At 62.6% G+C, this 68,720-nt stretch overlaps 1 protein-coding gene across 1 annotated transcript; it reads right to left on the bottom strand.

Annotated features, from left to right (window-relative positions):
* Positions 1-11,396: 11,396 nt before the first annotated feature.
* Positions 11,397-60,273, bottom strand: ITGA5 (integrin subunit alpha 5). Its single transcript, XM_077838272.1, has 31 exons — positions 60,119-60,273; positions 47,657-47,725; positions 44,736-44,869; positions 41,156-41,268; positions 40,811-40,934; positions 40,385-40,446; positions 39,477-39,522; positions 39,139-39,264; positions 37,941-37,985; positions 37,136-37,179; positions 35,355-35,411; positions 34,276-34,328; positions 31,160-31,368; positions 30,539-30,730; positions 29,701-29,746; positions 28,966-29,073; positions 27,232-27,287; positions 25,998-26,152; positions 25,553-25,690; positions 24,309-24,376; positions 22,500-22,650; positions 21,997-22,089; positions 21,161-21,240; positions 20,658-20,738; positions 20,233-20,338; positions 19,624-19,776; positions 17,021-17,122; positions 16,312-16,425; positions 13,593-13,694; positions 13,100-13,222; positions 11,397-12,430 (listed from the first exon to the last, which is right to left on the bottom strand). The coding sequence occupies exons 1-31, from the start codon at positions 60,271-60,273 to the stop codon at positions 12,347-12,349; spliced, it is 3,189 nt and encodes a 1,062-aa protein (XP_077694398.1). The 3' UTR covers positions 11,397-12,346.
* Positions 60,274-68,720: the final 8,447 nt, after the last annotated feature.

Below are 68,720 nucleotides of genomic sequence, written 5' to 3'. Positions count from 1 at the left end.
GCGGGTCGGGATGGAGGGGCACGGGCAGAGCTGGGGGGGGGGGCTAGCAGGGGGCTGCGGGTCGGGATGGAGGGGCACGGGCAGAGCTGGGGGGGGGCGGGCTAGCAGGGGGCTGTGGGTCGGGATGGAGGGGCACGGGCAGAGCTGGGGGGGGCGGGCTAGCAGGGGGCTGCGGGTCGGGATGGAGGGGCACGGGCAGAGCTGGGGGGGGGCGGGCTAGCAGGGGGCTGCGGGTCGGGATGGAGGGGCACGGGCAGAGCTGGGGGGGGCGGGCTAGCAGGGGGCTGCGGGTCGGGATGGAGGGGCACGGGCAGAGCTGGGGGGGGCGGGCTAGCAGGGGGCTGCGGGTCGGAATGGAGGGGCACGGGCAGAGCTGGGGGGGGCGGGCTAGCAGGGGGCTGCGGGTCGGGATGGAGGGGCACGGGCAGAGCTGGGGGGGGCGGGCTAGCAGGGGGCTGCGGGTCGGGATGGAGGGGCACGGGCAGAGCTGGGGGGGGCGGGCTAGCAGGGGGCTGCGGGTCGGGATGGAGGGGCACGGGCAGAGCTGGGGGGGGCGGGCTAGCAGGGGGCTGCGGGTCGGGATGGAGGGGCACGGGCAGAGCTGGGGGGGGCGGGCTAGCAGGGGGCTGCGGGTCGGGATGGAGGGGCACGGGCAGAGCTGGGGGGGGCGGGCTAGCAGGGGGCTGCGGGTCGGGATGGAGGGGCACGGGCAGAGCTGGGGGGGGCGGGCTAGCAGGGGGCTGCGGGTCGGGATGGAGGGGCACGGGCAGAGCTGGGGGGGGCGGGCTAGCAGGGGGCTGCGGGTCGGGATGGAGGGGCACGGGCAGAGCTGGGGGGGGCGGGCTAGCAGGGGGCTGCGGGTCGGGATGGAGGGGCACGGGCAGAGCTGGGGGGGGCGGGCTAGCAGGGGGCTGTGGGTCGGGATGGAGGGGCACGGGCAGAGCTGAGGGGCGGGGCCGGGCTAGCAGGGGGCTGTGGGTCGGGATGGAGGGGCAGGGGCAGAGCTGGGGGGGGGCGGGCTAGCAGGGGGCTGTGGGTCGGGATGGAGGGGCACGGGCAGAGCTGGGGGGGGCGGGCTAGCAGGGGGCTGCGGGTCGGGATGGAGGGGCACGGGCAGAGCTGGGGGGGGCGGGCTAGCAGGGGGCTGCGGGTCGGGATGGAGGGGCACGGGCAGAGCTGGGGGGGGCGGGGCTAGCAGGGGGCTGCGGGTCGGGATGGAGGGGCACGGGCAGAGCTGGGGGGGGGCGGGCTAGCAGGGGGCTGCGGGTCGGGATGGAGGGGCACGGGCAGAGCTGGGGGGGGCGGGCTAGCAGGGGGCTGTGGGTCGGGATGGAGGGGCACGGGCAGAGCTGAGGGGCGGGGCCGGGCTAGCAGGGGGCTGTGGGTCGGGATGGAGGGGCAGGGGCAGAGCTGGGGGGGGGCGGGCTAGCAGGGGGCTGTGGGTCGGGATGGAGGGGCACGGGCAGAGCTGGGGGGGGCGGGCTAGCAGGGGGCTGCGGGTCGGGATGGAGGGGCACGGGCAGAGCTGGGGGGGGCGGGCTAGCAGGGGGCTGCGGGTCGGGATGGAGGGGCACGGGCAGAGCTGGGGGGGGCGGGCTAGCAGGGGGCTGTGGGTCGGGATGGAGGGGCACGGGCAGAGCTGAGGGGCGGGGCCGGGCTAGCAGGGGGCTGTGGGTCGGGATGGGAGGGGCAGGGGCAGAGCTGGGGGGGGGCGGGCTAGCAGGGGGCTGCGGGTCGGGATGGAGGGGCACGGGCAGAGCTGGGGGGGGCGGGCTAGCAGGGGCCTGCGGGTCGGGATGGAGGGGCACGGGCAGAGCTGGGGGGGGCGGGCTAGCAGGGGGCTGCGGGTCGGGATGGAGGGGCACGGGCAGAGCTGGGGGGGGCGGGCTAGCAGGGGGCTGCGGGTCGGGATGGAGGGGCACGGGCAGAGCTGGGGGGGGCGGGCTAGCAGGGGGCTGCGGGTCGGGATGGAGGGGCACGGGCAGAGCTGGGGGGGGCGGGCTAGCAGGGGGCTGCGGGTCGGGATGGAGGGGCACGGGCAGAGCTGGGGGGGGCGGGCTAGCAGGGGGCTGTGGGTCGGGATGGAGGGGCACGGGCAGAGCTGGGGGGGCGGGCTAGCAGGGGGCTGCGGGTCGGGATGGAGGGGCACGGGCAGAGCTGGGGGGGGCGGGCTAGCAGGGGGCTGCGGGTCGGGATGGAGGGGCACGGGCAGAGCTGGGGGGGGCGGGCTAGCAGGGGGCTGCGGGTCGGGATGGAGGGGCACGGGCAGAGCTGGGGGGGGCGGGCTAGCAGGGGGCTGCGGGTCGGGATGGAGGGGCACGGGCAGAGCTGGGGGGGGCGGGCTAGCAGGGGGCTGCGGGTCGGGATGGAGGGGCACGGGCAGAGCTGGGGGGGGCGGGCTAGCAGGGGGCTGCGGGTCGGGATGGAGGGGCACGGGCAGAGCTGGGGGGGGCGGGCTAGCAGGGGGCTGCGGGTCGGGATGGAGGGGCACGGGCAGAGCTGGCGGGGGCGGGCTAGCAGGGGGCTGCGGGTCGGGATGGAGGGGCACGGGCAGAGCTGGGGGGGGCGGGCTAGCAGGGGGCTGCGGGTCGGGATGGAGGGGCACGGGCAGAGCTGGGGGGGGCGGGCTAGCAGGGGGCTGCGGGTCGGGATGGAGGGGCACGGGCAGAGCTGGGGGGGGGCGGGCTAGCAGGGGGCTGCGGGTCGGGATGGAGGGGCACGGGCAGAGCTGGGGGGGGGCGGGCTAGCAGGGGGCTGCGGGTCGGGATGGAGGGGCACGGGCAGAGCTGGGGGGGGCGGGCTAGCAGGGGGCTGTGGGTCGGGATGGAGGGGCACGGGCAGAGCTGAGGGGCGGGGCCGGGCTAGCAGGGGGCTGTGGGTCGGGATGGAGGGGCAGGGGCAGAGCTGGGGGGGGGCGGGCTAGCAGGGGGCTGTGGGTCGGGATGGAGGGGCACGGGCAGAGCTGGGGGGGGCGGGCTAGCAGGGGCCTGCGGGTCGGGATGGAGGGGCACGGGCAGAGCTGGGGGGGGGCGGGCTAGCAGGGGGCTGTGGGTCGGGATGGAGGGGCACGGGCAGAGCTGGGGGGGGCGGGCTAGCAGGGGGCTGCGGGTCGGGATGGAGGGGCACGGGCAGAGCTGGGGGGGGCGGGCTAGCAGGGGGCTGCGGGTCGGGATGGAGGGGCACGGGCAGAGCTGGGGGGGGCGGGCTAGCAGGGGGCTGCGGGTCGGGATGGAGGGGCACGGGCAGAGCTGGGGGGGGCGGGCTAGCAGGGGGCTGCGGGTCGGGATGGAGGGGCACGGGCAGAGCTGGGGGGGGCGGGCTAGCAGGGGGCTGCGGGTCGGGATGGAGGGGCACGGGCAGAGCTGGGGGGGGGCGGGCTAGCAGGGGGCTGCGGGTCGGGATGGAGGGGCACGGGCAGAGCTGGGGGGGGCGGGCTAGCAGGGGGCTGCGGGTCGGAATGGAGGGGCACGGGCAGAGCTGGGGGGGGGCGGGCTAGCAGGGGGCTGCGGGTCGGGATGGAGGGGCACGGGCAGAGCTGGGGGGGGGCGGGCTAGCAGGGGGCTGCGGGTCGGGATGGAGGGGCACGGGCAGAGCTGGGGGGGGCGGGCTAGCAGGGGGCTGCGGGTCGGGATGGAGGGGCACGGGCAGAGCTGGGGGGGGCGGGCTAGCAGGGGGCTGCGGGTCGGGATGGAGGGGCACGGGCAGAGCTGGGGGGGGCGGGCTAGCAGGGGGCTGCGGGTCGGGATGGAGGGGCACGGGCAGAGCTGGGGGGGGCGGGCTAGCAGGGGGCTGCGGGTCGGGATGGAGGGGCACGGGCAGAGCTGGGGGGGGCGGGCTAGCAGGGGGCTGCGGGTCGGGATGGAGGGGCACGGGCAGAGCTGGGGGGGGCGGGCTAGCAGGGGGCTGCGGGTCGGGATGGAGGGGCACGGGCAGAGCTGGGGGGGGGCGGGCTAGCAGGGGGCTGCGGGTCGGGATGGAGGGGCACGGGCAGAGCTGGGGGGGCGGGCTAGCAGGGGCTGTGGGTCGGGATGGAGGGGCACGGGCAGAGCTGAGGGCGCGGGCCGGGCTAGCAGGGGGCTGTGGGTCGGGATGGAGGGGCAGGGGCAGAGCTGGGGGGGGGCGGGCTAGCAGGGGGCTGTGGGTCGGGATGGAGGGGCACGGGCAGAGCTGGGGGGGGCGGGCTAGCAGGGGGCTGCGGGTCGGGATGGAGGGGCACGGGCAGAGCTGGGGGGGGCGGGCTAGCAGGGGGCTGCGGGTCGGGATGGAGGGGCACGGGCAGAGCTGGGGGGGGCGGGCTAGCAGGGGGCTGCGGGTCGGGATGGAGGGGCACGGGCAGAGCTGGGGGGGGCGGGCTAGCAGGGGGCTGCGGGTCGGGATGGAGGGGCACGGGCAGAGCTGGGGGGGGGCGGGCTAGCAGGGGGCTGTGGGTCGGGATGGAGGGGGCACGGGGCAGAGCTGAGGGGCGGGGCCGGGCTAGCAGGGGGGCTGTGGGTCGGGATGGAGGGGCAGGGGCAGAGCTGGGGGGGGGCGGGCTAGCAGGGGGCTGTGGGTCGGGATGGAGGGGCACGGGCAGAGCTGGGGGGGGCGGGCTAGCAGGGGGCTTGCGGGTCGGGATGGAGGGGCACGGGCAGAGCTGGGGGGGCGGGCTAGCAGGGGGCTGCGGGTCGGGATGGAGGGGCACGGGCAGAGCTGGGGGGGGCGGGCTAGCAGGGGGCTGCGGGTCGGGATGGAGGGGCACGGGCAGAGCTGGGGGGGGCGGGCTAGCAGGGGGCTGTGGGTCGGGATGGAGGGGCACGGGCAGAGCTGGGGGGGGCGGGCTAGCAGGGGGCTGCGGGTCGGGATGGAGGGGCACGGGCAGAGCTGGGGGGGGCGGGCTAGCAGGGGGCTGCGGGTCGGGATGGAGGGGCACGGGCAGAGCTGGGGGGGCGGGCTAGCAGGGGGCTGCGGGTCGGGATGGAGGGGCACGGGCAGAGCTGGGGGGGGCGGGCTAGCAGGGGGCTGTGGGTCGGGATGGAGGGGCACGGGCAGAGCTGGGGGGGGCGGGCTAGCAGGGGGCTGTGGGTCGGGATGGAGGGGCACGGGCAGAGCTGGGGGGGGCGGGCTAGCAGGGGGCTGCGGGTCGGGATGGAGGGGCACGGGCATAGCTGGGGGGGGCGGGCTAGCAGGGGGCTGCGGGTCGGGATGGAGGGGCACGGGCAGAGCTGGGGGGGGCGGGCTAGCAGGGGGCTGCGGGTCGGGATGGAGGGGCACGGGCAGAGCTGGGGGGGGCGGGCTAGCAGGGGGCTGCGGGTCGGGATGGAGGGGCACGGGCAGAGCTGTGGGGGGCGGGCTAGCAGGGGGCTGCGGGTCGGGATGGAGGGGCACGGGCAGAGCTGGGGGGGGCGGGCTAGCAGGGGGCTGCGGGTCGGGATGGAGGGGCACGGGCAGAGCTGGGGGGGGCGGGCTAGCAGGGGGCTGTGGGTCGGGATGGAGGGGCACGGGCAGAGCTGGGGGGGGCGGGCTAGCAGGGGGCTGTGGGTCGGGATGGAGGGGCACGGGCAGAGCTGGGGGGGGCGGGCTAGCAGGGGGCTGCGGGTCGGGATGGAGGGGCACGGGCAGAGCTGGGGGGGGCGGGCTAGCAGGGGGCTGCGGGTCGGGATGGAGGGGCACGGGCAGAGCTGGGGGGGGCGGGCTAGCAGGGGGCTGTGGGTCGGGATGGAGGGGCACGGGCAGAGCTGGGGGGGGCGGGCTAGCAGGGGGCTGTGGGTCGGGATGGAGGGGCACGGGCAGAGCTGGGGGGGGCGGGCTAGCAGGGGGCTGCGGGTCGGGATGGAGGGGCACGGGCATAGCTGGGGGGGGCGGGCTAGCAGGGGGCTGCGGGTCGGGATGGAGGGGCACGGGCAGAGCTGGGGGGGGCGGGCTAGCAGGGGGCTGCGGGTCGGGATGGAGGGGCACGGGCAGAGCTGGGGGGGGCGGGCTAGCAGGGGGCTGCGGGTCGGGATGGAGGGGCACGGGCAGAGCTGGGGGGGGCGGGCTAGCAGGGGGCTGCGGGTCGGGATGGAGGGGCACGGGCAGAGCTGGGGGGGGCGGGCTAGCAGGGGGCTGTGGGTCGGGATGGAGGGGCACGGGCAGAGCTGGGGGGGGGGGCGGGCTAGCAGGGGGCTGCGGGTCGGGATGGAGGGGCACGGGCAGAGCTGGGGGGGGCGGGCTAGCAGGGGGCTGTGGGTCGGGATGGAGGGGCACCGTCGTGCACCTTGGCTGAGGGAGGCAGGGGTCGAACGTCCCCCGGGGCAGAGGATCCTCCCGCCCCCGCGTTTCCCGGCGGGCGGGGCTCGGGGCTCGCTGTGTATTTGTGATGACGTGGCGCCCACTGGTGGCTCCGTCCTGCTACAGCCACCAAGTCTGTGCTGGGCGCTTTGAGCCACCCCAGGGTTTAACCCTGCCCGAGCTGGACCTCTGGATCCTGGTGGGGCGGGATGCATGGGGCAGAGCTTCCCAGGCCGCAGCATAGGGGGACGGGGGTCAGATGCCAGGCTCTGCTCACATCAGGCCCCCTAGACACATGGCAGGAGATCCATGCAGTGCCACATCCATGCCCACCCCTCTCGAGAGACCTTGGGCCACAGGACACCTGGGTTTCCCATCCCTGCCCCGGCCATCACTGGGAGCAGCTGGGGGAAGCTTCTGTTCAGTGAGCCAGAGGAGCCTGGCTGCAGCAGGCCCAGGAGCAGTGAGAATGAGCCTGGGTGTGATGCTGCCATCACAGGAATTGCTGGGATGTGGCACACATGGAGATGTGACCCCCCTGCAGGGCAGTGACATGCTGCACAAGCCTCGTGCAGGATTCTGAAAGGGGCCAGTGGGACCCTGGGGGGCAGACACTGGCCACAAGCCTCCTGGTGCCCAAAGTGGCGACTCAGCCCCATGGGACCAGAGGAAGCAGCTAAAAGGCCTGGGCTCTACGGAGCTCATCATAGAAGCGCCACGGTGTTCCCTAGTCATGGGCCCAATGCTGGTGATCCCTGGGACAAGTCCACGGCCCGGCCATGGGGAATGGGCCCAGTGCTGCTGATCCCTGGCAGGGGCCCACGGCACGGCCATGGGAAACGGTACCAGCCCCGGTGATCCCTGGGAGGGGCATACAGCACAGTGATGGGGAACGGTCCCAGCGCCAGTGATCCCTGGGAGGAGCCTGCGGCACGGCCATGGGGAATTGATCCAGCACAGGTGATCCCTGGCTGGGATCTGCGGCTTGGCCAAGGGGAAGCGATCCCTGGCAGGAGCCCATGGCCTGGCCAGGGAGAATGGGACTGCGACACGGCCATGAGAATTGGGCCCAGCGCTGGTGATCCCTGGCATAGGCCTGTGGCACGGCCATGGAAAACGGGACCAGTCCAGGTGATCCCTGGTATAAGCCCGCGGCACGGCCATGGGGAACAGGTCCAGCGCTGGCAATCCCTGGCAGAGGCCTGTGGCAAGGCCATGGGGAATGGGCCCAGTGCCGGTGATCCCTGCCAGGGGCCCACGGTATGGCCATCAGGAATGAGCCCAGCACCGGCGATCCCTGGTAGGAGTCTGCAGCATGGCCATGGGGAACGGGCCCAGTGCTGGTGATCCCTGGCAGAGACCAACAGCATGGACATTGAAAACGGGACCAGACCCGGTGATCCCTGGGAGGCTCAGCCATAGGGAATGGGCCCAGCACCAGTGATCCTTGGCATGGGCCAATGGCATGGCCATGGGGAAGGGGCCCAGTGCTGACGATGCCTGGCAGGGGCCCACGGCATAGCCATGGGGAATGGGCCTAGCGCTGGCGATCTCTGGCGAAGTGCGGCTCGGCCATGGGGAATGGGCGCTGCGCCTGTGATTCTTGGCAGGGGCCTGCAGCATGGCCATGGGGAACAGGCTCAACGTTGGTGATCCCTGGCACAGGTCCACGGCCTGGCCATGGGGAACGGGCCCAGCGCTGGCGATCCCTTGCAGGGGCCCGCAGCACAGGGGCCCAACGCTGGTGATACCTGGCCCTATTGGATTTCCTATTGGAAATCCTGGGAGATGCATGCAATATTTTTAAATTCTGCTGAATTCTGCATATTTTATTTGTCAAAATAACAATATAATCACGCCAGTTTTAATGATTTTGGTCAATTTATTTCAAAATACCTGTCAGCCAGTATGTCTATAACAATACAGAACAAAAAAGATTCTGGTAAAAATCTCTCCCATTCAGTTAGGCACATCTGCCCCATCCCCCACTCCCCCCATCCCCATGTGTCCCTGCAGCCCCTCTCCCCTGTCCCTAGGCTCAGTGCTGTCACCCCACTAGCTCCTGAGCTTGCACTCCAGTCTAACCCCCGCCACTAGCCACTCTGAAGCCGTCTGTGATTCCCCCAGAGGCCTGCTCTGTCCAAACCTGACTCCGCAGGCAGGGTGCTGTGATGAATTTCTACTCCTGGGGGAATTCTGCAGCTGGGCATGCACAGAATCCCACCCCCCGCGAGAGAATACATTCTGCCCCAGAAGAGCTGCAGTTCCATATTTTTCCCACCAGAGGCCACTGTGGTGCCAGAACAGCTGGCTGCTTCCTGCTGCTGGCTGTTCTCGCACCACAGTGCCTCTGGTGGGCGAAAGGTGGAACTGCAGCACTTCGTGGGCAGAAATGTCTTTTCTGTGGGAGGAAACAAATCCTGTGGGACACGTGAATTATGCATGTCTGCAGTGGTGCAGAATTTCCCCAGGAGCAAAAGTACTTCACTTAGGAAGGAAAACTCATGCACATCTACCCACTAGGGAACAGCTGGCTTGGTGGCGATACTGCTGCAATGGGCCTGCGGGTTAGTGTGGATCACAAGTTGAATAGGAGTCAGCACCGCCATGTAGTTGTGAAAAAGCTAATATCTTCTGGGGCAGATTAACAGAAGTGTTGTATGTAAGACACAGAAGGTGACTGTCCCGCTCTGCTCGAGCTGGTGAGGTCTCAGCTGGAGTCCTGTGTCCAGTTCTGGGTGGTGCACTTCAGAAAAGAGGCAAACAGGAAAGTCCAGAGCAGAGTAACAAAAAGGATCGAAGGTTTAGAAAGGAAAGATCTAGACTCCCGTGGTACTGCCTTAGCTGGGCGCTTCTCTAGCTAGCAGCTCAAGGCCCTTCCAGCTCTACATTTGTAGGAGATCTAAGCTTTAGCCCAGTGTACACACCTGTGCTGTAGGAGACCCCCTCGGCCTGAGAAGGGATTTGAACAGGGACATCCCACTGCCCAGGGGGGTGCCCTGGGCAGTAGGTGGGCTATAGAGTGGGGAGGAGATTGAGAGCACCTGAACACCCCATAGCCCAGGACTCTCACCTGGGTGATGGGGAGAAGGAATGGGACCGGGGTCCCTGTCAGAGAGGGGAATTGAACCAGGGTTTCCCACATCCAGGGTGAATGTGCAAAGCCCTGGGGCTGAGGGTTAAAAGCTGGAGCGATGCAGGTGCTCCTGCTGTTCATGCAAGACCCGGCTTGGGGCTGGACTCCAGGAGAGGGGCTCTGGGCAGTGGCCAGCAGAGAAAGGCGGCCCCTGCAGCCTGGATCTGGGCACCTGAGAGGACCCCCCAGCCCTCGCTGGTCTCTGCTATTGACTGGCTTAGCTGGCTGGCGTTTGGGGAGCTCATTCTTAGGCTCCTCTCTCCCCACGCGGATTGTACAGGGAGCCGGGGCACCCTACACAGGCTTTGGGGATGCTGCTGAGTGGCTGGTGCACACGGAGTCCCAGGTCCCACCCTCTCCCGCAGGGGGAGCAGCGCATGCAGCCGCACACATAGGTCCCATCCTGTTTAGCAGGCTGCAGAAGCACACACCAGCCCCATGTGCTCCAGCAGGGTGCACTGGTGCATATGCACACACAGGTCCCATCCTGACCAGCAGGGGGCAGCAGCACACATGCACACGCACACAGACACACACAGGTCCCATCCTCTCTCTCTCTCCCCAGTGCTGCTCGCACCCACTAATCATGCCCGAGGGTGACCAAGGCAGAGCCATCAATGACCAGGCGAGGAAGGGTCTTTAGAACACATTTAATAATAAAACAACAATAGAGAGTGAGCGCCTCCCTGAGGCAGGAAGCTGGATCCCCCCCCAACCAATTAGTGACAACAGCCCCCCCCACCCCGCTCACTTTCCTTCGAGAGGAGGGTGGGGAACCTGTTTATTTTCCCCCATTCACCAAAAATTTCCAACCCTTCCCCCCCTTCTCTCAAACCAACAGCAAATCAACACAGAACAGAGAGGGGAGAGTGTCCGCCATGGGGAGGGCCCCAGTCCCAGGGACCGTCCCCCCAGTACACAGCACCAAGGGACACCAGGGCTCTGGCCTCCTGAGCTGGGATCTGCCCCCACAGAGGGCAGAGGGTGCTGGGGGGCTGTTTGGAACAGCCAATATAAAGTGGAAGGATAAATACCAAGAAGAGGATCCCCCACCCGGGCTGGCAGGGGCTGCAAGCTGTAGTGCAATTTTGACTCTCGGCTGCTGCACCTGCCCTGGGAGTGGCTGCAGAGATCCGCAGGGCTGGCGTTTCTGATGAGCCCTGATCCCAGTGGGCCACGTTCCAGTGAGAATCCAGCAGCTGCCAGAGCCCCCCCCCCAGCCACGGGACCCCGCCCTCGATCCCCTGCCCATGGCCTGCGGGAGAGAGGAATGAAGACTTGGCCCCCAATTTGCATGAGGCACTGACGGCCTGGACCCCCAGAACGGCCCTGGGAGCACGAGTTACAATCTCATCTGAGCCCCCCTGGCCCCGGGAGAGGGAGGGTCAGGATCCAGGGCTCTGGCTCAGCCTGGCAGAGCGAGGAGTTCCCGGCCCTGAGAAGGGTGTGCTGCCTGGGATCCCAGTGACAGGATGGGGGCTCTAGGCCAGGGTCTGGCTGCACAGTAGCTCCAGTCCTGGCCCTTCCAGCAGCCTGGCTGTCTTGTTTGCTGGCACCGGCAGTGCTGGTATCTGGACTGGGCCACTAGGGCAAGAGCTGCCCTTTCCACATAGTGCCCACCTGGAGCCCAGAGCCCCCTCAGACACCCCTCCTGCCGGAATGGCTGGGGTCAGTTCAACAGCAAGTGCTGTCTGGGAGTGAGACCAGGTACCTGGCCGCGAGACTAGGCACCAGCGCGTGGCCCAGGGGGCGATGGGGCAGAGCCCGCGGAGTAGGCTGCTCTGGCATCCCTCTCTAGGGCAGAGTCTGCCCAGACTGGGGACAGCTGCACAGGAAAGCCAGGCAAAACCCAGCGCTCTCCATGGGGGTCCTGCCAGGCTATGCCATCCCTGAGGGCCAGCATCGGAGGGCAGTGCAGGGCCAGCTCGGGGCCACCCCCGGATTTCAGACAGGAGACATAACATAATAATTTAGAGATGCTGCAAGCAGGCTGGAGGGGAAGGGGAATGGGGCTGGGGAGGGGGCTGGCCCTACAACGTGGGGTCAGTGCAAAGCGGGGAGCACCTGGGCCAGACCTCCAACCACATGAGAAAATTCCTGATCATAATTAAGAAGATTAATACTGACGTCGAAGGGTTTATTGCACTTGGAGAGACTTTAAATTAGAGCCCAGAATCCTGGCCGCAGCCCCTTGCCGGGCTGCGAGCTCAGGGCTGGTGCAGGCACAGCTGGCGGGCCATGGCTTCGGCTTCCTATGCTGCAATCTTTGGCATCGCTGAGAGTGGCCCCGAGGACCCCTGACTGGAAGTGTCCATCATGTCCTCGGGGGAGCTGCCTCAGACAGGAAGTGGGCTGGGGAAGGCAGGAAGTCCTGCCCAGCTCCATGGCGGTGGCTGCATGGGGTGATTGTGCTTGTCCAGCCTAGCTCCGGCAAGTCTGAGTGGACGGGCAGCTTGTAAACTGTCCAGTTCAGACTCCATGACCCTGTGCCAACACCAGCCGGCCGGACAGAGGGACGGCATTTCACGCTGGGCCGCGGGAGGAGTCCACGGCTCCGCAGAGCCCAGCAGGGCCTCCCGGCAGCCTTCAAGTATTGCCCATGGCTGGAGAGCGCAGCCCTCAGCATCTGACCCGCCGGGGCACCCGCAGAGGGCAGTGGGTGGCTGCCGGGGTCTGGCGCCGAGGGGAGGCAGAGATGCCACCCCATAGGCACAGAGCGGGCAGGGCGCTCTCCAGTTGCTGCTGCAGTCCTGGGGGCTCACCTCATGGCCCCCCACGGTGGGGCTTCCTTGGGTCTGTCTCTGCCCCATTGGCAAGCTTGCTGGGTGCAGCCCGTTCTTGCTGTGCCAGGCCGCGCCGCCCCTCCCCGATGCTGCTCTGCGGCGGCCGCACCAGAAAAAGCAAACAAGACAGACAGACAAACAGAGCCCAGATGCGCAGAGCAGCCGGGCGGCCCTGGCCCCGCTATGCCTCTGAGGCCGCCTGTGGCTTGAGCTGAGCCTTCTCCATGGCCGTGCCGTAGGGCAGGGAGCGTTTGAAAAACCCCAGCTGCAGAGACAAGAGGCAGAGAAGCCGGGCAGCGAGCGCACAAGGCAGTACTGGAACCAGCAGCACACCCCAGCGGCCCTGAGAACGCCTGCCCCATCTCCCAGCCCCCTGCTCCCGTCACCTGCCCCACTTCCGACCCCAGAGCTGGGCATAGAACCCAGGAGTCCCAGCCCCTCCCCCTACTGATCCCCAAGCTCCAGAGCTGTAACTCCAGTCCTGGGTGGAGTTCTTTCTGGGAGACCCTCGCCTGCCCTTTCCCTGCTGGCACAGCCCCACCCTGGCACTGCTCTATCCCAGCCTGCGGAGAGCTCCCTCCTCCACTGGAGCCTGGTGGATGTTCACAGGTGTTGAGACCCCAGCCAACTGGCTCAGGACCTGCATGGTGCTGGTGCCTGTTCCCTGCCTGGGGGGGGAGGGATGGATGCCCATGGGCAGCGAGAAGTGCTTGCTTCCCAGCTGCACGCCCGGGGAAGCTGGCACCGATTGCCCAGTGGTGCGGCGAGCCTTGCTGAGCTGAGTGACGCCTGCCAGCCCCGGTGCAGTGTGCCCGCAGGAGGACAGCCAGGCCTCTGCTCCCAGGGCTGGTTCTGGAGGCTGCTGGCCACCCCCCCCACCCCAGCCCAGGCACTCCCCAGCTCCAGCCGGCCGCTCCCAGCCCCGTGCACTCACCTTGTACAGCACGTAGATGAGCAGTGCCAGCAGCAGCAGCCCGAGCAGGATGGCCAGGATGATGATCCAGAGCGGGACCCCGTGGCTGCTCTCCAGTTTCGCCCACTGAATCGCCGTGGACACCTGCCGACGCCGTGAGATGGGGAGGGTGAGACAGCAGCTGGGGCCTGGGCTCCCCTCAGAGCCTCCTGCTTCCCCGGCCTGTAGCAGGCTGCTCTCCTGAACCCCATGTGGGCCCAGACCTTGTTCCCACGCTCTGAGCTCCCAGAGCTGAGCTGTCAGGCCCAGAGAACTGACCAGCCTGGAACGGCAGGTTAAGGCCCTCTCCTACACACGCACTCAGCTGGTCACTGGGCCTGGGGTGGGGGTGGTGGGGACCAGCCACAGGCTCCTCTCACCTGGGTCTGGGCTGGGCTTTGACTTTGCCCCAGGCACCCCCCATATGTCCCCCTCTGCCCCACCCGCTCTGCATGGCCCATGGGCAGCCACTGACCTTTAAGGCCTCGCTGGGGTAATCCTTGGGCTGGATCTTGTAGGGCATCCTGTGGACCTGGTACACGGCCTCGCACTGCAGGGCCTGAGGCTGGTTCTCTTTCTGCAGGGAAACCCGGAAGGGCAGGTTGGCAACATACAGCAACAGGATCTGGAGGGTAGCGGGTGCCCCGGCGCAGCTGGGCGATGGCCGCGGGGAGAGGGCGGGCTCAGGACAGGGCTGGGCACTGCCAGCAATCAGCCCTTGGAGCTCACGCATGGCCCAGATGTCGGGGCAATTTGCTTCTGTCAGCCTCAGGTCCAGGAAGCCATGGGTGTTGGTAACACAGGGGTCAGCTAACAGCCCTGGAGGGGCTTTGCAAGATATAGCTGCCTTTGGGGTGGGGAGATGACCGACCCACCCACAGAGCAGGGCACCACCAGAAGGGCCAGGACCCTGGTTTTACACCTTCCCTCCACTACCCTTTGAGCAGCATAGTCAGCCCTTCACCCCTGGCACCCAACTTGCCCCCCCCAGCACAGCCATTCTCACCCTGGGGGCACCCACACTGCAGCATAACACCCCCTTATGCTGCATTGGGGTCAGGACTGAGTAAGGGGAGAGCATCCCCCAATGCTTCCTGCACACCCTGGGTGCTCTTTGCTGGTCTCCCATCTCAGCATTGACCAGGGCTGACCCTGCTTAGCTGGAAAGGCCCAACAAGCACCAAGAGCAGCATGCAACAGCTCCAGCTCAGCTCTAAGCTACCAGCTGTGGGGCTGCCATAACAGCAGGGCTGACCCCGCACCGGAAAAAGCTGCAATGGGTGACCCCAGATACAGTTGCAGCGAAGGGATCCTCGTTGGGTTAGGAGAAGGGAAAGGACATGCTGACCAGGCTGCAATCAGGGGACACCGGGCTCTGTCCTGGGCAAATTTCGTTAATGATCTGGAGGATGGCGTGGATTGCACCCTCAGCAGGTTTGCAGATGACGCTGAACTGGGAGGAGTGGTAGATACGCTGGAGGGCAGGGATAGGATACAGAGGGACCTAGACAAATTGGAGGATTGGGCCAAAAGAAATCTGATGAGATTCAACAAGGACAAGTGCAGAGCCCTGCACTTAGGATGGAAGAATGCCATGCACTGCTACAGACTAGGGACCGAATGGCTAGGGAGCAGTTCTGCAGAAAGGGATCCGGGAATTACAGTGGATGAGAAGCTGGATATGAGTCAGCAGTGTGCCCTTGTTGCCAAGAAGGCTAACAGCATTTTGGGCTGTATAAGTAGGGGCATTGCCAGCAGATCGAGGGATGTGATCATTCCCCTCTATTCAGCATTGGTGAGGCCTCATCTGGAGTACTGTGTCCAGTTTTGGGCCCCGCACTACAATAAGGACGTGGAAGAATTGGAAAGAGTTCAGTGGAGGGCAACAAAAATGATTAGGGGTCTGGAACATGACTTATGAGGAGAGGCTGAGGGAACTGGGATTATTAAGTCTGCGAAAGAGAAGACTGAGGGGGGATTTGATAGCTGCTTTCAACGACCTGAAAGGGGGTTCCAAAGAGGATGGATCTAGACTGTTCTTATTGGTAGCAGATGACAGAACAAGGAGAAATGGTCTCAAGTTGCAGTGGGGGAGGTCTAGGTTGGATATTAGGAAAAACTTTTTCACTAGGAGGGTGGTGAAGCACTGGAATGGGTTACCTAGGGAGGTGGTGGAATCTCCTTCCTTAGATATTTTTAAGGTCAGGCTTGAGAAAGCCCTGGCTGGGATGATTTAGTTGGGGATGAGTCCTGCTTTGAGCAGGGGGTTGGACTAGATGACCTCCTGAGGTCCCTTCTTACCCTGATATTCTATGATTCTATGAAACAGATGTGAATTTGTGGTTGCAACAAGCAATGGAGCTGGGAGAGTGCAGGGGTTGGGATGGCCACCAGGTGCTGTTATCACTTCACATCTGGACACAGGCTGGCAGACAGGAGCCCAGCTAACCCTTGCTGTAGGGCTGAGCAGGCAGGTGCATTGCTGCAGGCCTGGGAGATGGCTGAGCAGGCAGGTGCATTGCTGGGGGCTTGGGCAGGTAGGTGCATTGCTGGGGATTGCTTGGGGGCTGGGCAGGCTGGTGCCGTGTGCCACCCACACATTGCAGCAATCCTTGGAAGCAGCTGACACCGCCCAGGGTGATTCTCGCGAGTTGGTCTGGAGGAGTGGAGGGGGGGCGAGACCCCGTTTACCCCTTCCCAGGTAGGATGGGTCTGAGCAAAGAGCCTGGTTGGGAGGGAGCAACAGGTGCCCTGGGATGCTGTGGAGACTCAGGGAGCTCATCCGTGTCACAGCTCCCCTGGTGTGGGCGTGTGTGTGGGGGGGGGAGGAGAGAGAGAGAGTTCCTAGAGAGACCCCAGGGCAGGGCTGAGTGAGTGGGAGCTGCAATGTGGGGCCTCCATGCAGACAGACAGATGGCAGAGCCAGCCTGCCCAGAGCAGGGAAAGGGGAGCCCCACCCCCAGCCTGCCAAACACACTGGCAAATGGAAGGAGCCACGCAGACACCCAGGGCTGGAGGGGACTGAGGCACTAAAGAAAAGCCGACAGCCCTGGGGGACAGACAGCGACTCAGGAGGCCCCTGCTGACAGGAAAGCTGAGGCCCCAGGCTAGGCCCACATGGGGAGCATGTGTGGGGGGCTCCCAGACATAGCTGCCCTGGGGGTGGGGGTGGGAGGGGACAGAGCAGCACTCACCTGCTGGAAAGTTTTGGCCCATATCCGGAAGTAGAGCTTCAGGCTGACCCGCTGCTGCCTCTGCAGCAACCCCACCTGGCAGGTCAGCTGGAAGCACTCAGCCTCGGGGCACTTCTGTGGGGAGAGGCCATTGGACAGAGGGTCAGGGACACAGCAAGGGTTGGGGCCCAGCAGAATAGAAGTGACCAGCTCCAACATTAGACCTTGGGACACCTGTGGCTGCTGGCAAGCAGCCCCAGGAATGGGGGCTCGGTGGAGACAGCCCGGGCTGAGAGCCCAGTGACTGGGATTAGCTTCGGCATTCTGAAAGGCAGAGCAACCATCGCTGGCGCCAGGCTCTGCATGGAAAAGGAGGCTGGTAGCAGTGGCAGAACCAGAATGCAGCCACCTCTGGTGCAGGACAGCACACAGCAGTGCTGCGTGGGAGTGGGAGGAGCATCTGAATCCACGTGCAATGGCAGGAGGCTGGATGCACCAAACACTCCTGAATTAGAACAGGGCAAGGACATGGATAACACTCTGCTCATGCGTGCCAGGCCCGTAGGCCCTGGGGAGTGGGTGTCGATTCATGACTCTCCACTCCAGGGCTGGGTGGAGACTCATTTTTGTGCACTGTTCCCCTAGCAGTCACAGGGCACCATGGGCGCAGCTGCACACAGAAATCAACGACCCCTGGCCTGGGGTGTGCAGAGTTCAGAGAAGCACTGACCAGGGTGTGAGGGCTCCCGGAGGCCCCACTGCTCCGCGCCGCGTCTCGTCTCTGCAGGTAATGCTGCTCCGAGGTGGGAGAGGCGGTGGGTCTCTGCTCCAGCTGCAAACACATTCCAAGGAGAGTGAGTCACCTTCGTTTGGCCCCCCACATGCCCTGTGCAAGGGAAGGGCAGGGTGGGGATGCCAGGCCTGCAAGGTCCCTGCTAGATCCCACCCCCACTGGTAAAGGCAAGCACTTCTGACCTGTCCCACAGCTGCCAACCCCTCTGACTGCAATCCAGCTGTGACCCTTGCAAGAGAGATGCCAGCTCTTGCCCAGGCTTTAGGCACTAGCTAAGAACTGACGGCTTTGTAGCTGGAGACCAGACCAGGTCACCTGTACATTAGCTTTGCTCAAAATGGATATTAGTCTTATAAAAATGTTTTTAGTGTCTAGACTCTATGGAATGCTTGTACATTGCTGTGTGTATTACTTCTGGGTCAATTCTGCACCACTGCACATGCGCAGAATTCATGTGCCATGCAGACTTTTTTTCTCAGCAGAAAATACATTCAGCTGAGACGTGCTGCAGCTACACCTTTCACCCACCAGAGGCTGCTGTGGCGCCAGAACAGAGCCGCCACTCCCAGGCAGGAGCAGCGCCAGCTGCAGATAGGGAAGAGAAGAGGCTGCATTCCTCTAGCGCCCTGCCTGTGGGACCAGGTCAGGAGGCTTGAGCTATGGGGCGGATGGACAGTGTGTGGCACATGGGGCTTCTGGGTGGGGCCCACAGACTGGGATTCAGAAGGACTAGTGGGAGAGAAGACTGGAGCAGTGGCTGAATGGGAGTGGGGGGTGGCTGAGTGAGGGCGCAGGGGCATATGTGGACAAGGGGTGCAGGGACATATGGGGGAGGGCGTCAGCCAGTGTCCGCATTGTGAAGGCTCCCTAACAATCCCCCTTCTCCCCTGAAAAAAACCCTGTTCCATACTTTTCCCACCCACACCCAACAATCCTCCAAGTTCACATCCAGGCTTCTTCCCAGCAATTACTTCCCTCTCCCTCAGCTCCTATGTTACCCTGATTCCACCCAGCCTTTGCACTGCTTCTGAGGAGGGCAGGAAATATGGTTCTGTATTGTAGTTTAAATGAATTATTACTCAAAGTTCTGTACTTAGATGCCTAGTAAGGCATCTATTTGTCAATAAACATTCAGGAAATGTTTTTTGTTGTTTGTATTGTTACAGACAGACTTGCTGACAGGTATTTTGGAATAAATTACCAAAATATTGGAACTAATCTGATTATACTGTGTTATTTTGATAAATAAAATTTGCAGAATTTTAAAATATTGTGTGCAGAATTTTTAATTTTTTGGCACAGAATTCCCCCAGGAGTAATGTATTCATTTCACTGATAATGTCTGGGTCCCATGGTATAAGGTCAGATTTCAGTGTTTGCTTTGAAACTGCCAATAGAACCAGACAAACCACTGGGGAATGTCAGAGGACAAAAGACCCTCCACCCAAGAAGAGGAGACATGCACATGGACTCATCCCATCATCCTGAACTCTGGGGGAAGGGAATAAAAATTTCTCACAAGAAGAAACAGCATCTTTTTGGCTGTTTGAACTCTGAAGGGCCAGAGACTCAAAACTGAGGCCAGAGATCCCCAGGGGATTCAAAGACTTGGAAAAGACAGATCACTACAATGCTTTCCCTCTTAGGACTGAGATGGTAACTCATGGTGTGTGTACATTTGCTTGCTTTAACCTGTAAATAACTCCCTTATTGCTTTTTCTTAGTTAATAAACCTTTAAACAGTTAAGTAAAGAACTGGCTACAGCTTTAAACAGTTAAGTAAAGAACTGGCTCTTTGGAGTAGGATCTAGAGCATCAGTTGATCTGGGGTAAGTGACTGGTATCTTGGATGTGGTGTGATTTTTGGTGTGTGTGACCATTTATCATTAAGTCCAGTGGCAAAACAGACTGGAGAGTCTGAGGGGAGTTTCTGTGACTCCATGGTAAGGATGGTACAGCGATCCAGGAGTTCACACTTGTTACTGGCTTAGTGAAATCGAATTACAGAACATACCACTCGCTTGGGGCATCTGCCCTGCTTCTGACAGTCTGCCTGACTCGGCACTCAAGGTCCTGAGCCGCTCCAGGCAACGTGACATCGGCAACAGGAGCCAAGAAGGGGCATGGGATGGCATCCCCCGCACAGAAACACACGATACAATTCAATGCCATCGGTCATTGCTAGAGCAGGGGCTGCGGGTGGCAATGAGGAGCATGGGGGGCAGGGCGAGAGTAGCAGGAGCTTTAGGTCAGGACTGGGGCATTAGCAGGTTTCCCAGAAGCTCTCACCTCCTCTGTGCTTGTCCCTCCCAATTCACTAATTTTTGCGATTCCTGAAACAAACTCCAACCCCCACCCAACTGCCAGCCCCTGGAAGCCCTGACTCAGCACGTGGCTGGCCCAACCTGAGCCCCTGCTGCCCTGCCCCAGGCCCCTGTGCAGACAGTGTGGTTAGGGGACTGCCCCCTAGTGGAGAGCCCCAGCCCATCGCAGCACACAAAAGCTCGCCCTGCCCGGGGCCAACCCTGCGTTCCAGTTACCTGCAGCTTCAACGGGTTGACAGGCTGGCTGGAGGTGCAGTTGGCCGGCACCAAGTAGCTGGTCACGTACATCACCGGTTTCCCCTGGAAGCTCACAGGGCAGCTCAGCTCCAGGACCCCATGGCTGATGGTGCTGGGACCCTCATTCACCAGCTGCAAGGGGAGAGAGGGAGTGAGAGGGTCTGTGCCAGGCAGCAGTGTCCCGCGGGGTGCCGGGCTGACCGGGAATGGGGCAGCCCACCTGGCTGTGCCATGGCCTCCCGGGGCCCATGACCCCCAGGCAAGAGGAGAGGAGAAAGCAGGGAGTGGGACATTCCAGCTGGCCTGGACGGAGTGCCCCGGTGGAATGCGCACCCCCCCAAACATTCCCTCTCAGTATGGGCCCCCAGGGCCTCCCGATCAGGCGAACTCCACAGGCAGCCCCTCTCCTCCCATACTGGCCCCACAGAACCTCCCTCCCCAACCTGTCCTGGCCCCGCAGCCCCCCCGCTATCCCCCGGCAGAGGGGCTGGAAGATTGGACTGCTTCCACCCAGCCTGCAGGGGGTATGGCGTTGCTCCCTGCCCCGATGCTGCCAGCCAGGGGAGCTGTGCTGCGAATGACACCCACCTCATACACATGCTGCACCTCGGGGCCCACATCCTGCTCCTTCTCTGGATTTCTGCCAGGCTTCCAGCCCAAGACGGGGAAGGACACGGCCTCAGGCTTGGAGACCCTGCGGGGCAGGCGCAGGTGGTCACTGGCTGCTGGCCCGGGGGATCTGTCTCCGCAGCCCAGTCAGCCTCTGCAGCGTGGAGCCACTGGCGATCTGCGCTGAGAGCTGCTGAACTCGTGTCATGCAGGGGCCACAGAACAGCCACAGCTGGGCCAGGGCTTCCCTGCCCGCTTGGGCAGGATGTGAATTAGTGACTGGGGGAGGGGGCTATTTTCTGGAGGGGTGCTGGGGGGCTACAAAGGAGCAGCTAGCAGGACCTGGACTCAGTGCTGGCCCCCCCAAGGCCAGGCCCCCTTGGCTCAAGGCTGGGCACACTCACCCATGGGAGGAGACCCTGGCGGAGGCCTCAACGCGGAGTGGGAACGCCACCACCTCGCTGCGGGAGTTGTTCTCGTTCTTGCTGTGGAGAGAGCAGAGCGCGTCACGGAGCAGCCCGCTCCCCCGCACGGCTCCCTGCTGCGCCCCGCACGGCTCCCTGCTGCGCCCCGCACGGCTCCCTGCTCCCCTGCATGGGACGGCCCACTCCCGCCGTGGGGACAGCCCTGGCACCGCCGGGCCTGGCCAGTCAGAGCCCCGGCACCTCTGGACTTGCCACATTTGTTAAGAATGTAAAAAAATTGCTTGAGCCCCAACACCTCTTTCATTACATATTAAGCCCTGGGTGCATCTGGGCTCCTGCATGGGGGTGCCCCAGCATGGGATCCTCCCTAAGGGAGCAACAGGGCTATGGGAGTGGGGAGCCCTGACCCCAACCCATACCTGGGGAGGGCGGGTCCCAGAGTGGGGAGGGGAATGGGGGGAGAAGAGGATGCCTGGCATTACCTCCGGATCTGGAACTCGAACTGGATGGTCTTCTTGTTATCACGAAGATGGGGGACGGTGAAGCGCAGGCCCCCCCAGAGCTGGGGGACAGAGGAGAGTTAATGGCTCCATTCTCCCAGCTCCCTGGAAGGACCTAGCTCCCCACCCGCCCCTGATGTGCCCCTTGTCCCGTGACAGCCCAGCTCCCCATCTGCCCCCAATGTGTCCCCCGGCCCCTGACAGCCCAGCTCCCTGTCCTCCCCTCTCCCCCAAACTGCCCCCGGCCCCTCACAGCCCAGCTCCCTGCCCTCCCCTCTCCCCCAAACTGTCCCCAGCCTCTCCCAGCCCAGCTCCCTGCCCACCCCCTCCCCCGATCTGCCCCCAGCTCCCTGCCCGCCCCTGACGTGCCCCCGGCCCCTGGGCTCATCCGTAGGAGAGCTGGGCCCTCGGCAACACATGCCAGCAGCTCCCAGCAGCAGGTTTCCTGGGAACAAAGGGAAAAATTCCCTGCCTGCCCCACCCCCACTCCCCAGCTCCCCAATGCCCAGCTGTCCCAGCGCCCCACATACCGCAGCATGCAGCCACCCTTGTGCCCCACTGGCCTTGCCCTTCCCAATGCCCACCTGCCCTAGCACCCAACCACCCCCACACCCGGAGCCTCACCAGGCCAGGCACCCCAAAACCCCACCCTCCCCAATGCCCACTGGAAATGGCCAGACACCTCAGTGCCATGGCACCCAGCTGTCCTGCCTGGCCTCTCAGTTGGGTGGCCATTCCCAGGGGGCAGAGGGCACTGCCCAGTGAGGACTGCCCGGGGCAGCTCTCCAGGGTGCTCCAGCTGTGGGACAGCTACTCACACTGGTGCCCGACTTCATGGGGTTGCCGAGGTCACAGATCACCATGCGGGTCCGGTTCACTGACTCGTAGGCGCAGCTCAGGTTGGTGAAGTTCTGAGCAGGAGGGAAAGGAAGCTGGGATCAGAGCAGGGCTGCAGGGGAAGGGGGTCTGCAGAGGACGGGGAATGGAGGGGAGAGGAGATACCGGGCCCTCTACCCGTACCCACCCTGCTGTGGGGAGCAGAGGCACACCTGAGCTCCCCTGCAGGAGTCCCGTCCCCAGGGGTCCCCTTACAGCAGGCAGCACATGCCAGGCCACCCTGTTCCGGGGGCTCACACTGGCACCGAGGGGCCCATGCCAAGGAGCTGCAGCCCCGAGCCAGGGCCATGGGCCCCTTGGCACTGCGAGGGAGCAGCCGGGAGCAATGTCCCTGGAGCCTGCATCACTCCCAGAGCTGAGGGCCTTGCCCAGCTGCGGCATGGCTTGCGGGGAGCTCTGATCCCCGGGTGTCTCTGCCACCTACCCCATGGTTGCGGATCACCCCAGAGTAGTCAGCCTCAGCGGGCAGGATGACGTAGAGCTCGGCTTCGTAGGCGCCACCCTCCCCGCGGTTGCGGGCGTTGAAGGTCAGGTTCAGGGCATTCTTGTCACCCAGGTACACCACGCTGTGCTCCCTGCAGGGCACAACGGGCATGAGAACCAGCGGGCACATCCTGGCCTTGGCCCTGCCACAGGCAGAGACACGGCCCCTCCCGCCCCGGCACGGCACGACCAGTCTACCTGCTGCCTGCACAGCGCCTGCCAGCCAGAACCCCCATTCAGCAGCTAGTGGGGGGGGACCCTGCTGTTCACACAGCTGTGCCCACGCTGCCTGCGCTCCGCCCAGCTCCGCTTACACTCAGCGCCAGGCTAAGGGCTTCCATATGTGGGCACAGCTGCTTTGCGTTAGGCCACGTGTGTGGGGGAGGGGGAGTCACGTCGCCCACGCAGCTGGGGTACCGCAGCGGGCCTCCTCCAGGCCGGGCTCAGAGCTCTGCGAGGGAGGGGGCTGAGCTCCTGCCCTCCTCTCACCGCATCGGGGCCTTGCCAGGAGGATGAGCACCACACCAGACCCAGCCGCCTCAGGCCCATGGGGCCGGGAGAAACTGGAGCAGGTCCAGAGCAGAGGGGGACACTCTGGGCAGCGTCCCCGGGCTCCCATCCAGCACCAGACAGAGGCGATCCCCACCCCACCCCACTGACCTGGGGCCTCCGGGGACTGCCCAGCCCCACACCCAGGGGGCAGCTCTCCTCTCACACCCCATGATCCAGAGAGCAGGGCACCATCAGCCACTGGGCACCCTGGGCAGCAGGAGAGGGAGGGAGGGAGGTGGAAGAAAAGGAAGCTGATGGGGGGGGGCGGAAGCTGGCACCCTGCTGTAGGGTACCTGAGCCATGACCCCCAGACACCACTCCTGCGCTGTCCCAGCCAGATCTGGGCAGACCTGCCCCAAAGCCCAAGGCAGTAGGTGCCCTGAGGAACAGCCCCACCTCGTGGTGAGGTAAAAACACTCCCCAGGGTCTCTGCCACACGCAAGCACCCAGAAAAGATGGGGCTGCAGCCCGGAAACCCAGCCTGGGGGAGCAGCATCACTCATAGCCCCCTCCCTGCCCCAGCGCTAACTGCCCCTCCCTAGCCTTAACTGTGCCCCCTCCCTGCTCCGCCCCGCTGGCAACTCATGCACAATGCCCTGCTCTCATCCACCTGGGCGGCTGGCCTTGATCTTTGCTCCCAGCCCTCTGCACCCTCAGCCTGACGGGGGTTGCGGGGGGTTGCCCTATGCCCGGGCTTCCCAGAGCATCCTCAGCGCTGGTCCCAGCATGGACCCTTCACTGAGACGTGGGCAGGGTGCTGGAGGCTAGGGATGTAACTCAGGAGTCCTAGCTCCCAGCCTGTAGAGGTGATGCATGGGGGGGCCCCACGTGGGGTCATGCCCCCCAGCAATTTCTTCCAGGGTTTGCCGGCCAGGTCCCTTCCCTGTGAGGCAGCTCCTGGTGCTGGCAAGCTGCAAGCTGCGGCCGTGGGGAGAGGGAGCAGCAAACAGCTGGGAGCTGCAGGGAAGGGACGCTAGGGTTGGGGGAAGGCGTGACTCAAGTTGTTTGGGGGGGAACCTTTAAATTGTGGCCCCCCCCGCTATCATCAGGCACCAGTCGTCTCTGCCAGCCAGCACCGCTAGACCACATCCCCCCACAGGGCGGGGCTGCTGCCCACAGCTCACCCCATGCTCTGAGCTGGTCACTGCAGATGCCCCCCGGCATTGCCCCTGCCCGAAGTGCCTCCTGCCAGCCTTACCCAAAGACGTCAAGCTGCAGGTCGGGGACGCAGATATTGTCCTCGCCACAGTCCAGCTGGATCTGGGCCTGGAGGTCAGAGAGAAGGGGTGCGGGTCTGTGTGAGCAGCCCTGCAACCTGTGTCCCTTGGTCATGGGGTACCCCCTCCCCTGCTGTCTCTACAGTGACAGCAGCCTCCTTGCCCCACGACTGGCCCCCCCAAGGCGGCTCTCCTGAGCCTGGTGCAGACCACGGAGCTGCCCAGCTTAGCACTCAAGGCCCTGCCCCAGCGCTCTGCCCCTCAGCTCCTGGGGCACGACGGGAGAGGGATGGGCACAGCACAGTCAGCCAGGGCCCCATAGAGAGCTGGGGGACCACACAGCCGAGACCCGTGGAGCACACACATGGGGAGCCTCCTGGGCCCCATCTCTTCCACTGGTGCATCAGGGGTTGGGGATGGCAGTGCTGGGGGGGCTGGGGGTGAGTGTTTTATTTCTGCCTGCCCTACCTTTCAATTACCTGAAGGGGGGTTCCAAAGAGGATGGATCTAGACTGTTCTCAGTGGTAGCTGATGACAGAACAAGGAGTAATGGTCTCAAGTTGCAGTGGGGGAGATTTAGGTTGGATATTAGGAAAAACTTTTTCACTAGGAGGGTGGTGAAACACTGGAATGCGTTACCTAGGGAGGTGGTGGATTCTCCTTCCTTAGATATTTTTAAGGTCAGGCTTGAGAAAGCCCTGGCTGGGATGATTTAGTTGGGGATTGGTCCTGCTTTGAGCAGGGGGTTGGACTAGATGACCTCCTGAGGTCCCTTCCAACCCTGATATTCTATGATTCTATGATACGCCCAGTGCCAGGCCCAGCCGGAAACAGAACAGGGCGGGAAGCAGCTGGGAGCTCGTATGCGGGCTCCACAGGGGGGGTGCTAAGGAGCCTGCGGCCTGGGGAGAAGCACCTTCTCGTGGTGAGACTGGATCTAGGGGACCTCCTGGGGGCACAGCAGGCAGGAAAGCCCCTGGGAAATGGCCCTGGGCGCCCGATTTGATCCCTCCCTCCCAGGGCCTGGCCCTGCTGACAAAGCTGGGCTGGCAACCCCCCAAATCTGAGATCCAAGCTGGGGCTCCCCTACCCTGGCCAGGTCCTGCCACCAGAACAGAGCCGGGAGCCTGTAGCCCTCAGCACCCGCTACAGAGGAGCCCGGGCAGTGTGGTGCCAGTCCCCCTGGGAGGTAGCAGCAGGTCTCCACCCCTCTCTCCCCTCGCACCTTCCGCTCGATGTAGCTCTTGGTGAGGTAGTTGAGGATGGGCTGCAGCCCGTGGGCGTCTGCCGGGGCCCGTGGGTCCAGGACGAAGCTCAGTGCCACGTGGATGGAGGACAGCTTGTCGCGGAACTCCGACTCGTTCTGGGGAGAGAGGAGTGCTCAGGGCAGCACAGACCCGGCTCTGGCCCAGGGCTGGCGCAGGCCAGGACTCCCGGGGCACTCCACTGCCACGGCAGCCTGGCCAGCGCAGACCTTCCGTGGCCGTGAGAGCTCAGGTGCACTGGGCAACGTGCGCTGGGGAGCTAGAGAGAACCACAGGTCTGGCAGCCTCCCCAATGAGCCTCCTATACCCTCCTCACAGGCGAGGGCTGGCTCTGAGCCCCCTGGGGAATCAGGTGGGTGACCCCAGTGCAGGGCTGTGGCTCTCGGCTGGGCTGACCCCACTTACCCGGAGGTAGATTTTCATCTCCTTGCACTCCTCCAGGGCGCCATTGCGCACCTTGATGGTCTGCGCCAGGTGAGGCTGGCGGGAGTGCAGGAACAGCGCCCGCTTGATGGCCCCCTTCTGCTTCAGGTGGTCCAGGTGCAGCTCCACAGTGAACCCTGTCGAGGGAAGGAGAGGCCAGGGTGACTGGAAAGCTCAGGGGCCAGGGCAGTTCTGCAGTCATGGCTCTGGGACTCAGCAGCACCCCACTAACTCCCCACCTCTCTTCACAAAGGCACCAGCTGGCCTCAGAAGGGAGCCCTTCATCTACCACTGACATGCAGCCACCTCTGGGGTGGGGCTCAGCAGCTGTTTAACAGCACACAGCAACCTTACAAAGCAGTTTAGGAAGTAAAGATAAATTCCTGTGTCCCACTGGAATTAAGGGGAATTTAGAGGCAGAAAGAAATTACCCAAGTCTGAACTGAACGAGGACACAGGTCACCAAACAGGTCACCCCAACCGCGGGAAAATGTTAATGTTCCCTCTAATTTTTGACAGGCTGTGTGTGCAAAAAATTTCTTCTGTGCAAATTTTTGTGTGCGCGGGGTTTAGGATCTGTGCGTGCGCCCACACACACGCACAGCTTAGAGGGAACAGTGATCAGAGCATCTTTAATACCCACGAATAGCCAGGACCTCAGTGTTACATCTCATCTGAAACACAACAGTGTCCCCAAGTGCTGGAGTCAGCATTGACTGCGTGGGGAGAGTGCCCTCTGCTGAGCCCTCACCCCACTCCCTGCAGCACAGTGCCCCATCACCGTGCTGGGATACTGGTTCAAAAATCAATCAGGTAATAAATGACTGAGAGCGAGTTACCAGCACTTCATGAACAGCGACAAACTGAGGGAAAGTGGGTAAATGACTTGCCCCAAGGGAGCAGCACAACTGAGTGTAGGACCCAGGAGTCCTGGCTCCCAGATCAGTGCCTCAACCATGAAACCACCTTTCCTTAGGGGGACAAGCACCCCCTACTGACTCACCAACACCAGTATGCGCTGCCCCCTTTGTTCCCACCCAAGCCCTGACCTTGCTTCACTCACCTACCCCGCACTAAAATGGACACGCCCCCACTGGCTGCCTGGTTTCCCAGTGCCCCAGGACAGTGAGACTCCCCAAACCAGGGGATTCTGGGAAGATCTGGGGCAGCACTGGGCTCCTGGCTGCTCTGACCGGCGCCCAAGCTCATTACTCACCGATGGAGTCGGGCACATGCTTCCCCGAGGCGTTGAGGCAGAAGCTCAGGTTTATGCTGCCGAGGGGGGAGAGAGAGAGAGAGACATGCAATGAGCCTGGGGCAGGACAACACCTGGCAGAGCCTGCCAGGGCCCTGCCAGAAACAGCACAGGGGCAGAACTTACCCACCGAAGGGACAATGGCTCGGGAGCCCTGCACAGACCCGGCAACCCATGTCGGTGCAGATGGTCAGTGGCAGAGCCAGGAGCAGGACGTAGGAGTGCTGACCCCAAGTCCCAGGCTCTGCCCTCCCCTTAGTTACCCACTCCTCTGGGAAGGTGGATGGAGAGAGACGCCCTCCTCATGGTGCAACAGGGAAACTGAGGCACAGAGCAGGGAACTGATCCAGCCAGAGTCACTGGCAGGGCTGGGAATGGGCACGGGGCCCCTGGTCTGCACTATGGCCACAAGTTGTGCTCCTACCAGACCTGGGCTGCCCCAAGGCTGGGCGACAGCTAGACCCAAGCGGGAGAGCCCTGGAGCCCTGAACCCAGATCCCAGGATCTTCAGTTACCACAGAGCCAGTGACAGCTCCAGGGCTGCCGCCTCCCCACTTCCAAATAGCCCTTAGATTGCTGCCCCCCCAATTCCGGAGTTACGGACCTATCCCTATCTCGCACCCTGTCCTTGGTGCAGCTGTGAGCTGGCTACCAGGAACCCCTGGTTAATCGTTAACCCCGAAGGCAAGCAAACCACTGGAGGTGGGAGCAAGATCATAATCAGAGTGAGGGGATTCTTCAGGTCAAATCCTTCCCAGGGTGAAGGGTGCGGAGGGCTGCTACAGCACATAGGGGCATCAGGAGCAGCACCTGACTGGCCCCTTGAGGCATTCCTGCCGCCCTACCCCCTGTAATGCTGATCCTGCCAATCCTTCCCACCACCACTGCCGATACCCGTCCCCACCCTCTCCCCCCTTCTAATGCTGATCCCCCATCTGCCCCCACTCCAGGGCTGAAGCTGCCTCCCCCTAGCTGCCCTGCCCGAAGCCCCACGGTCCAGGCTGGACAGCCAGCACCCCAGCTCCCTTCAGCTGGCTGCAAGTGCCTCACGATCGCTCATTCATGGAAGGGGAGGGCAGGCTGCCAGCAACCCCTGTTGCTGAGCAACGGATAAATAGCTTGCGATAAACAAACCCCCAGCAGGCCCGGGGGACATTAACCCCCCACGCCTCCCTGGAGTGAGACCAACGAGCCGCAGGGGGCAATTCACACACGCCATATGCAGCTACGCGAGGTTACACCCAGGGGGCTGTTGGGGGGGTCCCCCCCCAGAGCGGAGTTCATTGGCAGTGTTTCAGTGAGGCCAGCCCCAGCACTGGAGTTCATAACAAAAGCTAAAAGGAGACGCTATTTGCCCGACACCCGCTTAGTCCCGCTGACGGGGCTGGGGCCATCTGCCTTATCGGGTCCTCATGCACACTATGCACAGGGTGTGCTCCCCACCACCCCACACTGCAGTGCAGCCACCTCTGGGGTGGGACGCAACAGCTGTTTAACCACAGATGCGGCAGTGCAGGGCAAGAAGCGAAGGAGAACCCAACAGCCAGTCACCTCAGCCGAGACTCTCAGACAGGCAAGCTTGCGTCAGAAGAAGTCGATGGAAGCAGCGCCTGTCTGGAGGGAGGCCCTGAGCCCCGCCTGGTGCTCTCCACCCCCTGCCGGCAGGGCACATCTCGAAGGGGGTGTGTTACCTACCAGGCCACGTGGGTGTTGGTGCCCTCCAGCGTGCAGGATCGCTCTTCAGGGTTGAACATGGCGGGGAAGATGTTGAGGGAGGCGCTGGCGTAGACGATGGGGCGGCCTCTGTGTGGGGGGGCAGGGGGCCAGGAATGACAGGGAAGATGGTCACATGCTATATTCACAGCCTGAAGGGACTAAAGGAGGGTTGGGACTGGGCTGACCCTGAAGGGGTGATGGGAAATGGGGCCAGACAGCTCGGACGCTGTCTCTTCTGCCTGCAGAGGGGCTGGCTCCCCGGCTGGTGGCAATCAGCCCCATGCTTCTCTAGGGCTGGGCCATTCACACCAGAGAGGATCTGACTCCAGATTGAGCCAGTTGGGCCAGGAATCCCCAGAGCAGCTGCTTCCCCTCCCCGCCATGCCCAAAGCGATGCCAGCCAGGAGCCGGGGATGCCCATGGCTCAGGCTGCCTCCCATGCCATCCCCCAGTGTTGCCAACACTCTAGGAAACGAGTTCCAAGCTGGCTGGAGAGGACCACCGCTTGGGTAACCTCCAGCTGGGGGCAGACAGTCAGCTGGGCACAAGGACCCGGTGTGCAGAAACACCATGGTGGGCTGGGGCAGCGTTGTCTTTAGATTCCCACAGCCCATGGCTGAGGTCAGGCCTGGCGTTGCTGACCCACACAGTGTGGGCTCCTGGAACCAGCCCCCAAATCCCCAGGAAAGAGCCCAAGAGAGGAACAGCACCTACCGGTACACCACGGCCGTGTCCACTCCAAATGCACCCACAATCAGGTCTGCAGGGCAAACACACACACACAAATCAGCTGGATCCCGCGGCAGGACAGCATCCCTAGCAGCCAGAGCCCACAGAGAAGGGGAAGCAGCATACGGGCAGGGCTCCATCAGTGCTGTGCGTCCCCTGTGCTGGGGAACGAGCAGGGAGCTCATCGCCAGGGGGACGGTAGATGTGCACCAGAGGGGAGCGAGCAGGGAGCTCACTGCCAGGGGGACAGGGCAGGGTCTGCGCCAGAGGGGAGATAGCAGGGAGCTCGCTGCCAGGGGGATGGGAGGAAGGTGGGCAGGCGAGTGGCAGGTTATCCCATGGCACTCAGCACCATTCCAACTGGCACTAAGCTATCTGCAGCACCTCAGCCTGGCCCAGGGACCCACCCAGGCTGCGCTAGCCCAGCAGATGTCAAGTGTAGTCTCCCCCCTGGGGAGAGCTGGGCACCGCATCCCAGCAGGAGGCGCTAGAAGCAGCACTTGTCCCAGATGCACATTGCTAGAACTGGGGGAGGGGAGGGTGCAGGAGGCAAGAACGGGGAGCCCAGAGCCAACCAGGGATGGAGACATGGACAGGCAGGCAAGGGAATGGAGCCTGCCAGGAACAGCGCCTCCTTTGGAGACAGAGAGCAGTGCAGCCTCCAAATAGTCAGTTCAGGCACCGGGCACGATCTGTGCTCAGAGTCATGATGCTGGCTGCTTCTCCCGGGGACCAGGTGGCTGACACCCCACCCCCCATGGGGACTTAGAGGACCAGGCAGTCACAGGGGGCAGAGCCAAGTCTCCCCTGAGCCAGCCCTCACCTGGGTAGCCGTTTCCGTCCAGGTCCTTGGCTCCGCGGAGGGCAAACCCAAAGAAGTCAGGCGAGCGGCTGGGCAGCCAGTGCCCCTTCAGGACCTGGGAAGGTTGGGTGTTCACCCCGCCTGCCTGTCCATTGTACACGTACACCACGCCCTGCTGCGCATCCCCGCCGAACGGCGCCCCGATGCCAATGTCTGGAGGGGAGACAAACACCAAGGTCAACAGAGGAGTGTGAAGCACCCTGAAAGAGCCAGATCCCGCTCCCATCCGTCGCCCCCAGCACAGGCAGCAGGGAAACGGACCTAGGGGTTTACGGCTGGGAAAGACGGCCAGCCACCAGGAGCCAAGCTCATCCATGGAGCCATCCCTTTCAATGCCAGGCAGCAAGGGCTGCAGGGACTGACCCTTCCCCTGGTTTCTATCTCACACTCCTGCCCTCCGAGGTGGGCGAGGGCCGCTGGGTCTGCACAGTTGGTAATTCCACCCGGCAGGGGGCTCCAGCACCGGGCCCCTGACACGCGGCAGGGAGTGGTCAAACTACACCGGCGCACACGCCTAGCTTAAATCCCGTGTCGGCTGCAGCCAGCAGGGGGCGACAATCACACGCGCGCTTGTGCGCTAACCATTATAGCCATCCTGATCCAGGTCTCCCAGTGGGACGACGGTGCTCCCAAAGCGGCCGAACTCCTGGTGCCCGGTCAGCACCATAGAGGCATTGGGCTCCATGCCGCGGGGCTGCTGCAGGTAGATGTAGACTCTGCCCACCTCCTGCACCCGCCCGTCCTCTGTCTTCTCCATGAACAGCGGGGCACTCACCAGCAGGTCGTCCAGGCTTCAGGGTGGAGGGGAGAGAGAAAGAGAGAGCAGGGGCTTCGAATCTGTGCTCATGCTAGAGCAGCCGACAGGCCCAGAGGGGCACTGAGGGCTGCCGAGCCGGTGGGTAACTCGTCCTTCCACCACATATTCAGCAGGGGGCGACATTCACAGCACACTGTTGCTTGGTGGTGCTGCTCCAGCAGCCAGGTCATCCGCAGCCCTGTTCCTGGCCCTGGGCAGAGAGGAGCCTGGGGTGTGCGTGGGTGTTTGGAGAGTGAGCCCGCCTCACATTCACCCCACGACGGGGGCTCCTGCCCAAAAGGCTGAGCCTGGCTCCCCCTCTGGGCCTCGCAACCTGCTGGAGGGGTGGCCAGGCCAGACCCAAATGATGCTGCAACCCCGCATGCTGGAGCAGGGAGCCAAGCCCAGCCCCATGGGAGAGGAGCCGCCACTGTGGGGTGCACTCACTCTCCAACAATCCCTCCCCCACAGTGCCTCCTCTCCACGCCGGGCCCACAAGCCACCTAGAACCGCCCCTGCCACAACTCACCACGTGTCAGGCGTGACGGGGCCCTGACTAGAACCCAGGAGTCCTGACACTCCATGAGACCCCTGCTCCAAACCACTGTACCCCACTCCCTCCCAGAGCTGAGACCAGAACCCTGGAGTCCTGATTTCCCAGTGCCCACTTGGGGCCCTGGGGCTTGCCACCAACATGCTGCAGAACCTGAACAGCCATTTGCTATAAAGCCTCTCGCCCTGACAGCTGGGAAGGAAGCTTTTCTTTAAAAAAACCATTTGTGTCGTGTTAACTCTGAAACCTAAGGACAGCCACTTCATGTGAGTTTTTAAAGCTCTTCCACAGCCAGTTAACACCTGCAGGAGAGGACAGAGAGGGCAGCTGCATGGCAACAGCTGCATGTGTGTCTCATGCTGGCATGTGTGGGTACAGCTGTGTTGTGGTGGGAGCTCAGTCATTCTCTTTGCCATCCCAGCCCCTGCTGGAGGTACCATGCAGTCGCCCGGCCTGAACCTTGAGAAGGCAGCTGGATTAGGGCCACAGGCACCTGCCCGTGGCAGATGAAACACCTCCAGCCTTGGGAGCCAAGTCCCTTTATGGGGCTGGGGCACAGAGCAGGGTCACCTGGCCCCACAGGGTATGTCTACACAGCAATTAAACACTCATGGTGGGCCTGTGCCAGCTGGCTCAGGCTAAGGGGCTGTTTCATTGCGGGTTAGACCCTGGGGCTCGGGCTGGAGCCCGGGCTCTAGGGCCCTGTGCAGTGGGAGGGTCCCAGAGCTAGTGAAACAGCCCCTTAGCTGGAGACAACGGCGGGGCAGGTATCTGACTGCAGTGCAGACACACCCAGTCATTGCCAGGGAGGCCCAGGGGTGAACCCAGGGTGCAGCCCAGTGGGGAGATGTCCGCATCCCCAACCCCTGTCCCATGCGGTGCGAACCAGGTCCCTGCTGGCAGCCTTGGCCTAGGCAGAAAAGGCCACACAGCCCTGGCTGAGCAACCCGCTCCCCCATGGGGCTGGGGAGAAGCCGACCCCCTGGCTCCAGCACTGCCACCGGGCTCCATCCCCTTCACCTAGTGAGACCCAGAGGCTAGGATCCTCTGGGGTTCCTGTAGCCCTGTGAGTGTGTGCGCGCAGAGGGTGTGTGCATAGGTGTGCACGGGAGGGTGGGGGTGGGGTGTGGGCACGAGCAGGGGGATGAGTTGTGTGCGTGTGGGAGGGTGGGCACGCGCAGGGGGATGAGTTGTGTGCGTGTGGGAGGGTGGGCACGCGCACACCGGGGGATGAGTTGTGTGCGTGTGGGAGGGTGGGCACGCGCACACCGGGGGATGAGTTGTGTGCGTGTGGGAGGGTGGGCACGCGCAGGGGGATGAGTTGTGTGCGTGTGGGAGGGTGGGCACGAGCAGGGGGATGAGTTGTGTGCGTGTGGGAGGGTGGGCACGCGCAGGGGGATGAGTTGTGTGCGTGTGGGAGGGTGGGCACGCGCACACCGGGGGATGAGTTGTGTGCGTGTGGGAGGGTGGGCACGAGCAGGGGGATGAGTTGTGTGCGTGTGGGAGGGTGGGCACGCGCACACCGGGGGATGAGTTGTGTGCGTGTGGGAGGGTGGGCACGCGCAGGGGGATGAGTTGTGTGCGTGTGGGAGGGTGGGCACGCGCAGGGGGATGAGTTGTGTGCGTGTGGGAGGGTGGGCACGAGCAGGGGGTGTGTGTTCAAATCAGATCTGGGCCTGCTGCAGGAGGCGCCAGGAGCCAAGGGCTGAGGGGAGAGGAGCTGCCACTCCCACTCCCACCCCCACCCCCCGGCCCCCACTTCCGCCCTCCCTGGAGCCCGCTCCTGCCCACACACCGCCTGGCCCCTGCTCCCACACACACACCCCCCTGGCTCCGCTCCCATCCAAACACCCCCTGGCCCCTGCTCCCATGCAGCCCCCCCGGACCCTGCCTCCTCCCACACCCCTCCGGGCCCTGCTCCCGCCTACCCCACCCCCACCCTCGACCCTGCTCCTGCTCCACACAACCAAGGCCATGGTGGGGGCAGGGTGAGGATGTCTCTCAGCAGGCCATATCTTGCAAGGGTTTTGGGGGTAGAGGGGGTTCTCCCAATGTGTGACCCAGCACTTGGGAGCGGGAGAAACTGGGGTCAGGGATGCTGCTCTGTCCCATCCCCTACGACAGGGGATGCTGCTGGGTCAGTGGGCTCCGAGCCCTGCCCCCCCCATCCCTGCACTACACAGGCCCCCATGTGCTTCCCCTCCCCCACACACTGCTATGCCTCCGATGCCGAACCCCCTTCCCCCACAACACAGCCCAGCCCTTTTCTGCTTGACCCAACTGCCCCCCTTAATCCGTCAACCCCCAGTAATGGCACAGACAGACCCCGGCTAGCAGGGCCCCACTCACCCATCGCTGTTCACGTCAGCAGCAGCCACCGCGTAGCCAAAGTAGGCTGCCATCTAGGGCAGGAGAAAGGGAGAGCTGGGTTCATCAATTAGGCTGCAGATTCCCCATGGATTCTGCCCCCACCACTCCCCCGTCCTGCCACAAGTGAGGAAACCTCCCAGGGCGGGGCCCACATGAAAGGCTGAGGGCCAGGGGCTCCCTCCAGTTCGGCCAAGCCATGGGCTGGTCCCGGCTCTGCAGCAGGTGGGGTGAAGCAGGGGCTCCGGGCTGACACCCCGTGGTGAGCAGGGGGCTGGTGCATCCGATCCCTGGCCTGAGACAGGGATGCTGCCAGGATGACAAAGGGATTTTCAAAGCTCCCCTTTCTAGACGTCACCCCCCCCCGTGCTGGTGCAGATACCCTGAGCCTGTGAGGAACCAACACCACACGACACCAGCTCCCCATCTCATCCCCAGCTGCTAAACGCCATGCGAAGGGACAGGGCCCAGCCGCTCTGGACAGTGGCACTGCCCTGGGCTCTGCCCCTTTGCAGCCAGGGATGCAGCCAAAGTCACCCCTCTACAGAGGCAGCTGCTGCTGTTGGGGCCATGGGGCCACCAGCCTGGGGAGAGCGCTCAAGAGACGATCTTTCTATAAACATGCCACCCACGCGCCAAAACAGTGACAGGCCCCTTGCCCGCTGGCTTGGGTGGTATGTCTGCTGTTTCTCGTGCCCTGGCACAAATGCTGGGAAGGGGGCTTTTTCCCATGCTGCAGGAGATAATTCACCCTTCTCCCCTCACAGACAGGGTTATTTCCAACAAGGGAAGCACTTCTAGCCCCATGCACCCCCATGGTGCTACCCAGGGGCCCTCTGGGTCAGTAACACATGATCTGGGTAAGGGCCATGCCCCTCCCCCTGGGAAGAGCTGGCAGCTCCTACCCAGCAAGGGGCCTAGCATGCATTGCCTGCCACCCATTGCCCATGCGGCTCGTTCGATCCCTCGGGGTGGCCTCATTCCAAAGCCCTGCTCAGACGACAGAAGAGCCCCTGCCATGCACATGGGCCTGGCTCATGTGGCCAGCGCATCCTGCTCACCTGCTCTCCAGAGAAGTTATACAGGGACTTCATGTCCGATCCATTCAGGACAGTGACCTGGCAAGAGAAGACCCAGGTCACAGCTCGGTCGCCAAGTCCCCATCCCAAGCCCGCAGGGCAGAACCACTCTGACCGGGACTCACTCCCATCCCAGCCCCTAGGTGGTTTCTATTCTCCTCCTCTGGACGGTTCTGGCCCCGGCAGCCCCTGCTCACTCCACTGCTCTGCTGACCCAGAGCGCAGGCCGAGGATCTCACCTGGTGTTTGCAACTTTGTCAGGTAGAAAATCCAATTCCCACTTCTCTGGCGCCTCACCTCTGAGGGGCTCTACTGGTGATGCCCACAGCAGCTAAGCGCCCTCCCCACGTAAAAGATGGGAAACCACACGAGAGGGGAGTCATGAGCCCTCATCCCCACCCCCGCTCTAACCACTAGATCCCGCTCCCACCAAAGGAGAGAGCAGAATCCTGGGGTCCTGAGTCCTAGCACCTCCCTGCCCCCACTCGAACCTCTAGATCCCACTCCCGCCAAAGGAGAGAGCAGAATCCAGGGGTCCTGAGTCCTAGCATACCCCCCACCCCACGCTCTAACCACTAGCCCCCACTCCCCCAAGAGCAGAGAGCAGAATCCAGGGGTCCTGAGACCTAGCTCCTCCCTGCTCCCGCTCCAACCTCTGGCCCCACTCCTGCCAGATCTGAGAGCAGAACCAAGGGTGCTAAGTCCCATCTCTCTTCTAAAACCTCCCCTGTCATCTTTAAGCTGTGGGAGTTTGGGGAGGGGCCTTGGCACGACTCGGGAGTTCTTGGGCAGTCACCCTGCAGCCAGCCCCCGGGCAGCGGCTCTGATGATGCCGCATAGCAGGATTCCTGAGCAGGTCACAGGAAGGGCCTGGGATGTTGACAGAGTGGGTGATGGGGTCACATGCGTTGGGGGTGACCACAAAAGCCCTGGGTGGGCTGGGCCTTCTCCACCCTCTGTTTCCACCCTCCTTCCTCCGCGCCGTCTCCAACCTCTGTTTCCTCACTCGGCCTTGGCTCAGGCTTTGGTCAGTCACAGTCTGTCTAGGCTGCACCCACTGCTGCCTTGCCAGCTGACCCCAGCTTGCAGGGCTCAGGCTATGGGGCTGTTTAACTGTGGGGCAGACATCAGCAATTGGGCTGGCACCCAGGCTCTAGGACCCTGTGAGGTGGGATGGCTCAGCATCTACCCCACAATTAAAGAGCCCCTTAGTCTGAGTCAGCCGGCCTGGCCGGCTGTGGATGTTTAATCGCACTGCAGATGTGCCCTCAGCCCTGCCCGGGGAAGTGTGTTAGTTACTATGGAAACAACCAAATCAGCAGGATTGTGGGGCTTAGCAAGGTCCATTCTTGGGGGTAGGGGAGCTTGTACCGGAGCTGGCAGGCAAGGCCCTGCCCTGCCCCCCACAGCTATCCTGCAAGCAACAGCTGATGACATGAGCACCGTGCCTCCCCACCCTGCTGACACCCCTGGGGTGCAAGAGCCCTATGCAGGGGCAAAGTCAAGCTAGTGAGAGCAAGAGTAGGAGAAAGGGGCCAAACCATCCACTTCTGGGGGGCGTAGCAGCACTGGGAGCAACAGCCCGAGCCAGCCTGGTGCAAGGAGCTCCCAGGGCAGATGGAAGGAGGGCCCAGTCTAGCAGAGATGTAGTTGGAAAAGGACAGACCCAGAGCATTTGGGTGCAGCCAGGTGGAGAGACAGGGGGGCTCCCTTGGCCCCCAGGGGAAGAACCCCCACCCTACTGCCCCAGCTCAGGATCTTACGTAGCCGTAGGTCAAGTTTCCCTTGGGAACGCCAGCCACAAAGTCTGCAAAGGAGCAAAGAGATACGGGTCCATTAGCTCCAGGTGGGTCCTTGTGGGCAGCTCAGCCTGTGCGATGCTGGGGTGGGATGGACAACACAGACAAAGCCAGGCCAGCTCCCCAGGAAGATGTGACCCTGGGCTGTCCAATGCCACATCCCAGGGTAAAGCAGTTCACCCACAATTTGGGGGGTGGGGCGGGGGGAGAGAATCCTAGAGCCCAAACTCCAGGGGGCTGAAGCCCTAGCCCACCCTTCACCCACTGATAGCTCACTCACTGTCTCAGTGCAGGAGGACTGGCAGATCGAACCAGAGCCCTGGACCCCAACCCACCCCAAACTCAGCTATCCGGCTATTTCTCAAGTAACACAGGGCGAGCATGTCACAGCAGCTGGCCCACCAGGGTAATGGCCTACCCAGTTGCTCTGAGGGCAGGGTGCTGGAGATGCTGGGTTTGAACCCTGCCCAGGGTGGCATGGTACGCTCATTTCTGCTATTTACGCTGAGCCCAGCCAGGCCCCACGGTGGGAGCCAGCCTGCCCTGTGCAGCTTCCTGGCCCGGCTGGCCAGACCCAGGAGCATCAGCTTGGCCTCCTCCATAGCAACTGCTTCCTCAGAGCACCTGGGCTCCAACCAGCACTTGTTCTGCCCCGGGACTGACCCTGCCACATCTATGGGGTGTTAGAAAGGGGGCAGAACTTGTGGAGGGGGCTTCAGCAATTACTCTCCCTTCCCCACCGACTCCAGAGAGCCCAGCATGGCAGTACCTTCGGTAGAATCCCCGCTGAACTCACCGACGGCCACAGAATACCCTGCATGGGGAGAGGAGCAGAGGGGTTAGGCTCCAGCACCACTCAGCCCCTGGCCCTTCTGTCCCCATTGTTTTGGTTAGACCCTATATCAACACTGGGCAGGAGGAGCTGGCTTCTCAGTGACAGGCTGATGGATTAAAAGGGAACCACACAGAAACACTCCTCACCGGCTTTGCTCTGCCCCGGAGAGGGGTTAGTTCCTGGGACAGGGCACTGGGTGACGGGATCGGGGGCTCCATGACTTTGGCAAGCTTCAGTCCCTCTCCATGCCTCACTCATCCATCTGTGCCAAGCCACAGGCTGAGTCTGCACTAGAGGAGCTCCCTGGAGCTGTTCCCTTAGTTACTGTCTGTAACACGCCAGGGAGCAGCAGGGTCTATGGCTGGAGCGCAGGGCCTGGGAGGCAGGGACTGGTATCTAGTGGTTGAATCGGGGCGGGGCTGGGAGTCAGGACTCCTGGGTTCTATCTTCAGCTCTGGGAGGGGAGTGGTGTCTAGTGGTTGGACCAGGGTAGGGCTGGGAGTCAGGACTCCTGGGTTCTATTGCCAGTTCTGGGCAGGGAGTAGGATCTAGTGGTTGGAGCTGTGGGAGGTGCTGGGAAGCAGGACTCCTGGGTTCTATTCCTGACTTTGTTGCATGTCCTTGAGAGTAGTACAGCTTCCATTTCCCCAGCTATAAACAGGAACACGCCCAGCCCCCCTCCCCCGAGGAGCACCCCCAGCCCCCCACCCCCGAGGAGCACCCCCAGCCCCATCTCCCACAGCTCACGGCAGGTGTTGCCTTGCACCCCTCGCAGGGCAGCACTCGGCGAGCAAGACCAGCTTTGGGAACTTCTGTCTGTTTGGCACTGGGGAGCAGCACTCAAGTCTCAGCCCCTAAAGCTGGCAGGATGGCCAGGTGCAGTGCCTATACCCAGGCCTGGGGAGTAGGGACTGCCCTGGGCAAGGCCCAGTTCCCCCTGTCTTTCCCGGCCGAGACTGCCCATGAACCAGCAGTGAGGAGCCTCAGTCTGTTGGGAGCTGGGCCAAGACCCCCACCTCACTTCCCACAGGCACCTAGATGGGGTAACCAGCCAAAGACTGGGGGCCCTCTACATTCAGCTATCCCCTCCCACACCCAGAGGGTACCTTCCCCCACCAGCCGGGGCACTCACCCAGATAGCTGTCGTCATAGATGGGGGCGGCCTGGCGTGTCTGCAGCTGCCCCTGGGTGCCCAGGATTAAATACTCGGGGTAATAGGCCTCCTCGATCTGCTCCTGCGTGGCTGAGATCACCTGGCCTGGGGGGAGATGGGGCGGGCAGCTGAGAGTCCAGCGGGGAGGAAAAGGGGGAGAAGTGGTACCCCAGGGAGGGGGTCGAACAGGGAGAAGATGGGGAGGCCAGTAGCAGGGGGTGGGGGAGGGGAAAGACGGTGTGGGAGGCCAGCAGCAGGGGGAGAGAGGAGAAGAAAGACGGTGGGGGAGGCCAGTAGCAGGGGGTGGGGGCACTCACCTTGCCAGAAATAGCTTCCAGGGCCTCCCAGAAGCACTCGCCCCGTCTGCAGAGCAAAGAGCCCGGTCAGAGCCACAAGGTGAGATCCTGCCTGGGAGTCGGGGGGAGGGAAGAGACTATCCCCAGCAGTGTCACTGGGTTCACCCCTCCCCCACCAAACCCCTACTGCTCCCCCCTTGGCCACAAGGGAGGCAGCTGACTGAGCAGGTTCAGTGTCCCCCCACCCCGGAGCTGGGGAGGGAGCGATCTCACAGGGGGATAGCAGAGTGGGGCAGGGCTGGTCTCTGCAGGCCCAGCTGCAACGGGCAGAGGGGGGCCCCATGCTGCCCCCGAAGGGGTCAGGGAGACACAGGAAGGGCTGCTCCTCTCTGTGTCCCCTCGGGCATGAGTGACACTGCCAGAGATCTGCCCTAGCACCCAGTGGGGGGGGAGGGGTGAGAGCAGGCAGAGACCCACCCAGCTGGCCCAACAGGGCAATGACCTGTTTGTGGGGCACGGGGGATGTGACTGGGGTGGGCCGGAGGTATTGGGGGGCTCCTCACAAGGCCCCACTCCCAGCATCCAGCAGCTCCCAACACGCAAGGGGTTGCACATAAGAACATGCTCCCTCTAGGGGGGCGCCCACAGAGAGGATAAGGGACCTGCAACTGCTACCAGCTAGGGGAGTGCTCCCGTAGGAGGTTCCTGTTTGTGGGTCTGGGCTTGAGACGCAGCTCTGTGGGTCAGGAGGTACCAGAGCCTGCAGCCCGGGACCTAGCCCCCTAGTCCCACTCAGGGGGGTCTGACTGCGGGAGGCCCCAGTGAGGAACTCAGCAATCCCCCATACACATGCTGGGGGCAGCAGGCAGGGGGCGCTCTGCTGCTACTAGAGCTCAGGGGCGCAGCTGCATGGCATCAGGGCCTCTCACCTTGGTGAACTCAGCGCTAAAGCCACCCTGGCAGTAACCCTGCCCTTCCGCCGAGTCCAGATCTGCAGAGAGAAACACCCATGAGGGGCGAGAGGTGGGACGGGGGGCAGGAGGCTCTGACCCTGGACACCAGCACCCTGGGGTGGGATTCTGGGCTCCCAGCCCCCTGCTCCAGCCACTAGGCTCTTCTCCCTGCTTTCCCAGGTAACGCTGTCCACACCCGCTCTGACGCCATCCCCTGGGAACATGTGCCCAGCCCAGCGCTGGGGCTGTGAGGGAGGCCTGGGATGGAAAGATTTCCTGATTACCCCTTAAAGCAGGGATTATCTGCTGCTGGGGGAGCCAAGGAGTTTGGGGGTCTCCCGCCCACTGCCCCCAGCCCAGCCCCCGGAGGGAGCACTTTCCCCCCCTTCCCTGAGCCGGTACCTGAGCGGCAGGGTGAATACTCCACGAACTTGGTGAAGTTGCTGACAGACAGGTAGCAGGTACCAACAGGGTCTCGGCCAGATTCATCCTTGAGGGTGCGCCAGCTGTACAGGGGGGCGCAGGCCTGGGCAGGGATAGAGCAGCTGGGTGAGCAGCAGTTGAGGACAGGGGAGACCGAGCAACTGAGGAGGTCCCGGTACCTGATGGCGTCCACCCACACACTAGCTACTCCAGCACAGCGTGGGGCCAGGCGGGAACCCCCTGCCCCATAGCCAGGCAGCGAATGAGCCCCAGCCCGCCACATGGCAGGCCCTACCAGCCGGGGTCCCCCGGTGCCGTTCTCACCAGGATGGAGCTGCCGTGGGACCGCACTGTCGCTCCGAACCATTGCAGGGATTTGAACTCCACCTGCGTCAGCCCATCGGTGCCATTCCCGCTGAAGTCGTGTTGGCGGGACCCTGTGGGGAGAAGCGTGGTCACTGCCGGGCTCCACGACTGGCACCAGCTGCCGCCTCCGCGGGAGGCCTAGGATACATGGCTGAGCTGGGGCAGCGCTGACCCAACACGCCAGCCAGCTCACCGGCACAAACCCTGTGTGGGACAGCACGGCCCTGAGGCCCTGTCACCAGGGAGGGAGCCGCTGGCATGGGGAAGCCCCCTTGCAAACACCACAGGGGAAGGGGCAGCGTGCTCCAAGCTGTCTTGAAAGAGGGCATTTGGCCAAAGTGTCCCAGGAAGGGACAGTATCTCCTCTCCCACCCAGCCCTTGCCAGCCACAGGCGGATCCCAGCTGCCACCCACAGCCCGCCCCCCCCCCTTCCTCCTGAGTGGGTCCCACATGCTGGGGCCTTCACTCAGCTTTGATTTACAGGAAAACACAAGCAGAGGTGAATTCTTGGAAAAGCAAGAACCCCCCAATCTCCCACTACATATACCCTCCTCTACCTGCACTGCATCCCTGCCTTCACCCACAGCCCACACTGCAATCCCCACCCCCGCACTGCACCCCTGCCCCCACCCACAGCCCACGCTGCAACCCACACACTTAAACCCTGCCACCTATAGCCCACACTCCTTGCCCCGTTCCCCAGCCCCCACCTATAGCTCACACTGCAACCCCCCGCACTGCACCTTTGCCCCCACCCACAGCAACACCCTGCCCCCTCCCCTGCCCACCTACCCCCACCCACTGCCCCCCACAACTTGTGCTGCAACTCACTCTGCCCCCTCAGCCCCACACTGCCCCCCGCCTCCTATACTGTAACCCCCAGGACCCCTCCCCCACATCTGCCCTGTTGTTCCCCCTCTCATAGTCCCCCTCCCCTGCAGCGCACCCCCTGCCTTCGCCCACTGCCTCCCGCATTGCCACACTGCCTTGAGGGATTTTCCCACCCCACATGCCTCCTGCATCCCCGCTTTTTTACCCTGGGCTCTGCCCCATCTTGGCTCTAGGGGGTGGATGAGCCCAGAGCCACCTGTGGTTCATCATTAACCACTTATCTCAGGGTGAGGGATCACGGCCCCAGAGCAAGAGGCCATGTGGCTCCAGCTGCTGGCAGGGTGCCGTGAGGGGGAGCGGAGCCAGGAGATCCTCTGGAGACGGATCTGCCAGCGGGGCCGGGAGCCAGACGGGCCACGTCTGGCTGGAGCGAGAGCAACGTTTGGTGCGAGCCGCGCGGGGCGACAGCTCCCGTTAGGCTGCGTCCTGCTCTCCGGCCGTAACGCAATCGGCCCGACCAACGAGCCAAGGAAAATCCCCTGGCTGCGAGCCAGCCAGAGCCCCATCCAAGCCGGCCCCTCCAGGGCACCAGCAGGGATGCCGGGGAAACCCCGCTCCAGGTCACCCCAGCCAGGCGCCAGCTCTGCAATCCAGCCGCAAAGCCCTCGCTTCCCTTTGCAAAGCTGGGTAAATATTTGTCCTTGGCCAGAGTGAGAGACAGCCAGAGCCCTGCCCACGGTGGGTGGGAACATGGGGTCCCCTCCCCCCTGCGCAGCCTTTAGCCTGGGATCCCAGCTCCCCCTGATGGCCCTGACTGGGGGGTGGGGGGGGAGCTCCCCTCCTGACCCCCAGCCCATGGCTCGGTCCCCCGGCCTTGCACTGATCACTGCCGAGGGACCCTGGGGGAGCGACAACGGGATGGATGTGCGCACCACCATGGCAAGACCAGGACTTTGCACCCCACCTGTCCCCACGCAAAGCAATGCCAGGGCCGGAGCTGGGATGACCCCGTTAAAACAAGGAGGACGCTGGGAACAGGCTGGCTGCCATGGAAACGCAGTCGCCTCTGGAGTGGGGCGCATTGGAAGTTTAATGGGGCTCGGTGACAGCAGATGGTCGTTTGGGACAGGAAGTGGCAAGGAAACACATAATGGGCGGATGTGGGGGGGGACACAGGAACCATCCAAGCTGGGAGGGGCCAGCACTCCCCCAGCACAGCCCCATCCTGGCAGTGCTGGGGGGCTGGGCTGGCCAGAGGAGCCACCTGCTGTGGCTGGGATTACAGCTAATCTGGCCTCTCCCCTACCAGGAGCACTGACTGCCAGGCAGATCAGCCTCCCCTGGCTAGGGGTTGGGATAGCCTGGGGCTGACGCCCTCCCCAGACCTGCCCCCCACCTCAACCTGGTCCCTCCACCTGTAGCAGGTTCTCAGGAGGCTGGGAGCTTGGCAACGCTCCCTCCAGGGCAGGGAGGGGGACTAGGGCAATGCTCCATGGGCACAGGGCTGTTCCCTCCCCGGGGGGTGGGGTGCTGTGGGTGGCGGCAGGCACAGTGCATTCTGGGAGCCAGAGACCCCAGAGGGGAACATTCTTGTACAGCTACAGCAGCAGAAACATCCACTTTGGGGCCTACCGGGGGCGGGCACAGCAGGGAACAGCCAGACTGGAAGCGCTGGCTGTGGGAGGAGCTCCTGGCTCCTCCAGCAGGGGGGGCTGCGGGGGGAGCTCCCAGCCACTCCAGCCCAGCCTCTCCAGCAGGGGGTGCTGTGAGACTGGATGGGAAAGTGTGGCAGACGACACTGGGATGGGGGCCGGGTGCCATGGCCCCAGGGTGGGGCTGCACTGCCATGTCCCTGGGCCCAGCCAGTAGAGGGGGCGGGGAGATGGTAGCAGGTTCCCCCCAGCTCAGGTTTCTCCAAGACAGAAAATCTCTGACAGGTCCGTGAGGGTTACGGGGGCTCAGTCCCGGGTCAGCTCCGGCCGCAGTAGTGGCTTGCAGGCCGGCTCCTGGCCCCACACGGAGGTGACCGAGAGCAAGAACCACCCCTCAGCTCCCGTCGTGCAGGCAGGCCAGGGCACCCAGCACAACGGGTCCTGATCCTCCTCAGCACCGCTGCGGGGCTGGATAACAACAGAAACCGCCTGGCTGGGGAGGGAGGAGACGAGCCCGGGCTGGGGAGCCTCATGTGGCAGCTGCCGAACCCAGAGGGGGCTGACCTAGGGGACAGGGCACCTTCTGCAGGAGTCAGAAGGGCACAAACCCCAAGGGGGAGGGGAATTCTCCATGCCCCAGCCCCATGTGATCCCCCGACCCTTCCTAGGGCCTCAGGGTGTCACCCCTACATAGCTCATCTCATGGACAATAGAGAATCTCAATCCTGACCCACAGCCCACACAATCCCAGCCCTGGGCTCCAGCCCCCAGCTCTGCCGGTGCCCCTCAATCCCGACCCACAGCCCCCTGCTAGCCCAGCCCTGGGCTCCCCCACAGCCAGCTCTGCCAGTGCCCCTCAATCCCGACCCGCAGGCCCCTGCTCACCCAGCCCTGGGCTCCCCCACAGCCAGCTCTGCTGATGTCCATCAGTTCTGTTTGACAGGAAGCTGCCCAAGGGGAGGAGCACATCTGACACCCGCCCCCGCACCCCCTCCCAGGGTGCTGGATTGAACCCACTGGCCCCTCCCCCCCACGAGGCAGTTGTGCCCTTTACCTGTCTGGTCAAATTCAATCGGGGTGCAGCTGCTGTTGCCCTGGTGCCAGGGACAGTAGTAGACAGCCCCGCCCTGTGTGACGTTGAGCTGGCTTGTGTTGGCCTTGGGAGCTCCAACGAGGATGCTGATACTGCTGGGAAAGAGAGGAGGAAAGGGCCGTGAGTCAGAAACAGCAGCTGGGCTGGGCCCCTCTCCCCCGGCCACCCCAGGGTCCCTTCCCAGTTCCCAGGCTCCCTGCAGACAGGCCATGAGCCACTGCTGCAGCACCCCCCGCATGCTCCATGGGCATGGCTGGTACAAGGGACTGTGGGAGCTGTCTGCGGAGCGCTGGTAATTGCTCTGCAGGTGAGGTCGCTGTCTGCAGGCCTGAGACCCCCTGCCCCCGGTATCCCCACTGTGAACCCCCTGGAGTCACTGCAGGAATTAGCTTAACCAAGCTGGGGGATGCCCCATCTCTTCCCCTGCTCCCCCAAGGCCTGAGGCTGCCTCGCTGAGCACCGGCTACAGACTCACTGCAGGGTCAATGTGCCATCCAGGAGGCTTGCCCCTCCCCTGGGATGCCATCCGCACACCCATCTTCCCCCCAGGAGACCGATACCGCCCTGCCCCACCAGCCCTAGTGTATCAGCTCCAAGGGGGCCCTTCCGCACAGCTACGGCACCAGCTCCCTGGCCCCAGCACTAGGGGGGCATCAGAGCTGCAGTGACCGAGCATTGCTGTGGGCGCTGGTCCTTGGCACACTCCCATGGGAAAGTGACGGGGTTCGTTCATTAAGGAAAAGCCAGCAGGAAGGAAACAACCAGCCACGGTCTCGGGCGAACACTGGCTGCCTGTTCCCAATAAGGCCAGGAGGGGACAGGGCCAGAGAGCAGAAGGACCAGAGCTATTTAAAAAGGGACTTGCTCTTAAGAGAGGGCAGAGAACAGTTGGAGTGGGGGTGGGACGAGACACCAGACCAGCACAGGTACCCGCTGGGGTCTGGGGAAGCGGGTCCACTGGGGGACGGCAGCATCAACAGGGGCCAGGACTCCTGCTTTGAAACAGGGCTGAACCACTGCAATGACCAGGTGGCTGGAGGGGGAGTGGGGAAGGGCTCTTGTGAGAAGACGCCGGGATTTCCCAGGCCTGACCTCTGCTTCAACAGGGGGAAAATATACAGCACAGCATCCCCTAGCCATTGCGCTGGGGCCAGCACTGACTGTGAGGGGTGCATCACTTATAGAGTGCCCCAGCCTACTCCCTGCAGCAGAGCTCCCCCTAGTGCCATCTGAGGCCTCAAACCCACTCCTCATGCCCCCCAAACCTGCTCCTCATGACCCCCCTTTCCCCAGTTCTATTGCCCTTTGCACACACCCTCCCCGTGGGGCCCCTGTGCTCAGCTGCAGGGTCTGTAGTAGACCCTTGTCAGCGCCTGGGACAATGGGCCCTTGTTGTGGGCATCCAGGGGTGCACAGAGCAGCTGCGTGGCTGCGATTCACCGACCAGGGCCCAGCCAGGCCTGGGACAGAGCTGAAACCAACCCCAGCCCGCAGGCCACTGTGAGGGAGGGGGGCAGGTCACTACCCCCAGAACTTGCCCCAACCACTGCCTTCGTTGGGACAGCGACTGGCTGCCGGTCCCCACCACTTAGGTCCCCAGGCTGCAGCTGGGACCAAGGTGCTGGAATCCCTGCCCCAGAAACCCCAAAAGAGCCTGGTTCCCTGGAGTCCCAGGCCAAGGCCCTCACATTCAACAGAAGACTTCCGTCCCCCGGTGCGGCCACTATTCCCGACTCGCAGGGACATGCCAGGCCTTTCCCACCTCACTTCCACATCTGGATCAGGCACCTCCGACTCCTGGGGATGGGTCTTTGCACCAATGCCATGTGCTCAGCTCCTCCCCACCCAAACACTCTCTGCAAGGCCACCTCTAAGCCAAGCGCTCCCCAAACTACACTGGCTGGGCAGCACTGCCTGCAGGTACAGAGGTGACCTCGCTCCCCATGGCTGGACCCTCTATCTTCTGTAGGGGGTGGCCAGTATCCTCCCCACTCAGGCCCAGGTTATCCCCCAGTCCCATCAGTCTGAAGGGCCAGCTCAGGCCCTGCCCAGCACAGTGCAGAACCAGCCTCAGTGACACACTGTACCTCAAAGCAGCACCCTGGACCTCCATATTCCACATGGTGATATGACTGTGATGTGTCTGGTACAAAGTCTGCCTTGGGAGGTATCGTTTACAAAGTCTAGATCCATTTAGCATTAATAGCCTGTTGGACCCAGAAAAGGAAAACGGGGAAGGAATAGTGGGAGCACATGACTGTCTCCTCACTGGTCAGTTGGGAGAGGATGGCCAGGACAGAGGGGCTGATTCAGCATCTGTGCACGCAGCCTGTAACTCAGGTCCAGAGAGGGAACTGTGTAACTGACTTTACGGAGGGGAGCAGTCACACAGCTAACTTCTTGGGGACAGAGAAGGGGGTGACGGAGGGTACCCCAATCCATGCCCCAGTCTTCCTGGACCCCAGTCCTGACATGCGTGTGGAAAGTAACTGTGCCTCTTTAAGTCAAGATGCAGCTCCCACGCCTGTAACAGTCAAGAAGTTGAGTCCAGGAAGTTTCCAGGTGGTGGTTGTCTGTGAGCATGCAAAGGACCCGGCTGGCTGACGGGGTGGGTTTTCCTCTGGGCTCGTAAGACACAAAAAGCAGCTGAGGGAGAGCTGCTGCATAAAGGTGCATCTGACCAAAGAGTACAAACTTGTAACCCAGAAAGCACAGATCACAACCCTGTAAGGAAAAGGGGCAAGGAAGGTCTCAGGGCTGGGAGTGAGGAACACAGGGTAAGGCCAAGAGTGGAGATGGATTTCTTGCATATGTACAGTCCTGGGGTTGGGAGACATCTCCGCACAGGGCCAGCCAATATGCAGAATGCCTTACATCCTCACCTCACTAGACCCTGCAGTACCAAATCCCCAAAGGTACGATTGGCTTGAGAACCCATAGCGAAGGGAATACTGAAGAAAAAGAAAAACCAGTAACTGAACACATGTTAAGGTTCAGGAAGAAGCTGGAAGACACAAGAGGTATTGAACAAACCAGCCAGTTTAAACAGATGGGGTGGTATGACAAAGATATTTGCAAACACCCAACTGCGTATCCCCACTGCCTGCGATAAGGTGATGTACCTCAGTTTCCCCTTCCATACAGCAGACCAGGTTTATTATGGTTTCTCTGCTGTGACAAGCTTCAAGCCTGCTTGCAGGTATTAGCTGAGAAGCAGCATTACCATATGGCCTCTTAACACAGGGTGAGTTCTTATTTACCACTCCTAGCATGTGCAAGAGCTTTCCCCCAAAATCATGCATATTGCACCCTTTTCCTAGGGTTTGACATCAGGGTTAACACGAACACCACATTTTTTATCATGAGGTTTAACAGTAGCACCGAAGATACTTGTAAACATCCTGTTCCTGTGGTTTAGTCTCAAGAGATGCCTGGGTCTGCTCAAAGGCATCAGCTAGACACCATCTCATCCCCAGTTTTCACATTGTGGTCCCACAGACATCTTTACATACGCTTAGGAAACGCGCCTGAGCAACCAGGTCAAACATTTGTTCAAAACTTTAAACACCTTTCCCCCTCACCATTTCCCATCAGATCTTTCATCCTAGGAAGTTCTGAGGTTTTGCTATGGGTATGTTGCTGAAATAAGTTGAGAGGTTGGGAACGCCCACAGCCGGCCTTTCAGTGGCAACAAAGGAGCACCTAGTGAGACAGATTTACATCAGCACCAGCCAGACGTGTCAGTGGCCCGATAAGGGGAAACCACTCTCCCAATTGCCAGCCCGGAGACTCCTCAGAGAGGGCACATGCCCAGTGAGGGTTAAGCCACACCACAGCAAGGATCTTCCTAGCAGCGGGAGGAAAGTTTAAAAGAGGGACAGTGACATCATCACTTGGCCTCTCTCCTCCCCCATCTCAGCATCTGGAAGACAAAGACTTTGAACTGAGGAGACTGGTCCCCGGCTGGGAAGGGAATCCAGCCTGTGTACTGAGAACTGTCAGCTGCTGTAACATCTCTTAGGGTGAGAGACTGCTTCGTTCAGATCTTGCTTAGTCTGTTAAAGTTAGAATTTAGACCAGGGGTGGGGAACCTTTTTTCTATTGGGAGCCACTGACTCACATAAAAAATCGGTTACAGGCCACACACAGCCCTGGGTGAGGGGGGGAGGCTCGGGGCTTCTCCTAGGCTCTGGGGTGGGACCAGAAATGAGGGGTTCAGGGTGCAGGAGGGGGCTCCGGGCTGGAGCCGAGGGGTTTGGAGTGCAGGAGCAGGCTCAGGGCTGGGGCAGGGGGTTGGGGCGGGGGTGCAGGCTCTGGGAGGGGGCTCAGGACTTGGGCAGGGGGTTGGGTTGCAGGTTCCGGTGGGGCGCTGCTTACCTCAGGTGGCTCCTCGTCGGTGCCAGGGCTAAGGCAGGCTCCCCCCGTGCCTTGGCCCCCTGCTGCTCTTGGAAGCAGCCCATGATGTGACCATGTGGCTCTGTACTGTGTGTGCGGACAACGCCCGCAGGCACTGCCCCTGCTCCGGGTCCCGGCCAATGGGAGCTGCAGGGGCAGCGCCTGCAGGCGGAGGTAAGCGCATGCAGACTCTGAACTTTCTTGATCACCCCTGTGCTTAGCAGCTGCAGGGGCAGCCAACCCGACCAGCCTGGCACCCTCGCTTCCCCCACAGCAGGGCAAGCCGCTGCTCGCTACAGCCCCATGTGGGGCACCGAGGCTCGGGGCTTCCAGCCCATGGCGCAGATACTTGCCGTGGGCCGAATGAAATTAAGCAGGGGGCTGGATCTGGCTCGTGGGCCGGAGGTTCCCCACCCCTGGTTTAGACTGTGTTTCTACTTTTATTTCTTAAAAAGAAAAGGAGTACTTGTGGCACCTGAGAGACTAACAAATTAAAATTCATGAAGTTGATAGATTTCCACTCCATACAACTAAATTCAGTGCCTTTCATAATGACAGGTTTCAGAGTAGCAGCCGTGTTAGTCTGTATTCGCAAAACGAAAAGGAGGACTTGTGGCACCTTAGAGACTAACCAATTATTTATTTCTTAGGTAACCAACTTTGATCTCAATGCCTGCTACTTATAGTCAATTCAAGCCTGTCTCTCTGTAGTTAATAAAGCTGTTTTATATTTTACCTAAAACAGTGTAATTTTGGTTGATGTGCTTGTGGAATCTCAGCTCAGGTTAACAAGGGCTGCGGCACACCCACTACCCTGTGTCAGAGTGGCAAATGAATTAATGAGCTTGCACAGTCACTGGCATAGTAGTGTGAGAACAGTTCAGGCAGGAGTGTTAAGGGGGTACAGCAGTTCCACAGTTCCAGGTTGTACCCCAGAGATCCATTACAGCCTCCCCATATGAACTCATACCGAGAAGGTGCGGGACCCCTTGGGGCAATACCTGCCCCCTGACACTCGTGCCATCAGGCCAGATGGAGAACACTGTGCCCAGCACAGCAGGAGATGCCAGGCAACCCTCAACATCACCCAGCAGCACATCCCACCCAGCACCAGCTCCCCAAGGGCTCAGGTGTGGGTGGAAGGAGCTGAGCCATCGCTGGTGGGTCAGGGGATGAGGAGACAGGGGTTCAATGCCTGGTCTCCCTTTGTGACCTTGGGCACGTCACAACCTGGGCCTTGGCTTCCGTCAGTAATGCAGGAGAACCCTGCTTCCTGTCTCCACCCTACTCGTTGTCTCTGTAGACTGTGAACTGTCTGGGGCAGCGATTGTGTCTGTCCATGCAGAATCTGGCACGAAGGGGCCCCGATCTCAGTTGGGGCTGCTGGGCGCTCCCCTCAGACAAGCACCAGGGGAAAGCAGGTCCAGCTTGGCTGGGTCCATACTGGCCGCGAAAGCCCCAGTGCTGGGGGCTCTGGGCCTGTCACCACACAAACAGGGCTGGCCTTGCAGTGGGCAGTCAGCACCTCAGTGGAGCAGGGGCTGGGGGTCCAGGCACAGAGCAGCGGCAGCCACTTGTCTAATCCCAGGGGAACTCTACCAGCCAGGAAGGGCCAGCACCAATTCCTGGGGTAAATGGTTTGGTCTGTAAAAGGCAACTGACTTCCTGCTGGCGAGGGCCCCTCCGCAAACTATTTCCCCCTCCCCCACAAAGGGCACAGAAAAGGGGGTTAAAAGCAACAAGCTTCTGTCTACAGCGGAGAGTGTCGGGTCAATCCCTGTGGAGCCGGAGGGCGCCCCATGGGGTGGAGGGGCAGGGCGGAGAGGTGCCATCCAGCCCTTGCAGGGCACCAGGCTCCTCCCTCACTAATGGCCACAGCCCTGGAGTAAGGGAGGGCACTTCACAAGGGAGAATCTGATTGGGCAAGACCTGAGACATGGTGAGAGTGGGGGCTACTGTTACAGAAGGAGATGAAGTCAGGACTCCTCGGTTCTAGCCCTGGCTCTGGAGGGTGGGTCTAGTAGGTTGGAGCAGTGGGGTCTAGGAGCCAGGACTCCTGGGTTCTAGCCCTGACTGACAGAGACTCTCCATAGCCTTGGGCACCTCACTGCACCTCAGTTTCTGCCCCATGAGCTGGCCCCACCTCTACTAGCCTCTAGCAGGTGACTGTGTGACTGAATTCACAGCTGGTTTGTGCTTTGGGACCCTTGGGTGCTATGTAATAATTATACTGAAAGGAAACGGACACGCAGCTCCTGGGCTTTCCGCACACAATGGGCAGCTAGAGAGTCTCAGGCCAAATGAAGCAGCCCAAGGAGACCCCACACTGCATCTGTGGGAGTGAGAGTGCGGCGTGGGCCTCCCCTGGAAAGGTCTGCAAGAACTGGCTGCGCCCTGGAGTACAAAGCAGGCTGGCAGGGCCGAGGGCTCAGTGAGCCAGCAGATCCCGCAGATGGGGCAGGCTTAGATGGGGAAGGGCTCTAAAGGCAATGGCAATTCAGCTGGTGTCTGGTGCAGCCAAACTAGTCCAGGATGCCACAAGTCCAGGCCAGGCACCAGCCCCACCCAGCTCTGCAGGTCCCGGAGGGAATTGGACCTGGACAGAGACCCGCCCCCCCTCGGAATAAAACCCCCCCAAAGAGCAGCCAGGGGCCCCCAGCAGTGGCTTTGGGGCAGTTACAGAGGGCGACCCAAGGGCACCAGAACCTTTTTAGAAGTGTGTTGGGGGATGCAGCTCCCTCCTGCCCCACAGTCTGCGAGGGCCTCAGCCCAGCTGTCCCAGGGTGGCTGCGGGCAGCGCAGTGGCCCTGGAACCCAGCCCAGGCAGGGGTTTGGGGAGCCTGCCCCCCCAGCTCCCCCGGCCCAGGGAGCTGGGCTGAGCCTGCCTGGCTGGGGAAGGAGGGGAAGGCCTTGGAGGCCTGGCCAAGGCAGGGAGCTCCAGCAAAGCAGAGGCTGGGCACAGCTGGGGGGCCGGGGGTCTAGGCCATTAAAGGCCCCGACTGAGCTCTCATGTCTCTGAAGGGGGAGGGGGCACCTGTTGTTTCTTTCCCTGGAGCCCCCTCCCCCACCCCCTGGGAATGAGCTAGCCTGGAGAACAAAGGCAGCCCAAGCTCCTGCTGGCTCTCCCACCCCGCTCCAGGGGCTGGTGGGAGAGGGGCAGGCCAAGGGGGTGGGGGGAATCTGCCCCAAGAGACTGGGGATGTGGGAAGGGGCAAGAGGCAGGATCCCTGGACTGTGGGGCTCGGGAACCATGGGGGCAAGAGACAGAGCTTCCCCCCCAGCACCCACAGATGGAGGCGGTCGGGGGCTCAGGCCCAGATTGTGCAGCACATTTGGGTTTGGGGAGCAGAGTTCCAGGGCCTGGACCCTACAGCCAGCCCATGGGCACCAGGCTGGGCTCCCGTGCTGCAGCTTGTGGGGTGGGGGATGTTACACCCCCCATCTGGACTCTTACTGAGGCCCACTTTTCTCTGCCCGCCAGCTCATGCCCCCAGCTAACAAGTGTCATGTCCTCACCGTGGGGCTCTCTAGGGGCTCAGGGCTGCCCCAAAGCCCAGGATCCAGACTAAAGCTTCCTGGAATGGAACCAGCCAGAACCCGGCTCTGATCATGCTGAAACATGGGGATCCCCAGCCCAACCAGACCCAGCACCCTGGGAGGTGCCCGTCACGGAGACTGAGATCCCAGCTTAAAGGTGATCCAGGACCAGAACCGTGGTTCTGCTTTGGGGCTGATCTCCCATTTGTGGGGAAGACAGAGAGGTCTGGTGGATTAGTGCAGGATGGTGGGGGTGGGCGTTAGGACTCCTGTGTTCTGATCCTGACTCTTGTCACTGAATCACTCACAGCATGGGCAAGTCCCTACCACTCTCTGCCTCAGTTTCCCTTCCGAAGTAGGGCTGATAACCTTCACCCTCCCCTTCCCTGATGGGCTGGGGGATTCCTGAGAGCTGGAAGATCACTGTGAACACAAGACACACCAGACACCCTCAGAGCATCAAAGCAACTGCACACACACCCCTGCTGTCAGGCGGCTCCCCGAGGGTTGGGGCTACTACCCCAGCTTCCCTTCCTTGCTAGACTATTTATCAGTCCTGTCCAGCTGGCCTCTCTGCCTCTTCCACTGCTCCAAGTCCTACTGCCAGCCCCTCAGCTCCTGGCTGGAGAGCCCCCGTCTCACTCCATGGACACAGAGCCCCCATAGCCAGTGCGGGCCTCTCTGCTCTCTCGCAGGCAGCTTCATATACTCTGGCATCATTCCCAGCATGCCTTGCTGCCCTGCATGGTGCCCAGCCGATGGCAGCCTGCTCCTCCCCAGCACAGTGTGCCTCCGGACAGAGGGAGTTTACCTGCTGGCCCCTGGAGATGGGGAGAGCCGGTCGGCTGCCTGCCAGCCCCCCTGGAAGAAGGGTGGGGGTTACACTCAGCTGCTAACCCACAAGGTCCCAGCTGGGGACTGGGTCAGCTGATTCAGGGCAGAGGCTGTGCGGCATCCGGGCTGGGATTCTCCTGGGAAAGCAGCACTCACTCACACATTGCTCCTGCTCCGTGGTTTGGGCCGGCTGGGAGCCAGGGCTCCGGGAACAGCCTGACTCACTGCGCGGCTTCTGCTGCCAGCCAGAGTGCGCAGAGACGGGAAAAGGGAGAGACAGACAGGAAAGGGATTGCACAGGGGAGCCATGCCATGGGTAGTCCTGGCCGCTCAGCAATTCCTGAGGGCAGCAGGGAGAGAACCAGGATCCCGCTGCTCCGAAAGCCCCAGTCCCGAGACCTGGACTAAGGGAGAATCCCAGCCTAGGCCGGAGTCAGGGTGAGCGGTGCCGTGCCAGGCGGCGGCACACATGGGCATACCCGAACACTGCAAACCAGACTTTTCCTAAATCCAGGCAAGGCCCTGATGGCTGCATCCTGGTCAGCTCTTTCCATCCCCGCATGCCATGGGAATCAGGAGGCCCATCCCTAGACGTGACAGCCTGCTCCACGCAGCAAAGCCCAGCGATCACGGGTCAGGAGCCCACCCCAAGGGGTGGGGGCAGGACCTGGCAGCCACAACCCTGAGGCTGAATGAGCCAACACCAGCTCCCGATGCTGCCTCAGTCCCTGGGAAACTCAGCTCCCTGGAAGGTCTGGGGTGGGGGGTGTCAAACTGCTCAGGGAGACGTCACAGAGGAGCTCTCTGGGGTCACAAACCTCCCGGTGTTCCAGGGGGCAGGTGAGTGTGTAGGATTTGCTCTGGGGTCAGGGTGGGCGCTGTTTGGGGTCCCATTACCCAACACACTATTCCCACGGCCCAGCTGCCCTAAGCTGCTCCACATGGGATCTAGACCCTCAGCCTGGGGCTTGGCTGGTCATTTGCCCTCTGGGGCTTCCCACCCTCTGCTGAGCTGCTGGCACCCCTGAGGACTGATAAAATTTGTTCTTCAGCAAGGTGCCAGGACTCCGAAGCCCAGCGGGGAGCAGACCCGGCCTCGGCCCCGCCACTCATGAAGCATTCTCTGGCTGCTTTCTCCCAGCTTTGTGTAGATACTTCCCCCATGCTGCTGGGGACGGGGTCCGGGCCCGGGTGTGAATGAGTTAATAGGCAGCAAGACCTGGAGCAGTGGAAGAGGCAGAGAGGCCTGCTAGACTGATAAATAGTCTAGCAAGGAGGGAAAGCCGGGGTAATAGCCCCACGCCACGGGCTGAGAGGAGGGGTGTGTGCACCACAGTTGCTGTGATGCTCTGAGGGTGTCTGGTGAGTCTTGTGTTCACAGTGATCTTCCAGCTCTCATGAATCCCCCAGTCCATCAGGGAAGGGGTGGGTGACGGTTATCAGCCCTACTTCGGAGGGGAAACTGAGGCAGAGAATGGCAGGGACTTGACACTGAATCACTCACAGCATAGGCAAGAGTCAGGATCAGAATAGGCTCTGCTGGGGGCTATGGTAAGTCAGGAAGCCCTCCCCTTCCCCCCACGGGAGGGGTGTGAACACCAGAGCAGAGATTAGCTGAGCTCTGGGCTGCTCTTGGTTGGAAGATCAGGGAGAGCATCCACCCAGCCTGCAGCTGGGTCCTGCACCCGCCTTGCCTGTCTGGCGCGTTCCCAGACCCTGCCACCTCCCCCACCCCGGGAGCCTGGACAAGGGCCCCTTTCTGGTGCACCTCTGGGGCCCAATAGGAAGAGGCTCTGGGAGCTCAATGTAATGAGTTAAGCAAAGAGAAGGTTCAGGGCTGACAGTCCCTATGACAATGGGCTCTGCAGCCCAGCAGAGAAAGTCTAACCCACGCCAGTGGCTGGCCGCTGAAGCCAGATCAGCTCAGACTGGCAATAAGATGTGAATGGGTAACAGGGAGGGGCGTTAACTATCAGAACAGTTTACTGAGGGTTGTGGTGGATTCTCCATCCCTGGCCATTTTAACTCCTTTGGACAAGCTCAAGCAGGAGCTAGCCCAGCGCAGTCCTGAGGCCTGTGCTGTGCCGGTCAGGCTGGATGGTCACATGGATTATGAAATCTGACTGGCATGGACTGGCCCATGGCCAGGCAGAGCTCTTGGGCAATAAGCTAATGGCTCCTGTTGTGTATTTAACCCTTTGGTGCCCAGGGCTGTGCTAAGTGGGCAGCCCCTTACTGTAGCAGGGAGCTGTGGGCTAGATCCCCCGGCATAGCCAGCTGATGCCCCCCATTCCAAGGGGGCAGGGTGCATAGCTTGCTGCCACCACCCCAGGGAACACAGGAAGGACAGCAAGGCTGGGAGGCCACAATGTCACTGCACTGGGGAGTACCATTATCCCCCTGAAATAGATGGGGAAACTGAGGCACGGGGGGGTCACACAGGAGGTCATTGGCAGAGCAGGGGATAGAACCCTGGAGTTCTGCCTCCCAGCCCCACACCCAATCCAGCAGACCAACCTTGTGAAATCTGTTCCTTGCCGTCAAGAGCACTAACGTCTGCTGAAGCCAAGCCCGACAAGGCCTCTTCCTGGGGTCCCCATGCAGAGACCCTCCCCCGGCAGAGCTGCTGGGGCCTCACAGAGCTCGTTGCTGCTTTCTGCAGCGAGCTCTGCAGTTAGAGCAGGGCGGGACTGGGAGTCAGGACTCCTGGGTTCTATTCCCAGCTCTGCCACTGCCTTGCTGTGTAACCCTGAGCGAGTCACTTCCCAGCTCTGTGATTCAGTGTCCTCTTCTATAAAGTGGGATAATTACCCAGGGCTGTGAAGCAGAAATGCTACCAGAGACGTCCCCCTCTCTGGAAACCAGAGCCCTGGACAGAGCATCCCAGTGCCAATCGCTTCCAGCCCCAGACCCAGTTCCATGGGCAGCCTGTGCTAGCCCCTTCAACAGGAGGAGGGGAAAATAGCAAGCCAGGTGAAAGTTTTGCCTTCCCTGTATCAGGTGGTGCCCAGATCTGCGCTGCATGAGGGACCAGGACGTCCAGGCCAAGAGAGAGATGACATGTTGAGCGAGGAAAGGCAATCAGTGACATTTCATTACAGGATGCACTGATTTGGCTGCAAGGGGGTTGGGAAATCAGTGGCACTGCGTGTGAAGGGGGTGGAGAACTGGCGGCACCGGATATGAGACCCATCCAAATAAAACACAGAACCCTGGAATCCACAAACCAGACCTCAGGATGACAGTGTGAACCCGCTCGCCACGCAAAGCGCATCACCCAGGAGGTGGAATACAGCCTCACAATCAGCTATCCCCCTATCTCAGTCAGTACCAATAACCCCACTGCACAGAGGAGGAAAACAGATGCCCAGAAGAATGATTTACACAGTGAGTTAGGAGCTGAGCTGGGGACAGAACCCTGGCATCCTGACTCCCAGGCCCCCTGCTCTAACCTACCCACTAGATCCCACTCCCCCGAGCCAGAACCCAAACCCAAACCCAGGCATCCTGATTCCAGCCCCCTGCTCTAACCCACTAGACCAGGGGTGGGCAAACTACAGCCTGGGGGCTGCATCCAGCCCTTCAGATGTTTTAATCTGGCTCTCGAGCTCTTGCCGGGGAGCGTGGTTGGGGGCTTGCCTTGCTCCGCGTGTGTCATGGCTCTGCGTGGCTCCCAGAAGCAGGGCATGTCCCCCCTCCAGCTCCTATGTGTAGGGGCAGCCAGAGGGCTCTACACACTGCCCCTGCCCCAAGTGCTGCCCCCGCAGATCCCATTGGCTGGGAACCATGAGTATTCATGCCGCGCCATACAATTTCTATACCCTGATGTGGCCCTCAGGCCAAAAAGTTTGCCTACCCCTGCACTAGACCCCACTCCCAGGCCCCCTGCTCTAACCTACCCACTAGACCCCACTCCCCCCAGACCCAGAAACAAACCCAGGAGTCCTGACTCCCAGTCCACTCCTCTTTTAGCTACCAGACCACGTGCTCCTAAGGAGCCAAGCATAAACATCTGGGAATGATCAGAGATGGGTGTGGTTTTAGCCCCTGAGTGTTGGCTGTTTCGAAGCTGGGGTGTTGGGTTGGGCCCTCTCTCTCTGACCCCCTGAGCAAACAGGGAGTTAGGTGCAGAGCAGCCTGCAGTTTCAGGTCACATCGGGGGCTGCTCTCACATCGCAGAATGCTGGGACATGGCCCAACAGGTCTATAAACACTTTCCCCCCAAAAGGGACCCACCCAGCACCATTCTAACGCAGCCACCTCTGGGGTAGAGCACAATAGCCAGCAAACCTGCCAGCTGGGATTTTGACTGAAGACAATGGGGGCTAGACTGCTACTCACCCCGACAGCACCCTGAGGTCTGCACCTTGTGTCCCAACATGCCACAGTAATCGCACTGTGGGTTCTAAGCAGTCTGCTTGGCAGCTGAAAGGGTTAACAACCCAGTAGAGGGGAAGTGGCTCTTACACCCCCAACCCCCCGTTGCAGGGGATGAGCCCACAGGGCTGGACATGGCAGACCCTCAGGCCAATCAGCCCAGTGATACCAGGGGTTGGAGGCACTTTCCTGGCCAATAGATATGGGGGTGGGGGGAGAAGAGGAACAGGGTGGTTAGGCCAATAGGATCAATGGTAACAGCTGCCTCTTGGTTGGGCTTTACCCCCTCAGCTGCCTCTTGGCACATCCAAGGGCTGGGGCTTTAACAAGCTCAGCCTGACTGGTGCTGGGAGCAAATAGGGACCGTGAATGGAACAGAGCACACTCATGAGGGGCATCTCCACGAGAAAGCTCACTGAGCTGGCTGCCTGCCACAGGCCACGGGACACAGCTCTCCCCAACTCCACCCTCCCCACTGGATCAGAGCCACCAGGCCCCACACCCACCCAGCGCTGCCAGGGCAGGGAAGAGAGGGGCTTTGATAAGTGGCATTCCCAGGAGCAGCATCTGGGAATTCTGTGTCCCTAGGGGACCGAGGGGAGTTCAGAATCAGGACTCCTGGGTTCTATCCCCAGTTCTGGGAGGGGAGTGGGGTCTTGGGGTTCAAGCAGCCGAGCTGTGAGGCAGGACTCCTTCTCCAGAGACAAGGATAGAACCCAAGACAGGTCTACTGGTTTGAGTGGCGGGGCTGGGAGCCAGGACTACTGGGTTCTAGTCAGAACCGACTAAGGTCTTGTCTACACTGGCAATGAGCGCTTGAACGTGCGTAGTCACAGCACAGCGCTGGGAGAGAGCTCTGAGAAAACCACCTCCACGAGGGGCATAGCTCCCAGCACTGGGGCGCTCTCTACACTGGCATTTAACAGCGTTGAAACTTGCAGCGCTCAGGGGGGTGTTTTTTCACACCCCTGAGCAAGACAGTTGCAGCACCTGTAAAGCGCCTGTGTAGACAAACCCTAACACCCTGAGCCTGGGAACACTGGGCTCCGTGTCAAGACACCCAGTGTCACCCACTCCCCCGCCCCTGATTACACAGCACCATGAACCGGAGTTGCCTGAGCTCTGGAGGAGTCCTGCCCTCAACCCTGCCACGTTCACTGGCATGAGGGTCCCGATCCCTGGCACCTTCCACCCTTGGTTGCTTCCTCTGCACCCAACCCAGCAGGACCTCGGGGGAGGCAGATTCGCCCCCATCCTGGTGGGCGTGGGCCACGGGCCAGTTCAGGAGGGGGATGGGGAAATGCAAGGGCGGTTCAGCCCTGGTCCGGGAGACGCCACCTCCAGCCTCCCCATCGCTCCGTGTTAGTAGCTCGCCAGGGACTCCTGCCGCCCCCCAGTGTTCGCAGTTCCTGTGCCCCACTCGGGGCTGCCCCCTGGCGGGGGGGGGGGGCAGGAATAACCTCCCCAGCCCCGCAGCGTCCCGCCCAGCTGCCCTCTCCCAGGGAATGCCCCCACCGGTCCCTGCGCCGCCAGGAGAAAGCGCCTCCAGCGCTGGAATTCCGCCTGCTCCGAGTTACAAGGGAAGGAGCCGATCCCCGGCTCCGATTACAGGAAACGCTCCGTTCCCAGCCTGTTCTGTGCGGGGCCGCGGGGGGGGGGTCCCACCGGAGCGCGGGGCTCGGGCTGCAGCGTCGCCCGCCCACCCGGCCCCGGCTCCCCACGCGCGTCCACCCCGTGCGGGGATCCCACGAACAGGCGTGGGCCCGGGAGCGCGAGGAATGCGGGCGGGGGGCTCCGGGGGACGGGGCCCGGCAGAACCAGAGCGCCGCGGCCGGGGCTCCGAGGAGCGAGCCGGGACCGGACGGGACGCGGCACGGTGCCGGAGCCGCGTGCCCAGACCGGCGGAAAGAGGCGGGGCCCCGCCGGGGGGACTGGGGGCAGAGCCCGGGAAGTCAGCGCTGGGCTAGGAGCACACGCCTCCTCCCCCGGGGGTAACAGGGGGCCGTGAACCCCCCCCCACATATTCCCCGCCCACAGGGGGCCATGAACCCCCCCCACTCCCCTGGCCCCGGGCTAGCAAGGGGCCGTGAACCACCCCCCCCCCGACCCTTTGATACAATTTGTTCTTCAACAAGGTGCCAAGACTCCAGAAGCCCGCGGGGGAGCGGCCCCGGCCCCGGCCCCGCCGCTCGCTCACCCACCTCTGAGGCTCCGGGAGGTAGAAATCCACGGCGAAGCCGAAGAGGCTGCCCGGGGCTCCGCGGAACAGCGCCGGCTCGGCTACGTCCAGGTTGAAGGCGCGGGCGGGCTGCAGGGCGAGCAGCAGCAGCGGCAGCAGGGTCCCGGGGGGTGGCATGGCGGAGCCCGGCGCGCTGGCTGCCCCGCTCCCGACGCGCAGGCAGGACCTTGCGGGAGCAGGGCTCCGAGACCCCTCCTGGAAGCGCCCGCAGGGTGTTTCCACCCCGCCAAAGGGAGGAGTCACCAGCCGCGGCTGCGCCCACCCCCTGCCTGCGGGGTGGATCTCGCTGCGCGGAGATGGGGCGGTTTTGGAGAACACGACACCGCTGGCACCGGCCGGGCCGGGGCAAGCCCGGGACCCCAGCGATGGGCCGGGAAGGGTCCGGCTTTGCGCTCTTGAGTTCAACCATAGGGAGCTTCTATGCAAGTGCAAGTAGCAAAAGGGGGAGCTCACACTTTTGGGGAGCAGCAGCCCCCCCCCAAGTGAGCAAGATCCTGATCCCCGCGCCCCAAGGAAGTATGTCTGGGGGTGGTTCTGCAGCTAGCGGGGCCCCTCCCAGGGCTATTCCCTGCAAAGGCCCTTTGCAGAAGGCAGGAAGAGGCTGGCAGAAGGCAGAGAGGAGGAAAAGCACTTTGATTCTATCCCTGATGGCTCCTCTGGGGTCATTATCCTATGTCACAGACTTGGAAACTGAGGCCCTGAGAGGGCTGGGCCTCAGGAGAGCGGGGCTCGATTCTCAGCTTTGCCACAGCCTCCTTGGGACCTGAGGAAGAGCCCTGGGTAGCTCAAAGGCTGGCCTCTGGCCTCAGCAGAAGTGAGTCCAACAAAAGCTATTCCGTGCCCCACCTTGTCTCTCGGATCCTGGGACCAGCCCACTACAACAACACTGCAAACAACAGCCTCCTGTGTGCGCTGGGCGGGCCATTGCATCTCTCTGGGCCTCAGTTCCCAGCTGTAGCATGGGGCTAAGGATCTGCCCCCAGTGGGTTTGGGGCAGTGCCCAGAGACTGCTGCAGCATGGGGGTCACATACACACCCTCCCCTACACGTACCAGAGGCAGGGTAGAGACCAGATCTCTTGGCTCCGCACCCACTGGCCTCTCCACTTGCCAGCCCCCTGGAATGGCCACTGGGGGGGCACATCCCAGCGGCTCCAGCCCGGCTGAGTTCATGGAAAGAGGTGACCCTGCAATGTGCAAAACATTTGCTTAGGCAAAAGCCTTGGAAATCTCCCATAGTATCCCAGTACAGGAGGCCAGGGTGAGAAACGCCCTGAGGCTAGCGCTCGCCAGGCCTCCACCACCCCACTAGCTTTCCACTGACATCCCACTCCACCCAGCCTGAGTCAGTGTGGGGCAGGGAGCCCAGCCCAGCCCTCCAGCCCCTGCCCCCCTGAGGCTCCACAGCTGGCACAAACAGCAATTAGCCCTCACAGCCAGGGAGGGAGGGTGTGAAACAGGGAAGAGAACAAAGGGGGAGACACGCAAAAGTTAATGTCAGTGATTGCTTGAATTCTCAGCACATAGAAGCTGGGAACGGAACCCAGGAGTCCTGGTGTTCTGCCCTCACTGCTGGACCCCACACCTCTCCCATAACTGGGACAAGAACCCAAGAGTCAGTTCCTGCTGTGTTATTGTTGGGTTACTTGTGCAGGCACAGGTGTGTTACTGCAGGGTTGTTTTTGTACAGATGGGTGTGTTATCACAGGGTCACTTGTACGCACACTGGTGTGTTATTGTAGGGTTGTTCGTGCCAGCTCAGTCCAGATTAATTCAGCAGCTGCAGTCTGTCCTGGCCTCACTTGGTTCCCATGAACAGGGAGCAAAGGCAGGAGCCTGAAGAGCTCTCCTGGGGCTGAAGGGCAGGGAGCACCTTCTCCAGGGACCCATGATGACCAGTGTGAGCCCCTACTGCAGGACAGCCCATCCCAGGGGGTATGGAGGGAAAGGAGCCTGGGAGGGATCGGGGAGCTGGCTGGGTGAAAAATGGGCCCAAACTCGGGCTACTAGAAGCTGCTCTGACTTGCACCCACAACCCAGAGCAGGCACCCCAGGCTTTCCCAGAGCTCCCCAAAATCCCACCAAGCCAGGGAGCCAGAGGCAGCAGGGCTGAGCCATGGCTGCAGCAAAGCTGCTTTTGTGCTATTTCCTGGCCCCTCGGAAACAGGAAGTGCCAGAAATCTTGTGCTAGAAGTCATTTCCCCATGACTTCCTGGCTGGCGGGTGAGCCCCACCTCTGGGCTCCCCCAGAACAGCCAGTGGGCTGGAGTGTCTCCACTCACAGCACAGAGGTGATGTCGGGTGCAGGGAAACTCCAGGGGAATCTAGTCGGTTCTGAGTTAGAAGGAGAAGGGAAATGGCACAGGAACCCAGCCTGACACCTCCAGTCCCCACAGGCAACCCTACAATAACAGCCCAGCACGCAGGGCCCCAATCCCCACAGGCAACCCTACAATAACAGCCCAGCACGCAGGGCCCCAATCCCCACAGGCAACCCTACAATAACAGCCCAGCACGCAGGGCCCCAATCCCCACAGGCAACCCCACAATAACAGCCCAGCACACAGGGCCCCAATCCCCACAGGCAACCCTACAATAACAACCCAGCACGCAGGGCCCCAATCCCCACAGGCAACCCTACAATAACAACCCAGCACGCAGGGCCCCAATCCCCACAGGCAACCCTACAATAACAGCCCAGCACGCAGGGCCCCAATCCCCACAGGCAACCCTACAATAACAGCCCAGCACGCAGGGCCCCAATCCCCACAGGCAACCCTACAATAACAGCCCAGCACGCAGGGCCCCAATCCCCACAGGCAACCCTACAATAACAGCCCAGCACGCAGGGCCCCAATCCCCACAGGCAACCCTACAATAACAGCCCAGCACGCAGGGCCCCAATCCCCACAGGCAACCCTACAATAACAGCCCAGCACGCAGGGCCCCAATCCCCACAGGCAACCCTACAATAACAACCCAGCACGCAGGGCCCCAGTGCACACATGTGACCCTACACTAACAAACCAGGCTGTCAGCCCCTTTGGCAAGCTGCACCAAGGGAGGTGCCATGAAAACAGTCTGGCAGTGACAGGCAGGGGGCATTCACTGCACTATGGGCTAGGAAGGTGGGGCTAGTCAGTGCCACACCCCAGGTGGGAAGGTGGCTGGGGCAGAGGCCAAGTCCCAGACTCCTCTGGGGAGTGGTCTGGTGGGCATGGGGAGGGGAAGGGCAGTGCAATGAGAGTCTCCAGGTCGACAATGGGGTGGGGCTGTACTGTCCCCTCCCCGCCTCATGCCCATCTGTTTCTCCTCCTAAGCCCTCCTTCCCCAGCCAGTTTCATGCACTTAGCCAACACAGGGGCATGACATCCCCACTGCATCATAAATAGCCAGGGGGCAGCCAGGGGGATGTAATGGATGGGGGGACAGGGGAGCTGGAACAATTTGTACATTGTGGGAGCTGAGAGCTATTGAACCAAACTGTAAATCCTGTATAGGATGGAAACCACTTCAAGCCAGGACCCCTAGTTCCAGCACCTATGTGGGGGGACGTGTTGGGGCACTGCCTGAGCCTGGCACAGGGATCCCTGCAGAATTTAGGGCCCTCACCACAAGCAGGGGACAGCTGATGAGGTTTTGAACCCCCTGGCAGCAGAATCAGCCTCTTGGCCCAGTTTATTGGGGCACATCCAACCTGTAGCACAGACAGCAGGGCAAACAGGGAGGGGGCAGTGGCAGGAAGGGGGAGGGGTGGCAGTGGGCTCTCAGGTGGGGGAGGGGGCTCAAGTGGGGGGATGGGCATAGGGCTCTCAGGTGGTGGAAGGGAGGGGCAACAGGGGGCTCTCAGGTGGCGGAGGGTCATGGGGCGCTTAGTTGCAGGGCAGGCTGCCAGCTGCAGGGCTTTTCCTGTCACAGCTGGATCCTCTTTGGGATGGCCCCTGTTTGGGGGAGGGAGGATTGAACTAGAAAAGCAATTCAATTGGGAGGGGTCTGTACCCCTTCCCCCATTCACCTCCCCCCCATTCACCCCATGCTGCAGCTGCCCCAGGGGGAGGGGAAGGAACCAGCTCACCGAGAATTGGGGGCAAAGCCACCTCAAAAAGCCACTGCCCCCATCCTTGCCTCAGGGCTCCCCTCGCTTCATTCATCCCTCACCCCTCTGGCGTTGCGTCCATCCCTCCATCTCACTGCCAGCTGCCCCTCTCCTCCCCCAGCTCATCCTTTCATCGTGTCTGCGTCCTGTCCATCCCACCTTCCCCTCCACCCCCAGACTGACCAGGGCTGACACAGACAAGCGGGTCTCCTCCCACCCCTACCTAGGAAGTTGCTCTGCATTACTCTGGGCCAAGGGAGATGAGTGTCCATCTGTCTGTCTGAGCAGGGGCTGGTTCCAGGGGATACGCAGCCCAGCAGGGAGCGGAGGGCTGGGAATCCCTTGGAGGGGCTGTGCTGTGTCAAGGGGCCCAAGAGGTTCCCCCTGCAGTGTCTGCCAGTGAAAATCAATCCAGCATCAGGGTGGCATGGAGCCCGCCGGGCAGCAGCACCAACTTGGCGGGTGAGCGCTGGAGCAGAAAGAAACCTCCAGGCCAGGGTCCCCATCAGGAGGGACAGACCCCACCCAGTCCATCCGTCACTCTATCTGTCTGTGTTTCGCCATTGGGTGAAGATGCTGATTCCCTTCTATCTGCCTTGCTCCCCAACAGCCTACTTCGACTGGCAGCCCAGTCAGCTGGCGCCATGCGGGAGGCGGGCAGGCTGTGGCACCCATGGGTTATGGGAGGGCAGTGCCATGGGCACAGCAGGAAACTGAGTCTCTGTTTGCACATGTATCCCTCAGCAACCAGCAATGGTGAGCAAGAGGATGTGAAAGTGTGTGTGGGGAGTGGCCTGTGTGTGTCTGTGTGTGTGTGTGTTGGTGCCGTCACTATTTCACAGCTAGAAATGACTCAGACTGCCACGTCTTAGGGGTCCCACCCCAGCCTTGCCAACGCCCCAGGGAGCTCAGGTCTACAGGGTGCTAGTCATGGCACATGGCACGCAGCACAATGAAGTCAAAGCAGGGCCGTGGGGCTGGTGCACAAGGGGTTAAAAGGGCTGGGGGGGGACCCACTGCCTGGGCTCCCCTGTGCTGGGGTGTTACTGGGGGTTGCTATGGCAGCAGGTGCCCGCTCAGGGACACGTGGCCAGTCTCAGCCCGGTTCTGTGGGTAATAAGGACTTGGACTCAGGGCAAAGCCCAGAATTGGGCAGGGCTCAGCTCCCTGGGGGGCCAGGGGAAAAGACCCTACAATAAATAAAACTGCCCCTGTCCTGCTCCAGATGGCCCAGCCAGGGAGACTCACCCACTTGTTTTTTCTTCCTGAGGAAACAGTGGGGTGAAAGGGGCAGACCACAGCCAGCCCCTGCCCCCATCTTCCTCACATGGGAGCAACCCATGCACCGCCCTCCCCACCGGGCCTGGCTGTGGGAGGATGTCTGGGCCAGCGACCCCTGGCGACCTCGGGGCACTGACACACAGCTGCGGAGGGCGAGGGGTACTGGGGGAATTACTCACCGCTGGCTGCATTCCTGGGACACTGATGCAATGGGCTCTGTGCACACATCTGGGGGCGGGAAGGGGGAGCCCGGGCTGCAGAGCAGGGAACGCTCTGTGCCAGAGAGCAGCAGCAGCCGCGGCCCCATGACTTCATGGAACCAAAATAGCCCAGGTGAACCTCACACCGCCCTCCAGTAGCGGCAGATAGGGCCAGCCCCCACGCAGTGCTAGGGGTGCTGTTCTGGAGTGAGCTGGTGGGGGCTCAGCAGGGGGTGCTATGCTGCAGGGAGTGGGCTCAGCAGGGGGCGCTGTGCTGTGGGGAGAGAAGTGGGGATCCGTAGGGGGTGCTGCGCTTCAGGGAGTTGGTGGGGGCTCAGCAGGGGGTGCTGCGCTTCAGGGAGTTGGTGGGGGCTCAGCAGGGGGCGCTGGGCTGCAGGGAGCGGATGGCGGCTCAGTAGGGGGCGCTCTCCCCTCTCAGTCAGTGCTGACCTCAATTCCCCAGCACGGTGTTAGGGGGCACTGTGCTGGAGGGAGTGGGGTGAGGCTCAGTACGGGGTGCTGTACTGCAGGGAGGGTGTGCGGGGGAGCATGTTGGGGCTGCACTCTGCGTCCAGGGCACTAGACGGGGCCTTGCTCACTGCCCTTGGGGCCAAAGCCCCTCGCCATGCTGCAGGGCTGCGCTGAGGGTGCTCGGCAGCCTGGGTGGGTGGGAGCGGTGCCCAGGCAGTGGCGGGGGGTGCAGGGCTTGGCAAAGTGGCAGGTCGATCAATACTGCTCAGGGTGACGGGGGGGCCCTCAACAAAGCCCCATTGAGGGAGCAAGGAGGCAGCTCAGCCTTCCACAGCCACACGGCTCAGGGGGCCAGGAGGGGAGATCAAAGGGGGCTGGGCGCCTGGCACTTAGTTCACTGGGACCATGCTAGAGTCCCCAGCACCACCCCCACAAGCCACACCACAGCTCAGCAGGGCTAGAGCGGGGGGGTGGGGGGGGAGAGGACTGGGAGCCAGGACAACGGGGTGGGGGTGGGGGTGGGGATGTGAGCTCAGAGCATGGGAAGCTCGGGGGGGACTTTGGGGCCCCCCAACAGGAGGGATGCATTCTTTGGGCTTAATCATTAGCAACTGGCAGTGGCTCTTCCGTGCTCTGGTCCCAGCAGGCCTGGGGGTTCCTTGGGCAGCAAGGGCCTTATATGGACCTGGATTTATTGCCCTGGCTCAGTCTAGAAGAAGGGGTGGGCAAACATTTTGGCTTGAGGGCCACATCTGGGAATAGAAATTGTATGGGAGGCCTTGAACGCTCACAAAATTGGGGTTGGGGCATGGGAGGGGGTAAGGGCTCAGGCTGGGGGTGCAGCCAGAAATGGGGGTGCAGCCGGGCCCATACACAGCACCCAGGACTCACTGCCATCCCCAGACCAGGGCTCCCCCTCTTTCCTGCCAGGGCCCTGGCTGTGGCAAGTAGGCCACCCCCTCCAGGCTGGGGGTTCCTGGCCGGGCAGCCCCAGAGCCGCCCAGGCTGTGTGTTGGGGAGTTTGTGTTGCCCAGCTGAGCCTACAGGGTCCTGGTGCCACCCAGGCAGAGCAGGCTCGGACCCCTGCTCTCCGCAAGCAGTGCAGTAGTGGGGAGGGGACATCAGTCCTCGCCCCTGCCTGCTGGGGGGACAAGGCCTCCACCATGTCTCCCCCAGGAGTGGGATCTGAGCCTAGCCCCCACCACAGTTACATGCCAGCGACTACATCCTGCCCCTTCCTGGGGTAGGGCCAGAAATGAGTTCAGGGTGTGGGAGGGGGCTCTGGGCTGGGGTGGGGTAGTGGGGTGCAGGGGGGGGAGGGAGGGGGCTCCAGCTGGGGGTGCAGGCTCTGCGGTGGGGCTGGGGATAAGGAGTTTGGGGTATAGGAGGTTGCTCTGGGCTGGGACCGAGGGGTTCAGAGGCTGAGAGGGTGGGGATCAGGGGTGGGGCAGGGGGTTGGGGCACAGGGAAAGGCTCAGGGGTGCAGACTCCAGGCGGCGCTTACCTCAAGCGGCTCCCAGAAGCAGAGGCATGTCCCTTCTCCAGCTCCTACACGGAGGTGCAGCCAGGTGGCTCTGCGTGCTGCCCTGTCCGCAGGCACCGCCCCTGCAGCTCCCATTGGCTGCAGTTCCCCGCCAATGGGAGCTGCAGGGGTAGCATGCAGAGCAGATGCCCCTGGCTGCCCCTACACCTAGGAGCTGGAGAGGGGCCATGCCACTGCTTCTGGGAGCTGTGTGGAGCGACCCCTGACCCTGCTCCCCAGCGGGAGCTCAAGGGCCGAATTAAAACGGTACCACCCTTCCCCCTCAAATGCCCCAGTCCTCCCCGCTCCCAAGCCCCCATCTCTATGCCTGCTGCCCCATCCCCACCCCTCATCTCCCGCAACCTTCCTGGCAGGAACAGCCCCACTGCTAAGGGGGAGTCCAGGCCTCCACAGTGACACCCCGCCCCAGGGTCCATTCCCACGGGCTGGCCGGGTCTCCCAACCTGAAAGGGCCGGATCAGTGTCTCTGATCAGCAGGCGCCTGCTGGGTTCAAAGGCTTTTCTCACAGCCTGGGCCAGAGTTCAGCCCCAGGGTTCGTCTGGCCTGGCTCAGGGACAGAGTGAGAGCTCCTCCAGCCCAGGGCCCCCACCCCATACTGCCCCCAGGCCCCCAGCCCAGGCCCCCTGCCCCGTACTGTTCCCAGCCCCCCAGCCCAGGGCCCCCATCCCATACTGCCCCCCAGCCCAAGCCCCCTGCCCCGTACTGCTCCCAGCCTCCCAGCCCAGGGCCCCCACCCCGTACTGCCCTCCTGCACCACCCCTCACTGGGCTCTGGAGAAGCTTCCGGGTGCCTTGCTGGCTCCCTGGTCTCGGGGCCTCCCCTCACCGCCCCCAGGCCGGGCCCATACACAGCACGCAGGACTCACTGCCACCCCCAGACCAGGGCTCCCCCTCTTTCCTGCCAGGGCCCTGGCTGTGGCAAGTAGGCCGCCCCCTCCAGGCTGGGGGTTCCTGGCCGGGCAGCCCCAGAGCCG

This window comes from Eretmochelys imbricata, chromosome 20 (genome assembly GCF_965152235.1).
Source record: "Eretmochelys imbricata isolate rEreImb1 chromosome 20, rEreImb1.hap1, whole genome shotgun sequence".
Classification (NCBI taxonomy): Eukaryota; Metazoa; Chordata; order Testudines; family Cheloniidae; genus Eretmochelys; species Eretmochelys imbricata.
This window is presented reverse-complemented; position numbering and strand designations above follow the sequence as displayed.

What these genes read in the sequence shown, in the direction of transcription:
- ITGA5 (XM_077838272.1), bottom strand. Translation starts at nt 60,273, where the DNA reads ATGCCACCCCCCGGGACCCTGCTGCCGCTGCTGCTGCTCGCCCTGCAG. An exon ending in GTATTCACCCTGCCGCTCAG is followed by an intron (nt 40,447 to 40,810) that starts GTACCGGCTCAG and finishes TTCTCTCTGCAG; the next exon opens with ATCTGGACTCGGCGGAAGGG. An exon ending in AGAGCTACATCGAGCGGAAG is followed by an intron (nt 24,377 to 25,552) that starts GTGCGAGGGGAG and finishes TCTGACCTCCAG; the next exon opens with GCCCAGATCCAGCTGGACTG.